General features: G+C 37.4%; 1 long non-coding RNA gene across 1 annotated transcript; it reads left to right on the top strand.

Moving 5' to 3' along the window:
- Window positions 1-32,223: 32,223 nt before the first annotated feature.
- On the top strand, window positions 32,224-50,709 carry LOC131383638 (uncharacterized). Its single transcript, XR_009213803.1, has 4 exons — window positions 32,224-32,440; window positions 34,879-35,120; window positions 36,807-36,874; window positions 50,468-50,709. It is a non-coding gene; the product is annotated as an uncharacterized LOC131383638 (long non-coding RNA).
- Window positions 50,710-72,089: the final 21,380 nt, after the last annotated feature.

Below are 72,089 nucleotides of genomic sequence, written 5' to 3'. Positions count from 1 at the left end.
TTCCCCTCCCTGTATCCATGTGTTCTAATTGTTCAACTCCCACTTATGAGGGAGAATATGCAGTGTTTAATTTTCTGTTCTTGTGTTAGTTTGCTGAGAATGATGGTTTCCAGTTTCATCCATGTCCCTGCAAAGGACATGAACTCATTGCTTTTTATGGCTGCATAGTATTTCATGGAGTATATGTGCCACATTTTATTTATCCAGTCAGGCATTGATGGGCATTTGGGTTGGTTCCAAGTCTTGAAAAAGGAAATTTACACTTTTGAAAATTCTGAAGATAAAAGACAAATCTGAGTTAGTCCATTAAGTTTCACAATATTTGGTTGCAATGTACCTTGGCTCTGAAATTCACATCGTTACATTATATACTAAGGGTGAACCAGGCTCTAAGGAAGAACTGAGATCCTCTGGCTGTATATAAACTCAATCTCAGGAATAACTCAAGTAGTAACAATATAAAATCTCTAAAAATAGGCTAGATGCATGTGTTTGTTATAAATACAGGGAGACTGACAATGCATAACCTTTCTAAAACCCTTTGAAAATAAAATTCATAGAAAAAATATTTTCTTAAAATTAAATATTATTTCTCTTGAAATATTCTGTAAATTTCAAAGCATTAGGAATCTGTTTTTTGTTCTTAGCATATCATTAGTGTTTAAAATTTATGAAACCTACCCCTGCTTTACCTCTTTAAGTTGTCCGGCCAACTGTAAAATATCAACTGTGCAAAAATGAGCAACTTAGTTAAATTTTCTGAGCCTCAGTTTCCTCTTCTGTAAACAAAGAGTAATAATATCTACCTCCAAGTATTGTTGTGTCTACAATGAGATTATGAACATGTCAGAAATATTAATTCATCATTAGATATAAGTTCTGCTCATTTACCTCTGCCATTGCAATACAATGGTATCTATGGTTTCAAAAAAAATTTTTTTTTTTTGAGACAGAGTCTCACTGTGTCACCTAGGCTGGAGTGCAGTGGTGCAATCTCAGCTCACTGCAACTTCCACCTCTTGGGTTCAAGTAGTTCTCCTGCTTCAGCTTCCTTAGTAGCTGGGATTACAGGTGTGCACCCAGCTAATTTTTGTATTTTACTAGAGATGGGGTTTCACCATGTTGGTCAGGCTGGTCTCGAACTCCTGACCTCGTGATCTGCCCACCTTGGCCTCCCAAAGTGCTGGGATTACAGGCGTGAGCCACCACACCCGATGATTTCAAAACTTTTAAGAGCAAGAGAAAACTCCTACACCTGGTAGAGAAAACACAGAGAATTTTACGTGACATATAGCATCAACAAACAATAACTCTACAAGAAGTCTGTGTTCTTCCTTTATGCTTTCTCCATATTGACATTAATTTAAATTCTGTGAAAAACTGGTAGAATGAGACTGCACAGAAACAAAGATCCAAAAGGAGCAAGGGAGTAAGAAACACAGAGAACTAAATGACCAGATTAATGCAAAAGGAAGAGCAAGGAAATATAACATTGTTTTTCTTTTTCATATTCAAGGTCTAGAGTTGCTTCACAGTAGTAAGATGAAAGCGTTGCTAATTTGTATGAAATGCCTGTAATTCAAAGCTTCTTTATGTTCATTTGTGCAACTCAAAAAACAACCAAGTTAGTTTTAAATTTTCTCCCTAAAATGTATCTACGGATTGAAATGAAGCAATAAGGATGTCAGTTCAATAATTCTAGCAGTAGACATAGCAAAAAGGTGATAACTGTTTTGGCTTCAGCACTACTACCAGGCTAGGAACTCAGCAACAAGTTGCAGATTTGGGTTTAGAAAATAACAGTTTTAGCCCACCAAATCTATAATAAAAATTGTGTTGGTTTAGTTCAGTTAAACTTATTCCACTTACGTTTGTATCAAACAAAAGATAATTGGTAATATTTGGAGATAATACAGTTGACCTACAACAATTGTTTGACATGACTGACATTTAACTAGTTTGTATACTTCAGGCATATCTAAGAAAGAAATAAAAAATTTAATTCAACAAGCATTCATGTAATGCCTACTGCGTGTGAGGAACTGTACTAGGTTATTTAATGAAGTTACCTTTGGTTGTTGTTGTTTTTTTTTCCATTATGTGTTTACTTACTAACCTTTAAAAATGCTTGTAGTTTGGACTAACTTGAAATCTAGTCTGTCCTCACTTGAGATTTGGGGTTTAGAAGCTCATTTGATTAACTCCACATTGAGAAGCAATAGATTAGCTTCTGTCATGCAAAAGAAACAGGTTCTGCAGCCCAGATCATTTAAGAGCAATTTTTTTGTTTGTTACATAAAGAGACATTTTCAGAACCCTAATTGCTCCAAATTTATCTACTAAAGAGTCATTATGATCCATTTTTAACCCCTCTCTGACATCAGGAACTAATGCTGTAATTGAACTGTGTCATCATTGATCTCAATTCTAAACCATTAGAACAGCTGGTTTTTGCCTTTCACTGCAATTGTACCATTTTCTTCCTAATCACTCCCATGCCTGCAGAAATGCACTGTATGGCCAAGACAGAGTTGTTTAAAGCACACTTAGATGCAGTGAATGGCATACATTGCATAGTAGACTATTATTTGCTATTTTCACATATTTAGAGTAAGAATAAAAGTGCGGACATCTCTATTTTAAAAGCTCATTTTCTTATTTCTTTTCTTTTTTCCCTAAAGGTCTTTTTTGGTAGCTTAATTTAGTTTGCTTACTCATATTTATAATGGATTTAAGAGAATCAAAGAATTTTAGATCTGTCCCACTGCTGATGCTAAATATGTCAAAACTAAGTCTTATTCTGAGGGGATATAAAAGCCATAAAAGAAAAAATACATGAGAAAACAGAACAACTGCGTTTTAACTCTGAAATTAGTTATGCATCAAAGGAGTTCTAATACACTCTAACATTCGCTATAATTTTGAGCTAAATCTTCACCTTGGCCCTAAGTGTCGGCCCAGTGGGTGTGGGGGAGGAATCTCTAGTTCAGTGAACATTATATTGATAAAATTCTTGAATTTCATTACCTAATTTAAGAAATTTCAAATTATTTTTGTTGTTTAACATAAGTATAGGTCTTGTTTCATATACTCTCTGTAAAACTGTGCACTTAAATTTAAAAATAAAGCTTTTTAAAAAAAATCTCAGAAGCTATTTTAAAGAATTTATCAAGACCATACATATCCCTCCTTCTAGCATAAAAGTGATTTTGTGGAGAGTAAAATTCTACACCAAAACCATGGACTTGGCAATGGAAAGAGCATGAGGGAAGGGTCAGAAACACTGTCTTCTAATCTCAGCTCCACAGTTACTGGCTCATGAGTCAATAATCTTTTTAAGCTTCAATGTCTTTGTTGTAAGAGAGAGAGAGTGGGAAAAAATGGGCTCTGAGTCCCTTCTTGCTATGACTCTTAAGAAATAAAAAGTTATACAGAATCATCATTAGCACATTTGAATTAATGCAGTGTCAGAGATAAAACCAGACATTAGTTACAAGTGGTAAAGACAGATTTTGTTCAGTAATAACTATTGCAATATGGGAGAGAAACCAGTGTGTAAGCATGAAAGAGCAAGGAGTGAGAGGACAATTGACCAGGACATCTGAGTTTGCTAATTGCCATTTGTCTGGAGGAGAAACAAACTTTTTGTATCTTTATGACAGGAGTTAAGTGGTGAGAGCTAGAGCAAGGTGCCCACGCTTTTCCTCCCATGGGGACTCAGAGAGAAGAGAGTAGGGCTTACCTCCTGGGATGTTTGCATTTCAAAGAGATGGCTCCCAGACCTTTGAGGAGCCACTTTTGTGTGGTAGAACATTTATATCTCAAAGAACAGAGAAATAATTGATAATTGACAACTTTTTCAGGTGAACATTGTAAGAGGGGGGATACCTGGGTCATCCTAGGGACATGGCCTTAAGCTTCTAGAAGCCCTGCTAGAGTTTGGTCAAGCAGAGTCTTTGTCAGTAGCAATGGGCCAGTCCAGGAGGTTCATAACCACCTGGTGTCTTGGAGAAGACTAAAGCTCAGATGAGAATACTTTCTATGGTAGCACAGAATCAAAATTTTAGCAGATCCAAGAAGAGTCTACTTATATAAAAATTGTTTTCTGCCATATATATTGACTTTTTAAAAAGGAAAAAGAAAACAACTTGGCCCAAGATATCTCAGCCAATGGCTCCATCTAGCTTTATTACAGCACTATCCTGAGTTATTTAAATATCTATGGCTGCATTTCTCTTACATGCCTAAATTGAATGTTCAGCCCATTATAACACTATTTGCCCCTCAGAAAAATGCATCAAGTGTGATACTCTGGAGAGCCATAGTGAAGAATGACAAGCCCATTTGATTTGTATCAATAATCATAATTCTTCTAATTCTCTTATCATCTTTTCTAAAGTAAGGAATTTCAAACTGAAGGACCTTGAGAGGGCATTTCTCAGCCAAATCTTATTTACGTTTCATGAAAAATTTAAATGTGAGTTTTTGTAAATGCAAATGAAAATATTAAAGGTGCTCAGTATATTCCCAGAGCAGATTGGTATTTTTTCATGCAATAATGTTAATGTGCTATACCTTCTACAGCAGTACCATAATTAAACCTGTTGGCATTTCCATTTTAAACCTAGTCATAAAAATCCCTCTGAGCAATAATGTGCCATTCCAAGACTCAAACCAGTAGTTTCCACTGTTTAGGAACAATATTTGAGAAAGTTTTAGCAGGGGGTCAAGTTCTAATGAGGTAAAACATTTAGTAGAATTCTATTTTTTAATATCACCCTCGATGCTTGTTTGCCTTCTGAAAACTAATTTCAATCTAATGTGTGATGTTTATAAATAGGACAGACATGTAGCATGAAAACTGCATTCAAGCTACAGTTCAGTCAGAAAGTGTACATTATAATAAAGTGGTACATCCAGCTTTGTTGGACCTAGAACTTAAATAATTTAGGAGGGTGATGTTTAAGAAAAAGACAAAATTACAAATACAAAATTAGACATGAAAGTGAATATTTAGAATGAGAAAAGTTTGAAAGGGCAGATAAATATTACAAATATAAAATCTAAAGGATAACAAGTTATGCTTATGAAATTAGCTGTTTCAATACTGTCATATTCTTTTTCTTACGTAATTTGGCTGATACTCATTAATCACCTCTTTATATAACAAAGTTGTGTTTTTGTTTGTTTGTTTTTTTGGAGACAGGGTCTTAGTCTGTCGCCCAGGCTATAGTGCAGTGGCCCGATCTCAGCTCACTGCAACCTCTGCCTCCTGGGTTCAAGTGATTCTTGTGCCTCAGCCTCCCCAGTACCTGGGACCACAAGCATGTGCCACCACACCTAGCTAATTGTATTTTTAGTAAAGACAGGGTTTTGCCATGTTGCCCAGGCTGGTCTCAAACTCCTGAACTCAGGCAATCCGCCCACCTCAGCCTCCCAAAGAGCTAGGTTTACAGGCGTGAGCCACCATGCCCGGCCTGTAACAAACATTTTGATAATATCATTTATTATGGAGAAAATTCAGTCTTTGCTCTGCCATCAGACTCTGGCCAACTTGTTCTATACGGGGTTACATAGTGAATATTGTATGCCTAATGGACTATACAGTCGCTGTTGTAGCTACTTAATCTGAGTCGTCGTAGCACAAAAGCAGCAATAGACAATACGTAAATGAATGAGCATGGCTGTGTTCCAATAAAACTTATTTATGGACCCTGAATTTTGAATTGTATATAATTTACACATGTCATGTATCTGTTTCTCCCCCAGTAATCTAAAAATGCAGATCATTCTTAGCACAGGGACCATACAAAAATGTAGACTATAGTTTCATGACATTTGTTCTACCTTGATTGATAAAAGTTTTGTATTATTGACAGCTTATAAAAGTTAACTTTAAACTTCTCAAATCATTGTTAATAGGTATATTCATGGTAGACATCATTGTTAATAAGTATATTTCATGATAGACATCAAATTTGAAAAACAAATCTTTTTATTTTTAAGCATTGTGAGGGTTTTTTCGCTGTGACTAATTTAAATGTTTTTTACCTTGATGATATTCATTAACCAGTTTGTCATTGATAACCTCAATATAAAGGTATAATATGTATTTTATTATTGTTATATTATTAGTATTTTACATTAAATAATCAAGAAATTTTAATATTTACCCAATGTGCTCATATCATTCAGTCATATGGTTCAATCCAAGAACCTATACACTACTTCCATTAGAAATTGATCACTCCCTCTCAACTATTTCTTTTGCGATACTCTGAAAAATTCTGGTTATAATTATATGCCAATGTTAGCATAATTTCTATTGATTTCATCATTTTGATTACTTTGTTTCAGTTTCACGCATTTTTAATCTAAAATTTCTCTCAATTCTTTAAAGAAGGGACCTATCATGTACATCTAACTTGAGTAATTTTTTTTATTTTATTAAAACCTTCCAAAACATCTTTTCAAATCACCTGACACCTTTGGGTCAAGGTGCCTGGTCAGTTGGCACAAAGGACAGTGGGAGCATCCAGGAAGTCATTGCTGTGCCAGGACAGTTAACACTCCTTTACTGCTATATAGAAGTGACTAAAAGCCATATAAATATGTCCCATCAAACCCAACAAATGTATTCTCAGTTCAATTATGCCTTAGCCAGATACCAAAGATAACTCGTAGCCACCCAATACCACCCAATGTGAGAGGAGGTAATGGGAGGAAAGTCCAATTGGAAAGAGATAGGAAATTTCACTGACTCTGTAACTATGCTAAGACCATGGTGGGGCCCTCCCCCGGGGTTGAAGGTGTTTGCACATCTTGAGTTTGCCTTCATTAATATCCTGATAAATCTACCCCTTATTATTCCCCAGGATGTCTGTCACGCAGCTGAGCTGTCACTTGCAGCGTCATCCACCATATTCTTTTGACCATTCTACTCTACAAATTGCCAGAGCTGAACACTCACCCTGTAGAATTCCAGAGGGAGCTAATGAGAACACATGCAACTCACTTACAAATTACATACAAGGTCATTTCTTGTAAACACAGAAAGTATAGTAATCATTCAATTGTTTTGAAAAAGAACAAATTGGAGGAGTCATCTATTGAGATTTTGAACATAATGTATATGCCTGGGACAATTCATTTGATAAAGCTTAATAGAAAGTTATGTATCACAATAATATCATAATTGCAGATTCTAATTTAATTATGTGATTGTACATATTTATTTACTCTAGATTCTATAGCAAATACATGGTAATTAAACAGCATAGTAAACTAACAGGCTAAAATTGGGGAGGATAACAAGAAATTCATGAAGCCTCTCGCACAGTAAAAGAATATTAAAAAGGTCAATTACAAGCTTAGGGAAGCAGAGTCTATTCCGATTTAAAAGATAATTACAGTCAGCTCATTCCCTTTTTCTGTCTTACCAGACATTCCTTTCAAGAGTGTCAAGTGAAGGAGAAAGTGATAGGAGGAGATTTTCAGGTTTGAGTATCTTCATAGCTTAGAAAGCAACCACCAAGCCCCTAATGATTTCCACAAAATTCCCTTTGTGTAAATAGAGTCATTTGAGGATTAATTAATCTGCAGCTCAAACCTTTCTCTGTCCTATCCTCCTGTGCTTCTTTTAGCCTTCGGGTCCTCATAATACATTTCTGGTCCTAAACTCACAAGCTTTTGAGTATCTATTGTTTTCCTAATATAAGCTTAATAGCTTTTTTCAGTATAATGATTATCATGTAAAGGATAATTAACTCCAAGAAATTACCATTTTTTTAAGACTTGGACTCTATAGCAACAGTACAGGTATACTAAAGAGTATTTTGCATCCTATTAAGCTAAATACTATATTTAAGTTTAAAATACATGCCCACAAATATGCCGGGCTTTGAAAAGAACTTGAATACAAGACATAAGAATACCAAAAAATAAAAAATAAATAGAAAATCACAGATAATTTAGAATAATAGAAATGGTACTCATATTATACAGAAAAATGTTTCACTATATTCTTTGATTTTTAGTTTCTTTAAATTATAAGCTAGTCTATGGCATTTAAAATATGGTTTACTTTTCAAACTTCAAAATATACACAGTATAATAATGAAACTGTTGGCCTTTCCCTTCCTCATGTGTTTATTAAGTACTCTTTTCAAAGTATACTTTTGCCTTGTAGCAGTTAATATTTGTATTAGGAAGACGACTTCATTGAGAAATTAAAATAATGATATTTTTGTAATTATATCCCCCATATTTATTTATCATAATTATGTTAAAGAGTTAATTTCTATGTGTTCTCCTATTAATATGTAACTGACAATTTACAAACACTGTAGAGCTTTGGGGAATATGTTTGGAGAAAATGCTTAATTAGGCAATGGTGTGAATTTTGACATCTTTCTTCATGGTTCAGAGAATAATCTCTTGCTGACACATATCTTCAACAGTTTGATGAACAGAAAGTCTTATTTTTCCAATATGAAAAACAGTATTACAGGGTCACAATATGGTGAGAAATGAAAAAAAATTGTTTTATTTTTTAATAAATGATATATTGCTAAGTAAGCCAAAATTATCTAATAGCATTGAAAAACAAAATTTGCAATAAAATATACCATTCACAAAATGTGATAGATATGTGATAGATAAAACTGACTCTAAAATCCAAGAAGTCCCCACTTTGGTTGGGAATAAGCTTGGGCGTAAACATCATGCTTCAAGAAGTCTGAAGTATTTTACCCATTGTTCCAGTGATATTGTTAACATTGGCACTTGTGCTGTAAGTTTTTTGGCCAGAGAATATACTAAGATTCTTGAATCATTAGGTAGTTCCCCAAAAGGCCATCAAATATGACTTAAGCTAAATAACTGAATTTATTTTTCTATACTTATGTAAGTCACACAATTCTAACAAGGAAGACATTAATGGAAATCATTGATTTCCATTCATCTATTAATCTGATTTCCAATAATCTGACGTGGAAGCATCAGATTTCTCATTTCTAATTGGTACAATGCTAAATTCTAAAATGATATTAATTTAGAGTATTGACCCACTGATACGATACGTATACACCCCAGTGGTTCAACTCTATAACAATTTAGGTCGTTCCTTATATTCTGCTATTCAATGATTTCACATTTTCAGGCACGTACATACATGTGTGGTTCATTTCTGTGTTCTCTATACCACTACAACAGTGTCAGTGAAAGCTCTGATTAGTGTTCTCAGACAACCATATTGGCCAAGGGACATCATTATAATCAAATCTAAACATAGTATGCTGTAAAACAATCTCAAAACTTACATTCTCAAAAACAAATTCCTCACTAACAGACCATTATATGTTTGAAAGGAAGAGGTATTTAGAAAGATTTCTGTGATTCCTAAATTTAACTTTGTCTCAGGAAAAAAAAAAAAAAAAGCTATTCAGGAATGAGTAAATCCCCATGAAATAAAAATCCTCACTCATGAAATGACTTAATCATTCCACTCAAAGGAGCAGTTGGAAAAGTTGCTCTTCTGAACATCCCGAGGTGGGGGTCTTATCAACAATTTTCAAGAACTACTATTGGCAGGACATTTTGTTAATATATACTCAAACCAAAAGATGTAGGAAATGCTGTGGAAACAAGACCCACGTGCCACACTGAGACAGATACCAAGTTATGGCTCTTTTTATTTTGCCTATACCTCCCCAAGCAAAGAAAGGTGAGGATTATACACTAGTCCCTATGCCAGACACCACCATCTAGTTCCCTTTCTGCCAATGATAGTACCTGGTACTACCAGAAAGCACCAACCATCAGTATGTCATCTAATATTTACCAAGTTAAGTAATGTAGGTACGTTTTTGCTCTGATTTGTTTCAGTATTTTTCAAAAGTAATCACAGCAACAAATTGTGACTTACAAGGTTCTAGCTCCCTATAATCTCCATGGGCCAGCCTCCACCACCCTTGGTGATTTAGCTCTTTGATATGGATTGACAGTTCATGTTTTCTCAATCTTATATAAGATGTGGATAACACTATCTTTGAAAAACTTTACACTTTTGATTGTCTATTAACATATATACTAAGTAAAAAACATGTATGTGCTATTTAAATACAGTTTTAAGACAATTCTCCCTCCTTTTCAACCATAGCACTGCTTCTTAACCCATCCAGAAAGGAATGCTGAAGCTATCCTTACTTGGGGGGTCATAAACTTTTTAAAATTTTAATCACGTGGCATAGGAATAAAGAAAAGAGATCCACAAAATTTGTGGGTCATTCTTATTTTCAGCTAACAAAATACTATATATATATCCATTCCTTTCAGATCAAATTATTAGAATTCATTGTCAGAGGATCCAAATACCCCAGGGAATCAGGTAGGGACTCCCACAAGACTGTGACAGATAAAAGAATTTATCAGTCACTATCATATACAGCTGAGTTTGAATTGATGATGAAAAGAGAAAATGATAGGTATATTTCATGAATTTGAAATAAGAAGGTTTTAAGTGCGTGGTTTAGATTCCATCCTGGAAGTGTGTAACAAGCACAGTGCTTCTGATATAGGTGAGTGGAGAGGTAATAAATATATTACCCTGGCTTAATATATTTAGCAAAAGTGTAAAAGCAATTCAATCTTTCACTTCTCAGATTAGATTCTTTTATTAGAAATTACTCAAATAACACATATTAACTTAAACTTATTCTTGGAAAAGCAGTTTACTGTTTTCAACAATCATATTTTATTTAATCATCAAAAAACAGAATCCACAGTAGTTGTGACTATAAGTCTTTCTTGGGACTATGGATTTTAATGACCTCAGCTGAGGCCTATATTCACCTAGGTAACTCCTGGTAAGTTTTAGTAAATTAAAATATCAAGTTGCAATTTGACAGTACTCTTCTTTCTTATGTTTCATTCACGCAATGAAAAGTTTTTAAACTCTAAGTCCTAGGGAAAAGTAGAAATTAATAACGTTCATTCTTTTCTATTACTAAAATGAAATGTATTATACAAGTCAATCATGTTGGGTTCCAAGAGTTATAGGGAGTCAGACCATATTGTATTTTGTGAATTAAATACAAATTCTGCACATTTGGGTAATTTATATATTTAAAACCATACTGTTCTGCATTCTTCTTTGAAATGAAGAAATTTGCACATGGATCTATGCTTATGAGGTGAAACTAGAAGCATAATCAAGCTGAATTTGACAAAAATAAAAGTTTCTAATCTTCCATCATGACCCTTTGCCTCTTTCATGCTAGACAAACCTAGCTAAAGTTCTATTATCTTCTTTTTTTTTAACACAGAGATCCAGAATATGTACACACCCAATACCCCAACCATCTGAATCTGCTTATGATATTAAAATGCCTGATCTCATGTTTAGGTGGAGGTTTAGCATTTTTATTTTGATTTGGCCAGTACCTAAGTGTTCAATCTATCTATGCATCTTAGATGATAGCTAGTACAAGGACTGTGTGATTTGTCTTGGTCCAACATCTGGCCCCCTGGACCATTTACTGGACACTCAGTAGATGCCTCTGACAGATGTTGATATGGGCTGCTGCTGCTGTTGATGATACTGTTGATGATGATGATGATGCAAATGCTCTAACGAGCAATGCACAAAGCATGGCTACAAACTAGTTCTCCAACAGAGAATGAGGCTTGAATCCTGGGTATCTATACTTTAAAATGCATCCCATATTATTCTGATGCTGATGATTGGCAACCAGGCATCCAGAACCACTGCTGTAGAGAAGCAACGTCATCATCATAACTTTATATGCAAGCTTTGTACATTGTTTTTGACACAGTAAGCTTGATATTATTTTTTCCTTCTAAAAGGGATTTGGCAACTTGTCCTTCGGAAGATTCTCACAGAGCAATGTCCTAGAATCTCAAGTTGACTTGTGTAGCTGCTGAATAGCATCAAAAGAAAAGCTCCCTATGATTCAAAATGCCTAAGGAAAAACACAAAGCTATTGTGCCAAGTGATTTACATATATTTTCTGGCTTAATCGAAGGGCTAAATGCTTTACTTGACATAGATCCTCACAAGAACAATTTTGGGCTAAACAATGCACTCGGTTACAAGGGTACAGCAGTGAACAAAATATACAAAAGCCCTATCATCATGGAATTTATCATCTAGTGAGGGTGTGTGAGTCCATTCAGGTTGCTGTATCAAAATATCATTAACTAAGTAGCGTATAAACAACAACAGGAGTTTATGCTAATAGTTCTAGAGGCTGAGAACTCTGAGATCAAGGTGCTGGCAGACTCAGTATCTGATGAGGGGACGTGAGTCCTAGACTGTCATCTTTTAACTCTAACCTCAGATGACAGAAGATTGGACAATCTCCCATGGACTTCTTTTATAAGGGCACTAATCTCATTCAATGGGGCAGAGCCTCCTAAAGGCCCCACCTCCTAATACCCAACCTCGTTTTGGGGGTTAAGATTTTAACATATATATTTGGGGCCACACAAACATTCAGACCATAACAGGGAGAAAGAAAATAGAAATATACATTACATTGAATGGAAAAAAGCCCAATGAACAATACAACCTGGGAGAAAGTGAAAGACAGGTGGACATAATACACAGTGGCCAGGACAGGCTGCTCAGAAAAGACTCCCTACAAACACAAGGACAAGAGGAACGTGGTTGGGTTTGGACTCTTCTTTTATTTTGAAGATAGAGGAGTCAACAGGAGATGTTGACAGCTAGGTTGGAGTAGGACAGAAAAAAAGAAATTATGGGTGACACCAAAGCTTTTGGCCTAAGTAAAAGAAAAAGTGAAGCTGGACATTATTTATTGAGCTGAGCATTATTATGTGAGATGGTTATGATTTGCATTCTATTTTTAAAATTAGACTACATAGGCTCCCATTAATTATGGGCTTGCTGCAGGTAGCACAGCTTTACAAGGTGGAGAGTAGTTTTGAACCAAGTCAGTAGACCGAAGCCCCTACACTCAATCATAAAGGCAGCTAGGGACCCCTCAGTACCTGCCAAACTTGCTTTGGACCTACCCCTTAGAAGCTTGCACACCTCAGGATGAACATAGATGGGAAGAGAAGGACTGGAGTCCCTCCATCTGTGCTCAGGGATTTAAAAGCACTTCCATGCCGGTCCATCGCTACCACTCTGCACACTCCCCAACAGAGCAAAGGGACCTGCCTGTTCCTTTGGCTTGACATTTCAGAGATTCCTACTGCACATTTCTATCTATATATAGGCAGGTCCAGCCCCAGGCAGGTGCAGGATGCAGAACAAATCTCAGCACCTCTCCTCTATACCAACACCCTCCAGCATATGGTATGTGGGTGGAATTAGGTTAAAAAGAACATCAAGGACAACCTTGGAGGATAAATGAAATCATTATCAAAAGGAAACATGTGGTGGAATAAAGGAGGGGTGCCAGCTGAGAAAGGTGTTGGAGTGCTGAGTATTTGTACAAGGAATCTGCCGCTGACCATCTGTCTATTGTTTTTCAAAAGTTTCTACATAGACTGTTAAGTTTCAGTCTCAGTAGGAAGGAAGAGGAAAAGAAAAAGAAAACATTTACTGATTGTTTGCTATAAGCCAGGCACTGGACTAGATGCTTTGTATACATTTGTGTAACACAATGTGGCATTGTCATTATTGGGCCAGCTTTACGTAGATTAAGTCACTAAACTGAGACTCCAGCTTAACTCTTCTGCACAAAAGCAATCTGTAAGCTCCATGAGGGCAAAGACTGTCTTTGCCGAGTTTACTCTGTGTCCCCAGTGCTTCTTAACACAGCACCTGGAACTCTGAGGGGGGGGTGTCATTGACTCTTTTCTTCTTTTTTTAGAGACAGGGTCTCACTCTGTCACCCAGGCTGGAGTGCAATGGCTAGACCATAGCTCACAGCAGCCTTGAACTCCTGAGTTCAAGCAATCCTCCTGCCTCATGTCTGGCTAATCAAACAGTGACTATTTTGTGCATGTGTGTGTGTGTGTGTCTGTGTGTGTGTTTGAGACAGGGTCTCACTCTGTCACCCAGGCTGGTGTGCAATGGCTGGACCATAGCTCACAGCAGCCTTGAACTCCTGAGTTCAAGCGATCCTCCTACCTGGCTAATCAAACAGTGACTGTGTGTGTGTGTGTGTGTGTGTGTGTGTGTGTGTGTGTGTGCATTTGAGACAGGGTCTCACTCTGTCGCCGACGCTGGAGTGCAGTGGTACAATCACAGCTCACTGCAGCTTCGACCTCCTGGGCTCCAGTATCCTCCTTACTCAGCCTCCTGGAACTACAGGTGTGCACCACCACACATGGCTAATTTTTTGTATTTTTTGTAGAGATGGGGTTTCACCCTGTTGCTCAGGCCAGTCCGAACTCCTGTGCTCAAGCAATCTGCCTGCCTCAGCCTCCCAGAGTGTTGAGATTACAGGCATGAGCCACCGCTGCTGGCCATCATTGACTCTAGAGTGAATCATGCTTCTCTCTTTCCAATTCTAGATCCAGATCAAGAATCACATCTCTCTCCTCAACCCATCTCCCACCTTCCTCCCTCCCTCCCTCTCTCCTCACCATGACAGAGGAAGGTCTTAGATTCCCAGGGCTGCTTCTGCTTTGCACAAAGCAATGACTGTGGACAGGGGACAGCAGGACAAGCTAACAGGGGCATCCTCCAACAATATAGTTACTACCAAAAAGGGAGCTGAGGTTGGAAAAAATAGAAGAGGCAGGCAGGCTTCCCTGGGTATCTGTAGCTTTCCCACTCTCAAAATGTGCACAAGATAAAGGAGCTTTCCTTTATAAGCACAGTTGTGTCTGCCTACATAGAAGGAAGTCCTGAATGTCCATCCCCTGGGGTTCTGCTTTGTAGTTTAGCTCTGGATAGCGCCTCTACCACCCACCTCTCATACAGCTGGTGAGGCTACTTCCTGTTCTCTGCCACCTGCTTCTCTGAGTCACTGGTCTTTAAGTTTCTCCAGTAAACTCAGGCCACCTAACAGCCTTCATTCTTCATTCAATTACCATTTATTCTTAGCAGAAGCACTAACAATGCAAAATGGTAGCATGTACATGGCACTAGTTAAGGAATGTGCAAAAATCTATACCTGTGCATAATGCTTTAAGTAGAACAGGAATTCTTTGTTTTTATGCTGTATTTATAATCTCAACCAAACAATTAAGATGAGATAGGATTTTATTTCAGTTTATAACAAAAAAAAAAGTTAGAGGACCAATGTCAGCCTATATTAATGTGAAACTGTCCTTTATTATTGACTAAAAATAAACTCACACAAATCCAGCAGCAATTTTAACCAGGTGCTTCCTAGTTAGAATCAGTTCGTGTAATTTTCAGCTTTAGAGCAACAGTTCAGAACACCAAAACTTAGCATTTTCTGAGTATTCAAAACTCAGCAAAGCAATTATCTCTTTTTCTCTCTTTTGAACCTTCCATTAGGCAACAGAGTCTCTCTTTTACCTAAGAAAGAACTATGATCTAAAAATATTATAATTTTGAATTAGGACTTAAAATAATCAAGTTTAAAGCATGTCCTTTTATATTTGTGAGTTATTCCTCCTTGATATATTTGTGGCTCTCCAGCAGCAGCAAGAAAATACTTTCTATTCCAGAGCACCTCGCCAGTGTCTACTTTTCATAGCTCCTTCTCCCCCCATTGCATTGTGCCCTGGTTTTTATTTATTTGTTTTATTGGACCGGGGTGGGTGCAACATTTTCAAACCTCAGATACGAGAAAGTCGTAGATGGCAACATGTTTAAGATTTATATAATTAGACTGCAGGGAAGAGCAAGATGCACTTGGATGGGAGAAATTATCCTTACCATTTCCTTCTTTTATTTCTCCATCCTTACAAAAGAGAGGTCTTGTTCTATACAATGGGCTTCAATAGCCTTCACATTCCACATAGAGAGATGATAAATTAGCAGTCGTAGGTACCTGCTAAGACTTGGTAGAAAATTAATCACCTCCCAATTATACCCAAAGTACTTGCACATCGGAACCCTTAACCCCATTTAGATCTGCTTGTATAATTTATAATGTTTGCAATTTGTATTGTTATTTTGGAATAAAAAATTACTTCTATGCATGCAAAGTAAAAAAAAAACACATCTAATAATAATTAGATAATTCAGCCAAGTAAAGCCACTGTGTCTTCAAAAATATGCATAAATCTTAAGGCTTTTAGTTTCCTTTTGACTTCATTTTGTTTGGCTGTTGAAATATTTTCTTTGCATTCGTAAACACAGAAAGGAAGTCTAGTTTTTGCAGGATTTCATAGAATCACCTCTGATTCTGTTTTTGGTATATGCCCAAGGAAAGGTTACTAAAGGGACCTTCTACAGAATGATGGGGAGAATTGGTACTTCTCCAAGCTGAGTCCCTTTCCTCTGTCACCCTGCTGCCATAGAGGAGAGTTTCTTTAACCTTTCTTCCTGTCAGAGTCCAGATGGGAGGAACTTTTATAACTTTTATAAATACAGGTTCTTGAGCATCTACATTGACCTCCCAAATCAGTAATTCTAGAGGTGAGGTTTACAGCCCCAACATTTTTAAAGCTGTCCTTCTTGGGTGATTTTGATATGCAGGCAGGTTTGAGAGTAACTGTCCTTATTTAGGACAGCGACCCCATGTTTCCTAATGAGTCTCCTCAGTTATATCCTTTATTCCTATGGCGGATAATAGCTATCATTTATTCATTTGTTAATATGCATATGATTTATTTAGCCAAGAGAAACTAGAAATCTCAGGCTTTTTGAGGATTTTCTTGCCATTATTCCTGATTTGCTTAATGCTGATCCCTTAGGGATAATTCTTTATTATTTGAGAAAGTGATATCCTGCGTTGGTCAGCTCTGCTGTACCTACTGTGATGTCAACATGCCATCAACTCAAGAATATGTCAAAGCTGGCATCTCCAGGAGGAACTACCCTTCTTTCTTCCTTACAAGGTATCTCTTGTTTCCCAATCTGAAATATTTCCACTGAGTCTTCTATGTTATTTGACTCCTCCCTCCTTAAAGAACAGAAGCCTCTAATGTCACATTTTCTTCTATGCTATACAATAGAGAGAAGAGAAAGCAAGCATTGTGTTGCATTTACAGTCATGCCTTTTGTAATTATTCGTTTTAGAATATGTCATATTATTTGACCAGGACTGGACTTTTTATAATTGTAGAAAATCATGGGAAACATGCCACATTCAGAAGACTTTTCAGGAACCCGTTTTATTCATAGTCTTCTTTGCTGCTGGGTGTGTTCATTATAACTCCCATCAGAACTTCACAGGCACTAGCAGGAATACCAACGAGTGCTACACAGCTAAATTACATGACTCCCAAGTTTCTCCCTTTGGCAACATACCACACTGTCATACCACAAAAATGTAACACTGATGCCCCCAATAAGCATGACACTAACTGTTTCTGGATAAAAAGAAGGAAAAAGTAACATGTTCAAAAGCACCTGCCTGCAACAAATGCTTTCTGAGAGAAAATGTGAAAATTAGATACAGAGAATCCTTGAGATAAGTTTTCACAACAATTAACTGTAAGATGGTAAAGAAGAAGCATCAGTTCACATTGAAAAAAAGTCTAAAATAGTTTTATTTATCAGAAAGAAAAGAATCACTTCCCTATTAGAATTATAGACTGTGGCCACGAAGGGATGGTGGCCCACCCTTCATTCAGAATGGTGCCAGGGATGTTACATTTTGGCAGCGTGCAGAGACTGATGGCATGCAAGAAACACTCCTAACTACTCTTTCTTAACAGATGTGGATTGTTCCCTATTAAATTGGCCAAGGGCATCTCTTTTTACTTCTTGGGGAGTTAAGGAGAATAACAAATAGCACATTGTGTTCACAGCCAGCTAAAGAGGAGAAAGTTCAACGTGTGTCTGTGTTAGAATAGGAAATGCTGTGGCCTTAAAGTTAGGGCCCACATTCTTCTCTCATTTTTCAGCATTTTTACCCTCCTTGGAGGAAATGTGGTCATAAAAAGCGCTTCAGAGTGGTCATGGTGGTGATAGCATATGTATGAACACACGAACACATATAATGATGTTTGCATGTGCATCCACACTTGGAGAAGCCCAGTGCATGTTATTTCACACCAGAAACAAATGTGTATGTCGCATCTCTGCTTTTTAATAGAATTTTATATATTCCCCATTCTTTTTTTAATGAAGAATAAGAAAGAAAGAGGCAACTTTCTTCCTTTCCTTTACCTGTTCCTAGGAGTGAAAGCACAGATCTGAGTCTGTACGAACTTTGATTTCCATTCTAAACAATTAGTGGAGTTAATGCATTGATCAACTTATTTAATTAAATGTATTGAAATAATATTTATTTCCCGTTTCAGCATCACTTGATCATCAGGAATCAGGTTCTGTGGTCAATATTTATGAAACACCTGTAGATTACTTTTCAGTATTCAAAGACTATACACAAGTTGATTTATTGAGACTAATAAGAAATAAGTATCCATAAACTGAGATAAAGATGAGATTTGATGAATATAATAAAGAAAAAGAGGAAATAAGTTTCAACATATCTCTCTCTTCTCCTCTATCCCCCTTTTTCACTCTCAAATGAGAATATAGCCTAGCACGATATTTAACTTCTCTCTCTCATACCTGTTCTTCATGCCTTGGTACAATTTATAAAAAGTGAATTTTTTTTAGGAAATTTAATCTTAATATTTGTTCCATATTAGGAATAGCCTGGGTGGCAAATGATGTTTAACCAAATATCCCATAAAACTGAGCAGGCTGAAAGAAAATGTCATTGAAAGAAATACTTTCACCTTTCATGTCTGGCAAATATGATACATGTTCTATGACTGTTTTTTCTTTCTAACTCTCTAGATTAGAAGGTTATATGAAATTTCCCTGGAACTGATGTTGGTGGCAATTTCTGGATAAAGTTTCTGGCTAAAATGAGGTTATTTCAACTTAAAGAGGAAATCAACATCTAAAAAGGGGTTAGCACTAACTCTTTCTTCAAAGATGTTCCTGATATTTTACAAGGCTTAAAATCACATATTGTAAGTTGCTGTGATAAAATACACTGTTTATTCAAACTGGGAAAAACAGAAGATTTAATAAACATCTTCTCACAAACAGTATTTGGCTACAAGGAACTCCATGTGGTACGATAAAAATTGTTCAATTTGGAAAATGACCTAGGACCTAAATTTTGGCCACTTTAAACATCCAGCATAATGTTGGCTCACATGGCAGTGAGGGGATATTAACTGGTACATGGAATGTATTTCTAGAGTTCTTTAAAAATCCAAGGAAAAATTGATACAATTTTCTAACAGCTTATGTAAAAGTTGCACATAAAATTGTTGCAAAATAGAAAAAGTAAATCTTAGCTCTGCTTAAATTACCACAAAGAACATGAAACTTTCCATTCAAGAGGAAGAACATTTTTTTACAGTCATACAGTATTATAGCTGGAAGGAGCCTCAGAGATGATCTTTCTTACCTGTTATCTTTACTGCTGAGAGAACTGGGGGTGAGACAATTTAAGAGACTTATTATGATCATCTTCATTCTTAAGCTTTCTATGAGCTACCTTAAACATTCAAATCTAATATTTGTATGGAAGATTTGCTTCACTCATATAAACCAAAAAGTAAGAAAGAGTATGCACTTGTGTATAGTACCTACAACTAGAAAGTTAACAGTGATAGCAAAGTAGGTTCTAGTGCCTGTGGTCACATTTGAGATAGACTCCATGGATTTAGATGGCTCCCTTCCCCAACTCTTCTAATTTTGAAAAGGCAATGCAATATCTTTTCTCTCCTTTTTAATTTCTGTACATCGTGGGCTGTTGTTGTCAGCAGAAGCAAACAAAGAGCTCTCTTCTGACAGCAGAATTAATTAACAAATTCTATTTGTTTAAGTAAAATATATCTGTCAAAAATACTAACTGCTATTTTAAAAACGACTCTTGTTTGGTGTCATACGTTAGCCATGCTTAAAGCAAGGTATAGAGACAAAGAGTTGACCTGGGCATGGTAGCCCACCTATGGAGACACAAGAAGTAAAGTTGCCAGGTTACAGAGAGAGAACAGAACCATGTAAGTGCTATTCTGCTGTCCCCTTATTTATTAAGGAAAAAGGCCTCCACACTTAAGCCATAATGAACCAGAGCAAATCCTGCTATACTTGTGGAGAGGAAAAAAAGAACCTAGTTGCTCTAAACAAAGTAAATCATATTGCTTAATATTAAACCATCTTGTAGGTTACCAAGAACCATTTATGATCATCTTTGTCCAATAAGGAAAAATGGGAAAAATTTAAATAGACTGAAGATAGGGAAAATCTTGACCCAAATTTTAAAACTGTAAATGCTGTAAATTATGTATTGCTCGACTTGATTCTAATATCTGATAAAATTCTACAATGGATCCATCAACACGTGGTCTAGAAAAACTGAACAAACAAGCTAACCCAGTTGCTTGTTTTGAATTTTGCAAAGGAAAAATATTGTATACAGTAAACCAAAATTTTGCTAACATATCTGACAAAATGTCTCATGACATTCTTATAACAGCATGGTGAAATGTGGGTTGGATAATAGTACAGTTAGATGGCTTGTTTACTAACTGAAGAAAAGCTATTGGCAATCCGGAAAGTAAAACAGAAACCTGATCTCTATGTGATGATCCACAATGTCCTACGTGATCTGCTCCACCTACATCTCTCCTGTTCACCAAGTTCCACTCGTGCCGATGACTCTATTCTTAACCAGGCCACACTCATTCTTTCCTGCTTGCATTTGCTGCTCCCTTCTGTCTGGGATGCTCTTCACCTAGCTCTTTGAATAGCTGGATCCTTATGAAACTGTGGGCATTAGTTTAAATGTCACCTATGCAGATATTGTCTTCAAATTACGCAGCCACCTAATCAACCCTGTCACTCTATATCCTATCCCTCTGTTTATTACCTATTAGATTCTGTTTATTTTCCATCTCTCCCACTACAATGTCAGCTGCATCAAGGCTAAGACCTTCTTTGTTTATTCACTGAGTATCTCTAAGGCCTAACCCAATACCTGGCATGCACTAGGCTTCTGTGAATTTTTCAATAAATTAGTGAATGAATTAATAAAATACAACCCTAAGTAATGATATAGTATCTTCTAGTTGGTCTTTTAAAATATAATATTTTTATCCATGTCTTATATGGAGATACAGAGGGTCTGGATGTTTGTTTTGTTTTAATCTTTCTGATTACGTTATACTGAGCAAATACACTGCATGATGAAATAAGAATTCGACGGGGCCTTGAAGGGGTGAAAGACTAAACTCTTACAATAGAATGTCATTAAACGAGGAGACATGAAAATTTCTGCACTTAGAATCAAAGGGTGTTTTTGTGTTATCACAGAATGCAGCGACATCATTTGCCATCAGGATTTATAAAAAATACTTTGGGTTTTACTTTATCACAATCTTGTTTTGAGCCAATAGTGTGATGTGGGCAATAAAAATCATCAGAGTTTTTAAATTAAAAGACGGTCCCTCCAGACCAAATCCATACATTTGTTCAATTCTAGACATTAACACTGGAAAATGTTTAAGTGGTGAGAGGAAGAGAACAATGATTATGAGAAGCATGGAAAACTGCTCTCATACTAAAATAATCAAACTTTTACCAATAATCTCAATAAGAGTGAAGGACTTTCTGACAGTTTAGAGTCATCCCAACATACATTAGATTATTCCATGAAATGGTGAATTTCTTGTTAGTGTAGATTCCCACTGCATGGTTAGCAGTTAGGATGCATTGGAAATAATTTTCATAAAGTGCAAGTTTATTTGATTAATGATTTGTGATCGATTTATATAATTCTAGCTGGGCTTCTTTACTCACTCCTCAGTTTCCCTACTGTGAAGTATTTGCATTAAATACTAGCATTTTTGTTTTGTTTTGTTTTCTAACGTACTATGCATGGAGAAGTTGGTTGAAAGGCATGCACGCTTTGTCAGTCTGCAAATCATGAAAGTATCATGATAATAAGTATTTTGCTACATGTTAGTGGCCCACAGAGATGTCAAGAAAAGGTCAGCCACCCAACTAGGAATTGAGAATTAGTAAGTAAACTAGTAAAATCCATGCAAAATGGATGGAATTTGCCTTTGTAGGAGTAAACCAGGAGGTTATCTTTACATTTGTTTCTCAAGAAACTAGAAATACCTGAATATAATAGAGGAAAAGTAGATTTGGAAGCTGTTTTTATCATCTTGAAAGCAGGAACATAACTGTAACCAATTTGGATAAAAATTGTGTGAAGAAAAGGACAGTCAGCCTCAAAAATAGAGCATCAAGACCAGGAATGTGAAGCTGACCTTGTTTATCAAATTCTATAAAAGACATAAACTTCTTTGTTCACATAGTGATGTAATCTATAGAGATGGATTCAACAAGTTCAAGACAAACTTAGTGAAATATCCCTCAAAGCTGCCTTCTCCACTGCACTCCCAAACAATTCAGGTTAAGTCCACTTCCCAGACATTCTGGTACCTTATACTCATCTTCTTCAAGGAAAAAAATATAAAAATATAAAATATATAAAAATATAACCCCAATCTAAACACTTATGGTATACATACCTTGATATCATTTTGATTAGCATCTGTCAGCCTCTCCAAGTCTATACAACATTGCACAACAAAATAGAGAGGCTGACCATGGGCTACAGTAACATCCCAACATAATGGCAAGTTGGGTAGCTCCTAAGTAGAGAGTGTTTTCTGGCCACACTGTTGCTCACTTTCATAGCCACATCATTCCATATTGACTACATCCTTAAACATGAGCTAATTACTTATGGCAGAATTAATGTAAACAGGTTTTGATTTTTTGGTATGAATAACAACTATTGAACTTAAGGATCATTAAGAAACTTTGAGGCTAGAAAGTAATTGAGAGTATTACAGAGCACATGAAATGATTTGGAAAGGAAGTAATCAAAGATCAAGAAAAGGTGTGTTTTTTAAACAATTGGTTATGTTAAACCTTAGAAGTAAGCTAAGAAGCACACCTTTCACAGGAAAATGACTGAAAATGCACAAGAAAGTTAGTGTGAACTTTGGCACTTGGAGGAAGCCTATGCAATGATCTGCAAACCTGAAATAAGTCTACGCTCATGGAGAATTTAGTGGGGAGGCCTTCAGACATACGTCCCAAATGATACTGAGATATTTGAGAATATGCTGCTGAATCAGGTTCACACATTTAACCAGAAAGATGACAACAAAGTAGTCTTTACTCATGTACACTTTTGGAAATACAAAATCTCCTGCTTACCTTTTACTGGGAAAAGAGTAGAAGGAGAAACTATTCTGAATGGGGCTTGGGTGAAGACTGTGAAGCACACCAACTGCACAATGGAACACTCAAAAACCAAATGCTGAGTCATTCTCACCACTGCTGTGAGAGGCCCTTTTCTCTCTCTCCATCCAGATACTTTGTAACTCTGAATATCAGCAGGCAACAAGCCAAGAAAAAAAGTAAACTTGTCTCCTTGCATTTCTTTCTGCTTAATTTCTGTTTGGAGGGACTTCATGACATCATAGCAGAGAGTTTATACATAATACATGAAATAAAATGCCCTTGCCCAGTGCACAAGGACAGTATCATCACGGACTGCTATGTGATCCTTGTCACTGTGCATTCCATTCTCACAAAGCTATGAAAAACCCACACTCAGAGCTCTCAATCCATTATTGCTCCCACACCCTCTGCTCTAAATTATTTGCTTGTATTCTAAATGAACATATTCTTTATATTGGTCCCACTTATTCTTTAGACATTGCCTCCAAGATGTTAGACCATGGCCTTGAGGAACAAATTATATTCATATACACAAGTAGTAGTCTCGTACATTTTGTAAAAAAGGAAGCATTTTTCTTTTTTCCATTCAATAAAAGTTTTTAAAATTTAGATGGGAAAAGAATGAGGCAAGGGGGAGAGAGCAAAGTAATGCCATTTGACATTTGGTGTTTGGTGTTTGGTGAGTAAATGGTGTTCTTCCTTGCTCAGTGGCTTAAAGCCAACCATCCAGTGACTTCCCCAGGTTTAATTAAACCTGCAAAGAGAGGGATATGTGCTTGAAATCCAGAGAGAGGAGTAGAGATTTCTGATCAATATCAGAAACTTCCACAAGTTGGTGCTAGAGGCAGAAAGTAAGCACCGTGATACCCAGTTCCTTCTCCCAGCCATTAGATTTAATTTTAACCTTCAGATGATATAGCAGCTGACCAATGACAAGAAATGCACAGATTTTTAAAATATTTTAGACAAATAAGCTCATATTATTTTATATGTTGGAAAATATTTAAGCATCTGCAAATACCTAGAGCATGTTTTTGTATCATGAATAAAAATTATAAATTCTTAGTATCGACATGGGCTGTCTGTAAGGGGTGCAATAAAAACAGAAAAAGAATCATGAATGGCCCCAATATCCTATTCAAATTAAATCAGAATGTGAGGTTTTTGTTGTTATTGTTTACCATCAACTTACTTTTGAAAATAACCATTGTAAAGCATCTGAAACCTAATCATTTAAGTAAACAAGTTTGGCTATTAGCTTCAGAAAAAAACACACTCTCCGTTTACTCAGTGGCTAGTCTACTTCATCAAGGGCTAACACCTCTTTTCAGAAAGTTTGGTATTACTTGGCTATCCTAAACAGATGAAGGTGAGTTTCAATGAAGCAGTAAGAATTTGTTTTCACTACTACAAAAGAAGAACCACAAACACTAAAATATGCAAGCATTGCAACCTACTGCGTGAAGACTAATTCCTTGATAGAAGCAATGAGAAAGCTAAGCTAGGAAACCAATTTACAGAAACCCTATTCACCTGTTCCTGAAAAGGCACCCACTGAGAAGTCATCAGAATATCTCACCATTCTGCCAAAAAAAAAAAAAAAAAAAAAAAAAAACAAACCTGGGTAACCTTCCTCCATCTGTGAAAGATGCTAATTTTCACAGTCATGCAGCTTAGTAATTGTTTCAAAGACAATGAGCAGCAGTCATGTGGCTCCAGGTCTCTATCTAGGCTCCTTATCTCAAGATTCATGGACTTTATGAATTTTGTTCAGTGACTCTGAGTGCCACAGCTGATATGGAGCTGGACTGTTATCAACCTACAGAAATAACTAAACTCATGTGCTGGATTCAGCCATCCACACATAAGGAGACCATCTAGCATGTGCCAGATGTTTAAAGCATGGAAATTATGAATGGATCTAAGAGAACTTAGCTTTGAGCCTTAAAAAAAAAATGAAGGCAAGCTGAGGGATACCTGAGGAAAAATATGTTTTTTTCTCTTTCTGAAATGAATCATTTTGACAAATGGAGGCATATGGCAGTTTGGTAAACTCCACACACATGATTGGAGCTAAAATATATTTCTCCCTATTTCAACTCATTTCATAGTAAGCTAAGGAGCCTAAAGTTTTTACTTTCGGCATTCTCTAATTGGGTGATATTTTTGTGTGGTATGAGAACTGAAGAGATCAAGAATTCTCCCTTAGCATAAACACCCATTTTGCTCTGAATTCAAAAATGCTCTTCTACTCATTTTCCTTAGGTAAATTTGCAACGGTATTTTAACATCTGAGACTGCCATCCATGAATTTAAATTTCTACATCATTAAATGGGCAACAAGCTAGCTCTGGTTGATGAAAATATGAGCTGGAAGATAACAGCACCATATGGAATGATGATCACATAATGAACCAGGAAACCAAAAACTGAATGAGTCAGGCTGCTTAGAAACACAAAACAAGGTTATAGCACTCTTTTGAAATTACTATACTCGTAAATGGTAAAAAGTACTACCTCCCAAACTTGATATCATCAGCTCCATCAGTAAGTCTTACAATGTCCCCATATTATCCCTAAGGATGTAGGTAGTTCTCATGAACTTCAAATAAAACTGCAAAAAATGTGTAACCTTTTCTTTTCAATAAAACTTCAGGCTATACTTTTGACTCACTCTATTACTTTCCCACCCACAGTAAAAATATGAAGACATGATGACGTCCAATACTTTTAAGTTGAAAGCTCTAGACTTTTAGTCATAGTCATGGTTGGGATTTATATAGCCAAATTGTTATTTTTCTAGCAGCAACTGCTTTCATGAGCCGTGAGTCTTGGGAAGATGAGATAGAAGGTGGCACATAACATTTTCTCCCACTTGGTTTATTTTTACTCAAGACACTTTGGTACTTTATGGTTTGATAAGCTACTACTCAATGATTATGGCTTGAATTACAATAACAAAGTAGTTGGATATGTTTCAATATTACATATACCGCAATATTACATATGGAGTATATCAAGCAACATATGGAACAATTCGTAATGATCTAGATGCTCCCAATGTCTAAATCACTTTCAGAAAATTATGGGTTTTAAGAGACTTTGAAGACATTAGTTGTTTTGGACACCAGGATGCCTTGAATAATATGCTAAGAAAGTATATATATATGCAACCTGGCATAGTTAATAGAAATCAGCTACATGCACAATGAATTTCTATATAAAATATTTAGCTTAATCCCCACGAAAAGCTTGTGGGTTAGTTAGGTTTTATTATTCACATTTCACATAAGAAAATTTAAAGGATTTGCTCAAAATCACAAAGCTAATAGTAACTCCAGGTTAGAGGAATAACAATTAAATTAGTATAGTGAGTGTACAAGTGTACAGAGGCAGAGTTCTGAGAATTTCACAGACCCAACATAATTCTCAAGAGGGGAAATTGAGGCCCAAAGTCACATGATTGGTGGTCAGCAGTATGGCTTCAGAGCCTGTGCTCTCAATCACCACCTCATGCTCCTCACTTTCTCTAGAGGCTGCTGGATGAATAAAAGAAATACAGAGGCTCGATGTCAGGATTTTGGCCCAATGTTGCGTAGTACAAATAGCCATGGAGTGACAATAGTTAAAAAAGAAAACATTGAATTTCCAGTGGTTCTGCAAGTAATAAAATTATATAAAATCTTAGGATGCTAGAATTCTTATTTCTAGGCCATTCTCTTGACTTCTTCTTCAGGAAATTGTCTTGCTTCAGACAACCTAAAAGTATTTAAATGTCAATATCTTCATTTCCAGTGTTCCTAGAGAGAATATTGTAATGCACCGTGATACTCCATTACCACATTAGGAGAAGATTTGGTTGAAACCAGGGAGAAGAGAATGGTCATAAAATTGGTTTGATGTAAAATATCCTACATCTGCTTCCAATGATGTCAGTGCTATAAGGGTGAGAAGGAGAACAAGCAGTACACATGTAACAATAAAAAGCATTAGGTAATTATTATTTTAAAGTAGTTCCATCAATTAAATTTAACGCTTTAAAGATTTTATGCATCACTTTGGAAGAGTCATATTCACATCTTGGGTTTTCTTTTAAACATACCAGATGAATTCTTAATAAACTTGAGTATAGTCTTCAGCAATATCTTTAGAAATGAGGGTTTGTAGCTGGTTCTGTACAGAAATGGGAATAAGTAGTTAGGCATGGGAGATATAAAATGTATAGCTGCGTGCAATGATCAAATATTCATTGAGAGTGACAGGTGAACCAAGTGTATTAGACACGATCCTGTCTAGTGAGCTGGAATTTCAAACTCAACATGGCAACTGGTCACATGGGATAGTTTACACAATGTGTTTAGAGGAAAGCAGAATTTTAAAAGGCAATAACCAACAACCTTTCTCTTACATAGAGAATGCCATAGCATAATTTGTGGAAAAAAAAGAAACATGTTTAAGCTAGCATTGTGTCATAGAAAGTGGATTTAAATAAAATCTCAATGGACAATCAAGAGATGTGATAAGAAGTTTCCATGTGAGTCTTCTCCCTCATATTCTCATTTAAAGAAAATTTAGAAAATGCTAAATTGGGTCAATGTGAATGTTGTAGAAAAATCAAGTAAAAGAATAGCAGACACAATTCACTAACTGCCGGTTTGAGCCTTCCTGATCAAGAATCCCAAAGTGTGTGCTAAAGAAAGATGATCCTTCTCAAAAAAAAAAAAAGAAGAAGAAAAGAAGAAGAAGAAGAAAAGGAAGAAGAAGAAGAAGAAGAAGAAGAAGAAGAAGAAGAAGAAGAAGAAGAGGAAGAAGAAGAAGAAGAAGGAAAAAAAAACAAAGCACTGCAGAGGTATAAACAACAAACTGTGAGAACTACAGATTTTAATCCTTTCTTTACTTTGCCATGAGTTTGATTGTACCAGCTATAAATCATCATTTCTAAGAATATTGCTGAAGACTATACTCAAGTTTATTAAGAATTCATCTGATATGGTTAATAGAAAATCCAAGATGTGAATATGACTCTTTCAAAGTGATACATGAAATCATAGGAGAATGGAGTTGTCAAGTCAAATGTTGTGATATGGTTTGGCTATGTCTCCACCTAAATCTCATCTTGAATTGTAGCTCCCATAATGCCCATGCGTTGTGGGAGGAGCCAGTGGGAGATAATTGAATCACAGGGGCAGTTCCCTCATACCGTTCTCGTGGTAGTAGTGAGTAAGTCTCAGGAGATCTGATGGTTTCATAAGGGGAAACATCTTTTGCTTGGCTCTCATTCTCTCTTGCCTGCTGCCACATAAGACGTGCCTTTCATCTTCTGCCATGATTGTGAAGCCTCCCCAGCCACATGAAACTGTGAGTCCATTAAACCTCTTTTTCTTTATAAATTACCCAGTCTTGTTTATATCTTTATCAGCAGCATGAAAACAGACTAATACACATTGTTTCAATTATAAAGTTTGTACTAGAATGTGAACATTGTAATTCCTACTAGGACTCCTGTGGAAAAGCATTTTTACATATTAAAATTAGTTATTATTATTATTACTCTAAAATGGAGTACTCTAAAGAGAAAATGAGCTAAATTTGAGTAACAGATTTATTTTGGGTAAGAAGAATAATTACTTCCATCAAGTTATTGTCCTTGTGTCTAATACAGCCCCAGTACACAAAAGGAACTATTATGTGTGGAATTCTGTCTCCAACCCCCGCCCCCCACCAAAAAAAGGATACACTGAAGTTCTAACTGCTTGTATCTCAGAATGGACTGTATTTGGAAATAGGGCTGTTACACAAGTAATTAGCTGAATTAAAATTAGGTCATACTGGAGAAGGGTGGACCCCTACTCCAATATGATTTTGGCTCTTACAGAAGAAACTGGCCATGTGAGGACCGGGACTGTGTGTGTTTTGTCTTGTCACAACAAAAGCAGAGATTGGAATGAGCAGCTGCCAATCAAGGAATGCCAAAGATTAGCAACTAGCCACCAGAAGCTGAAAGAGGCAAGGAAAAATTATCTTACAGGTTTCAGGGGGAATATGGCCCTGCCAACACCTTGATTTCAGACTTCTAGCCTCCAGAACTGAGAGGCAATACATTTCTGTTTTAAGCCACCCAGTTTACGGTACATTACGATAGGAGCCCTAGGAAATTAATAAAGGCATTCAAGAAGCACTTAAAGAGGGACAAATCAAGGACTGGATTCCTGACAACTGCCTTATTAGATCCCTTTGTGTTTTTAGAGAGGGCATCGTGGAAGGAGTTTCATAAAACTGAGTTTGAATCCTGATGCCACCACTTACTAGTGGACTTTAGGCAATTCACTTAACATCTCCAAGCTGTAGGTTACTCATCTGGAAAGTGAGAATAAACCTCCATAAAGTCCTAAGAGCATTAAATAAAATGATATATGTAAAGTGCCTGGTACATGCTTGGCATGGAGCAAATGTTAGTTCCAGTATCTCTCCCTGCATCGCAATGTTGTAATAACAATTACATGAGACTAGAAACAAATTACTTTTACTGTAGAGACCACTCTACATTTTACTATTCTATGGTCACCAGCACCTTGGACATGACATAAAACTCGCAAAAAAGCCCATCTGAGAGGTTTTTGAGACCCCCAGGAGCCCAGGAAGAGAACTTGGGATGGGTTAGAGTTCTGTGGGATATGGGGGGGGGGTTACATCTTAACTCTCACTGCTCTGTAATTCAGAGCCATTGCCCTAAACTGCAAAGGACTCAGTGAAATATAATCCCCTTCTAAGCCTTAAAAAGTTCCATCAAGTGTGAGAGAGGCAGCCTCACATACACTCTCCAGCCCAGTTCCTTGAGAACTTCCTCTCATTCCTCGGATCAAGGGAAGTGTTAAACTTGAAAGAGTAAAATCACTTCTGGTTGCAAGGACAGCTACAGAAAGAAAAGCGATGAAAACACTCATTGGCCATAATACTTGCTCCTCCAATGAAGACAAGGCAGAAATAGCAGTTGGTAATGTGATGTTCCCAACTGGGACCAGTAGCAACTATTGCTGAGCACAGTTAATTCTGAATTCAGAGGAAAACCAGGATCCAGCCCCAGAGAGATGACTTGTAGTCCCAAAAGCACAGCAGGGCTATGAGGGGCCCCAGAAGGGCACCAAGGCTACTTGATTGTACTCCACTGGGACCTTAGCCCACCTGGAGTTAACTTCAGTAATCGGCAAGATGTTGCGGGGTAGGTAGAAGGAAATTGTGTCCATGTAATAAAAAGGCAAAGCTAGCTTTTATTTTTTTTATTTTGTTTTATTTTATTTTGAGATGAAGTTTTGCTTTTATTGCCCAGGCTGGAGTGCAATGGTGCGATCTTGGCTCACTGCAACCTCTGCCTCCTGGGCTGAGGTGATTTTCCTGCCTCAGCCTCCCGATAGCTGGGATTACAGGGGTGCATCACCACGCCCGGGTAATTTTTTGTATTTTTAGTAAGGACGGGGTTTCATCATGTTGGCCAGGCTGGTCTTGAACCCCTGACCTCAGGTGATCCATCCACCTCAGCCTCCCAAAGTGCTAGGATTACGGGCGTGAGCCATCATGACTGGCCAAAACTAGCTTTTAAAGAGAGAAAGAGAATAAAGATGAAAAAAAATTCAGGAATTTGAGAAAATTCTGAAATGCAAGGAGGCAGTCATCAGAAACCCAGTTCTTGATTTTCCCTGTTTGAGTGCTTTACAGCAGAAGAAAGGACCATTTTCTCCCTGGCACAAAGAGAGAGTTCCTACACAAGTCACTCCCTTCCTTAGTCCTCTCAACTCACTTACCATAGCCAGAGATGAAGAAAAAAGTGGTCAAATGCATTGCTGGCTGTGTAGCACAAAGTGTATCTCCAGAATCTATTTTTAAGTAAAGAAAATTATTTTCTTGGTTGCTATTCCAAATAAAAAGATGATCCCAATAAGAGTCCAGTAATTTCAAGAATATACTTGGACTTCTGCCTGCCAGTTAAGGTTCACTTAAAAGGTGAGTCTTTCCTCACACTTTCTGGAACATCTGGAGGGAACTTCCTCCTCTCCCCCTGCTCTCCTCTACCCCACCCAGGAATTATGCAGTGTGGAAGGCCTTCTGGAGGACAGCAGCATGGAATACCACCTCAAAAAGAACACACAGAGAACCATCCCTGCCATCGCTCCCCTCTTCTCATCTTCTCCCAGTGTCTCCCACCCCAGAGAAGCTTAAGACCCTGAGGAAAGGAGGCATGGAGGTGACAAAGCAGACCTCCCCGTGACTGCTGACAGCAGGTGAGGATACCTCAGGGCAGGGCTTAGCCCTGCACTGGCCAAGGAAGGCATGACACTTGAGGTCTCAGCCAGATTGATCCGGATTTTAATAACTGAAAGTGAATGTACTGCTGTTCCTGAGCTCAGGGGACAAAAGAGTGAGTCAACAGAACACGGTTTAAAGTGATGATTGAATAAAAATAAAACCTGTTCATGCTCGCACCCCACGGACTGCAGAACCACTTCACTGAACACTACCAAGTATACATCCTAAGAGGAGCTACTGAATAATGCAGTGGCCATGTCTCCGGTAACGAGCAGCAGGTGCCAGTGCAGTCCAGCTGGGCTGGAGAGGAACCGGGACAAGTGGAGGATGGGGCAGAAGAGTCAGAGAGGAGAGACAGGAAGTGTGGCCATTGTTCTGAATGTACTAAGCCGTTTCTGAAGCGACTGAAGTAGGTGCAGTGACTTGACATTTTAAGAAGCTGTGTGTGCGGAGGACGCACATGCGGAGATGAGCACGAGGCTGGAAGGCTGCATCCAACTGAAGTTAACTGGTCCTTTGTTGCTTCTCCAGTCTAAGCTCTGTGGAGGGATGTCAAGGCCAGAATGGGATCCAGAAGGGTGGAGGATGGGGTTGCCTTAGTAGCATGAAGGATTGATGGGAGGCAAGAAGAGCCGAAAGTTACTTTTTGAATAATTTGGCTCATATTTGAATTTATCTGATTAGTAGAGCAGTAGAGCAATGTCTGGCATCCCTCCTGCTTGGAAGGCAGACTTCCCTTTTCCAGCCAAATTCAGTAAGGTTCAGGTAAGGAAAAGCTGGAACACGTGCCTTAAACGATATCTTCTCTCGGCAGTAAAGAGTATGGGAGTTGGAGCGAAGGGGGGTTCGAATCTCAAATACAGCCCAGCCGCCTTCACTGGAGCAGAGCTGAAAGTGTTTTGAAACTCAAACCCTAATTAGTAATAAGGAAGACACTTTTTGCCTGGGACACCCCCTCCCCACTGTGCAAAGATCTCTCTAGGGACCTAATATGGTGGAAGGTGATAGGCAACTGTATGACAACGTAGGGATATGGAGTCCTGCCTAAATGTAATTCCTGAAGAAAAAGCGAATAATACAGAGCAACTGAACAGAGAGAATTTGAAGAGAGATGATAGCAGCAAGGTGCAAAAGGTAAAGTGGCAAGACTTGCAACCAGGTAGACAACAAGCATGAAAAGAGGTAGAGAAAGCAGTTTCAGAGAAGGAATTAATGGGGAAATGGCGATTGCATTAATAGAAACAGAGGGGAAGGGAGAAGATTCAGAGATAAGAGAAGAGAGGTGAGTGAGTCCGATTTTAAACATGCTGAAACAAAAACATCTCCGTGACATTCACCAGCACTTGGAAACAGAGGCCGGAGCTCCAGAGGGAGTTTGGCTTCTTGTCTCCACCCACCCCTACAGCGGCAGAGGTGGAGGTTTTCCATGTTCCCATGCCAGAAAGAGGAACTAAGCCCCAGCTTTAACACACACAGTGGCTACAAGAAATAAACAACAAATCTATTTTTCACATTGACTGATCTAACACCCCAACGGGTTGGCAATGTCTCCGTGTGTTAGAGAGCAAAGACCCAGCATAAGTAAATGCTGAACTAAGAGCTAAGGACTGCAACTGTAGATGCTGTGAAGTTTGTTGCATGCAATAATGAAAATGTCAGATGCCACACGAATGAGGAACTTGGTACGTAAGAAACACATGTTATTTAACAATCTGCCACTGAGTGAACAAAAACCAGCTGAAATCAAGCTAGAGGCAGCCAAGAACACACTACTGAAGTCATTACAGAGCAATACTAGGATTGTCACAGGAGCAGCAGGGCTGTGATTCTTACTCTGACAGAAGTCTAGATCAGAGGAGATGGACAGAGCATGCAGGAAAACTGCTAATACAGGAAAAAAAAAAAAAGTACTCACTTAAAGCTAGTGAATACAGCACATAGGATGGCAAGACAAAGAAAAAGAAGCGGTGTCACTCCCCTCGAAGATGCGCTTATCTCTGGGCTTACCCTTGTGATCCTCTTACTTGCTTGGCTACATTCTTTACATCTTCCACTGGCAGGTACAATAACCTCCCGAAACAGTTTCCCAAGCGCCCTCAAGGGCATGAAAAGGCTCCTGTTAGAGAGGGGTGCACCTATTCCATGAGGGACAGAGCTGAGCACTCCAGACTTCAACAGGTGCAGAGGCCAAAGGTCTGAAATCACATGCTTATGACAAAGGAAATGCAGGCTCCAGCAATTATACAAATTAAAACCAGGCAAAGCACGTGTGGGCACAGTAGAAAAGAATATGGGCTAATTCAGCAGAAAACGTTTCACAGCAAATGTTACATTGTGGTGATAAATTTAAACATTATGACAGTTTAGCCTCAGTTTTCTGATCTGCAAAATGGGAATAAGACCACCTCTCTTATAGGGCTGTTGTGAGAACTGCAGGAAAATAAAATTTTGATCAGAAGACCAACTGAGTAAATTGACTCTAATCTTAAAAGAAAACTATGGTATGTGAACAGTTGTAAGCTTTTATTCATTCATTTATTTATTTTGGAAATGGAATTTTACTCTTGTTGCCCAGGCAGGAGTGCAACGGTGTGATCTCTGCTCATTGCAACCTCCACCTCCTGGGTTCAAGCGATTCTCCTGCCTCAGCCTCCTGAGTAGCTGGGATTACAGCCATGCGTCACCACGCCTGGCTAATTTTTTTTGGATTATTACTAGAGACAGGGTTTCACCATGTTGGCTAGGCTGGTCTTGAACTCCTGACCTCATGTGATCCACTCACCTTGGCCTCCCAAAGTGCTGGAATTACAGGTGTGAGCCACCACGCCCAGCCAGTTGTAAGCTTTTTAAATTCACATTTCATGAGAAGCGATACAGGAGAACAGTTAGGAATGTCTGTGTTAGCATCCTGAGAATGCAACTAGCTATATAATCTGAGCAAATTAATAGCTCTGTGCCCCATTGTTTTCATGCAAAAAATGGATCTAATAGAAATATGTTGGTCTTAGGTCTATTTAGGATTAAATGAGGGAATATGAGTAACATTCTTACAGTGGTAACAGGCATATGCATAGCATATGTTTATTAAATGTTCATTATTATTAATCAGGGAAGTAGCTCTAGGATGTTTCCTAAAACTTCTTTACCTGAGCTACTAACTCTACGTAAAAAAAAGCTTTATTATTTTTGTGTTTTTATTCTAGGAATTGTCTGGAATTTTTGTGGAATCATGAGAAAATTTGAACACAAATATCTCCCGTGAACTAACTGAGCAAAAACTCACTTATCACCAAGGGGATGGTGCTAAGCCATTCATGAGGGATCTGCTCCTGTGGTCCAAACACCTCCCACCAGGCTCCACTTCCAACATTGGGAATCACATTTCAACATGAGATTTGGAGTTGACAAACGTCCAAACCATGTCTCCATCCAATCATCTATACAGGTCTTTTTTTTTTTTTTTTTAATCTATGATTCAGTGTGATAGTGGGGGTGGATGTGGCTTTTGGTGTGCCTGCTCCTAGTAGGTACCATGCACATACTAGGACATGACCAGGCTAGTGTTCAGACAACATGAAGACAAACCAGTTATTCAGGTGTTAAAATAATTTCACTAGTTATAGTGGCTATCTTAAGCTCCCCAGTGACTCTTCCCCAAACTTCCAGGGATGCTTTGTCATCCAGTAGTAGAAAGGTTTATACCTAGTTCAAGGAAATTTTTTCAAAATAAGGTATCATCACAGCTCTTATACAGATATAAACAAATGTCAACAATTTATTTAACTTATTAAATGATGAGGTAACTGGAAAAGCTGTCACAAAAACCTCAGTGAGAACCCGAAGACCAGACAAATATATAAGCCCATCAGGAGGGAATGTTGAAACAAACTTGGCTAAGCAATGCAAAACTGGCTTCCTCCACAGCAGAGAGGGAAGTTAATTGAATTTCTACAGCACAACAACTCTTTGCATGTCTATAGACAAGAATTATTTGCCTTATGTCAGTGTTGTACAATTTACTTCTATAGAGTTAACTATATCTATGTATCTCTATAGAATTATAAAATAACTCAGACAATTAAAAGCACAAACCCCACAGAATCAGCTAATCCTGAACTGAATGGTGTGCTTCAAACAAGGCACAGTTTTCCACTGATGACACCTGGTAATCTTTTGACCCAATTAAAAATATTTCAAATTTTTTGTTACTATCTCCCCCACCTTGATCAAGAATAATGATAAGGAAAAATTCTCCTAAGGCCAGTCTCATTAGAATTGGCCTGATCGTTTGCACAGCTGCAGTGAGAGGACTTCTAAAGTTTGCTTTGGAAATCTAGAGCTCTGCAGTATTGAATAATCACAAAATTAACCTCTGTTGGGAAGTTTTCATAAAGAATTTCAGTTTGGGCTTTTCAAAGTGCCTGTTATTTGTTATCCCAAAGCTAGGAAACTAAGCCCAAAAAATTCTCTCTACCTAATTTTACCCGCAGTACCTACAAATGTGGGTGAATTCCTCTCTTCTCAATGTCCCCGGTCTAGCAGAAGGTAGCTTTTCTCAGTATGTGTCAGGCAGGGCCCCTGTAAGCCAGGTTCCAGGCCAGTCTTTCTGAGCGGACTTTGTGGGCATTCGTTCCATAAGAAAGTCATAAGTAAAATATTCAATTTTATTTGCTTAACAGTGGCTGTCACACCTGATTAATGAGAATTATTCTCAAATATGACATTCCAGGCAATAACTTAGTTGCATACCTGATTTTTCCAATTATATCATGGTATAAAGGAGGACAGATTCTTACTGAGCCTGTTGAAATAACTATTTTGCCATGAACCATAAGGAGATTTAGTAAGAATTTCTGATTTTGGGTTATGGGAGGCAGGGGAGGAAGGGAAAGGGAAACGGGTTAGTGACAATTAGATATCATTTAAAAATGCTTCCTTTTTGTTTCCAATAGCAGCATCTACTAAACTGTTATTGGTTACAGATAGGTTAAGAATAAAAAAGGAGGACTTGCTTACAGATAAAGAAGAGAGTACACTAAAAGAACACCAACAGTATCCTAAACAAAGATCTGTAATAAAAATTTCTTCATCAGTTCATTCAGTCCTATGTAATTAAATTATGTTCCACCAGATCTTGGATTCAAGAAGCCTTATGCCTCTTGGCTAAAAAGAGTTTGAAAATCCTGACTCGGCCCATTGGTAAGCAATGCCATCTTTACATAAGAATTTATTCTTAGATGATTCTTATTGATCATTGGCAACACAAATGTTGATACAATTCTGCTTCTTCAGGTGAGAATCAGAGTAAAGTAAAAGTCATCTGCACATGACAGAAATGTGAAATAGGTATGGTTATTTATTACTGATAATTTTCAAATATGAAAGATCTTATATTAGTTCAGAATAAAGCAACTGAAATTTGGTTTCTTCTGTGGGATACAAAACAAAATCATATTACCATTCCAAAAAAAGTTTAGACAAAATATCTCTAAGGATAATATTAAGTTTAGACAAAATATTTCTAAGGATAATATTAAGTCCATATACAAATGTTATATCTAATTTATAAATGCATGAATATAATTTTTATAGAGAAAAACCCTGAGATATAATATACAATATTTCTGAGATGTTGCATACATAATATACCAAGACTATACCAGGAATATCTAGTAAAGAATTCAGTAACTCTGGAGTAGTGACTAGACATGTGTATTTTTATAAAACTCTATGGGTAAGTCTGATGTGCCTCTCTAATTTAGGATCACTGGCCAGACGATGCTAGATTCAAATTACAAAAGTAGGTTTGTTCCAAGTAGGCATTTTAAAAAATAGCTGAAATTGACTGTTAACACTATACTATTTTTGTGGAATATTATCAGGCAAACTACCACCAGAATTCTGATCAATAGGAACATATTTTGGATAATGTGGGCATTGATAGACCTCTAAGAATTTCTCATGAAAACAACACACAATTTCTGAAATATTTATATTAATACATCTTATGTATTGCAATTTAACCTTGAGAAATCTGAGCATGTCTTCTGCTGTGCCAATTCGCTAAACAAACCTAATTATTTCTAGCATCATTTAATAGAAACTAATCATTAATTTTCCAGAGATCTTCTGGGAAATCTCAAGGACAGTTTTAGGTATAAAAGATATTCTGAAAGTTTTATTTTTTCTTTTTTTAGAATTTATTTTTTGAAGGCAAAAATCAAAAAGGATGTCAGAGGAAATTTAGAGATGTGATTAAGATAGAACCTCCTGTGGGTGCCTGAGAGACAATACATGATTGTTCATTTAATCAAAGAGACAACAAAGCATTTAAAAGTAAACATAAAGGTAACACAACTAAAAAGAACCTTAGCCTTTCATGAAAGAGGAAGCTTTGTTCTTTGTTAGATTTTTTTCCCCTAAAGAATCTCAGTAGAAAATCTCTACATCCCTTTAAGATAATTTTTATAAAGAAAAAAGGTAAAATCATGACTCTCATACAGACATAAAATGAACATGTGTCAAAGATTTTATTTAACTCATTAATCAATGAATAAAGGAACTGGGAAAGTTGTTACAATCAGTTCAAAGGAGAATTCAAAGACCAGAAAAACATAGGCTCTTCAGATATGTTGAAATTAATTTACTTAATAGGTGTAACACTGGCCTCTTCCACAGTAGGTGTGGACGAGGGTGTTGGGGGGAGCTGGGTATAGGCAGGGCAGAATCAATTGAACATCTACCAGGCAATATTTTTCACATGCCTATAGACAATAATTAATTACATTACTATCAGTTTTCTACAAGCTAACTTCTCTGTCTACAGAGCTATAGGATAGCTCAAGATAATGAAAGGTCTAAACTGCATAAAATCAAATGGTCTAGGAGAAAGTGCTCAATGTCATGTGCTGTTTTTCTATTGAAGACACCTACTAAACTTTGGGTTCATTTAAAAGTCATTCACATTGTCTTCTTATACCCTGACACAGCAGGGAACCTTCGGAACCCCATTCTATCAGTTTTCCAGGCTTGTTAATATTTACCACTGCTTGTTAAATATGTTTACTATCCCTCCTGTACACAATAGAGAAAAAGTTTCTGTCCTTGATGAGCTCTTAGTACAATGGGAAAGACAGACTAGTAAACAGAGCATAGATAAGCATAAGGTACTTGTAGAGGGAGGCACTAAATCTAACTTTTAAAGTCAGGACAGGCTTTCTGGAGCAACAGTAGCAATTAGCAAAGAGATTGGGATGGGTGGATAGGAAGGGAACAAGAAAAAAGGGGCCCCAGACAGAAGAAATGGTATGAGCCATAACCTGGAGGCAAACTAAACCACGGTGAATTTAAGGAACTGCGAATAGTTCACTTAGGCTTTTGGGGAGAAAAATATACTTTTCACCATTCTTAACTTGGCTCAGGAATACACCCCTCAGTAGCAGCGATATCCTCATTGCCTTGAAGGATTTTAAGAAAAATGCATAGTGAACATATGACAGGCAAACTGTGGGAGCAGGGTATTGTAAATAATTCTCAGCCAATTCTAAAAATGGCTTGCAGCCATTCTAAATATTGCCTAGGAATTATTTATAATGCCTGATATAACATTCTGTGATAACATCAGCACACACAGTTGAGAGTCTGTTAAAATTTAATCCCAATTTAAAAGCTAGGCAGACGGGGTCAACACGAGAACAGGGAAAGGATTTTCATCAGTAGCATCTTATTCAAGTAAAAGTTAGAAAAGACCCTCAAACTCAAAAAATTAAAATGATCATTTCCCAGGGTTGGTAAATTTTTAAGTGGACAGAAGGTGTTCTCTTCTTGGGATTGGTTGCCATATTCAACAGAGGACTAGATTTTCATCAGTCTTGGTGAGATGGGTTGTTGGGAATAAATTCTACTTGTTGGCACATATGTCCCCAGCCTATCCTAATTCTAAAATTACATCTGAAAAAAATGAGATTGTAATCAGAGCTGCCAACAATAAAGAACTCTTCATAAACATGACAGCTACCATTCATTTACTACTTACCATGTATTAGGCACTTAAGAAAATCAAAACCTTATGTGACAGATAGTAAATTATCACATCTACTTTACAGATAAATAAATTAAGAATCAGGGAGATTATGTAAGTTGCCTAAATTTTCATAAGTTGTAAGTAGAAGAATTTGGATTCAAATATACATTTATCAGTCCTAAACCCTGTGGTCTAAAAAGTATACAACATCCAGAAAAAAACAGAGCTCCCTCCAAGGACTTTTAAATGATGACATTTATTAACAGCGTCTGAGATTATGAAAGGGGACTTGTTATCTGGGAAGTAGACTTCTGGACCGTAACCAGGCCTGCCTTTAACATCATTCGTAAGGCCTTGGACAAGAATACAAATGAAAATCCACGTACCATATGTCTCAATATTAAAAGTAATAAATCAATCTAACAAGCTGTTAAATAAAATACGTTCTATACACTTGCCTTGATAAATATATTTCATAATGACTGGAAGGTCAGGGTCAAATTTAGAATCCCTCAGCTCAAAACACGGCACCTTGTCTACCCAAGTCCACCCCCTCCAACTCCCACACACACACACTTCCAAGTTCTGGCTCTGTCCCACACTACAAGAGACCTGGCATGCATGTATGCTGTCACCCCATCCCACATGTCCAAGCTCCATCCACAACCCCCACACAGCTGTCCCTTAGCCACTGGTTATGTGATCCACCTCCAGAGTATAGATTTAGGGAAAAGTCCCACACAAGTCCTAGAAGCAAGCTCAGGTTCCTCTGGACAGGAGGTCCTGGAAACCCAAGTATGGCCTATAAAGTGATATCCGAAGTACTGTCTTTAAACCTATCTTGGTCCTTAAACTGTTTATTACTAGTCTGCATCAAGAAAAGTACAGAAAGTGAAAATACGCATCTCTAGCTTTTCATTGCAATCTGACATTTGCTGCAACATCCAAGGGTAGGATTTCATATTAAAAAAATAGATATTGGTGGGCCAAGAATAGGAAATTTTTAAAGCTGGGGTTGGGGTTTTACCCATAAATGGGTAGAAAAGCTCTGCCTAGAATGGGAAGGAGGAGAAAATCCTGAGGGACACAGCCCTTTGCCCACAGACCCACCCACCATGGGGAAGGGCCCAGCCTCAGGAGGGCTTGGCCAAGGACTTCCAAAAGGGGCTTCCTATTACCCAGATCTAAGAGCAACCCTGACAATCACAAGACCATTTCTGCTCTTTCAGTGTTACTTTAAAGATCTGCATGGCTGGGGCCTTGGGCTTAATGAAGCTGAGAGAAACGGGAAAGCAAGCTTTGCTGTTACTGTGCGAGCTTTGGGGATCCCACATGACAATAGGCAGATGTATAGCTAATAATGGCTAACAGGAAACCGCTAAGCCTTTAGAATTCCTGCTACCAACATTCTGCTGATTACTTCCACCAGGAAAATCAGGTCAAAGCCAATAAAATTTAGCTCCTATTAACTGAGGACTATTCTGACAGTTCAATGGAAAGATTTTAGAGTCCCTGTATCTTTTCTTGCTCCAAATCCCAATTCCTGCCGAAGACACATTCTTCAGCCTCTTTTTTTTTTCTATGTCTGTTGATAAAGGAATTTTAAAATAAAGCAAGGGAATTTGAGACATTTGAGATCTGTTTCAAAGAAAATGAATTTTTTAAGGAGTAATACAAATGTAACCCAAACTGCTACTTGCAGTCTTGATACTATTTCCTGAAGGTTTTGGCCAGGAAGAAATTGTTTTTAAAATGACTTAGGATAAGGAATAAGATTTGCTACTATGATTTTTTCCTTTTCATAATTCTGTTTGTTCAAAACTTAATATGCATATCCTTCACTCTTTACCTACTCCCTCCCTTTTTCTATCCCCTTCAATACACACATATGCATACCCACACCAATAAACCAAGAGCTGATGAGAATTGTAATAGCTCCATTTTGTTTAAACACTATATTTAACTATTAATAAATAATAAGCTTAGCAAATACTTATTTTTGGTACAAATCATGTAATAAATAATTATACTTCCAAAGTAATAAATGCCCAGCTACAATTAACTTATTTTTATTAAAATACTAAAATTTTATTCTAGTGTAGCTCCTAGAAATTCTTTATTAAAACACAAATTTCAATGGTCTGGATTTTATGTAGACAAGCAACACAGAAGGTAATGTAAAAAGGGAAGTCTGCCAGTACCTTCCTTAGAGAAAATTCCTCTCGGTTTCTCCCAGAGCACACATGTATTTTATGACAAATTGGCCTCCTTTACTTTGAGGCCAGGGTTTTATTCAGCAGCAAAGTTCACTATGAACTTTACATGAAGGTTAAATTAAAGACTGTAAACCAACAAGAGTTTTCAATATCACACTTAAAATTACATAAATAGTGGTCAGTAGCACCAATACCTTCGTGAAATACAAGTTCCCGTTAAGTACATATAGGATTTTAACCCTGGAATAGTCTGTCAACAATATCTCTTTTTCCTCAAACAGTGACTTGATCTCTGGAGGCCTAAATGATTTAGATATGTTTTTCCTGGGCATTTCTTGGTATTAACTTATCTTAGGCAGGCTTCTTTTCTTTCCCATAGACAAATAACTCTAAGCTTTAACATGCGTAAGAATTATTTAGAAACATTTATAAAATTTAGATTTCCAAGCCACATCCCTAAAGATTTCAAGTCAGTACATCTGATATCTCACTAGGAATCTGTACTTTTAAGAAATATCTTAGGTGATTTCAATGCAGTTGTTTAATAGAACGGCTTTAAAGGGATGCCATATTGGAACCATGACTGTCTCTAAGTACTGAATTGGATCAACTCAGGCTTACTGGCAGTTTGAGCTCATTTTATTTTGATGGCCATGGTATCATGGTGGGGAGAAGTAAAATTTCACAGAATATGTCACAAACCATAAACATTATGGAAATTAGTTGAATAATTATATAATCAAAGTTGCTAAAGTAAATACAGGTCTGTGTACGCTCTATTATCAGGAAACTTTTTGTTAATTAAAGCAAGCAAATGACTGTATATTATTATATTTCAATCCTATGGTTTAACATTCTCAAAGAATATTAATTAATAAGGGAGAGTATCTGCTATTTAATATTTAGTTTGGAGACCAGACATCGTGAAGTTACATGTAAACTTGTATCTAATCCCAAAAGTTAGAGTTGTGTTGCTCTGTAGAATGTTAATCAGGTTTGCATCTATGAAAAAATTTATTTCAGTGTTCTTTTGTGTGCCTGACTACATATGAATTTGTCAAATTCTCCTTTGAATCCATCTTACTGACTCTTTCATTAAGCAACAGGTTGAATGAAAGAATTGACATGCATTCATTTTATATTTGTATGAGAGTCATGTTTTTGAATTTTTTGAGAATTGTGCTTTGACTGTTTTGGAGTACCACTGAGATCTCAGCTGCACTTACCTGCCAAGGCCAATTAATCCATGTTGGCCAAGAAGTGTAAGTTCTTGCGTTGTTTAAACCCAGGCACATCTTTTCTTGGCTCTCTGAGTGAATCTCAAGCAGCAGTAGACTCTTGCTGACTCGCTGTTTCTCTTTTCAGTTTCCTGTCTGTGTTTTTGTTTTGTTTCTGGTTCTTGGCCACATTCAGTTCTGATTCTAGTTTGTACACAGCCAGTGCATTATTTCCCACTGGAGGCCGCGACGGGGACTTGGTTTCATGGCTTGACAGTGTGGCTATCTGTATCAGGATGATGGACATCTGCCTTCTGTCACAGGAGAGACCAAAGATAATATTTTTTTTCTGTATGTCTCTTTACGTCTCCAAACCAATTAAGAATATATTTTGTACCCACTAAAAAGGAAAACAGCTCTTTGAGATAGAAATTGGTGAGTTTTTTGTGTTTCAGTTGACTTTGCAAAACCTGTGGCTCAGATTATGTAAGTGAAATGTGTGTCTGTGTGTCTATAATTGAGAAAAGCCTTAACCTCTCATTTTGTGAATTTGAAAATTTTCCTACCTCTGAAGAGTATTAATAGATTTGAAGATAAAATCCCTCAAAATAAAGAAGCTTTGTATTGTATTGATGTAATAAATGCCTATGTAAGTAGAACATTCTTTAAATTCCCCCAGAAAATAAACAGAAATTTAAATGTGATAGCATTTTAAGACAAAACAAGTTAACTTCTAGCCCAGAAACATGTTGTACATAATAATCTAAATTCACATAATCAAGACGAACCACTGGACAAATAAGACTGGTTGATAATTTTGATTAAGAAAACTATCTACATATCTTTCTTGTTAATTAGAGTTTAGTATAAGAATTTTTTAAATTTTTAAATAAATTTGCAAAACTTCTTATACAGGCTTATTGATCAAATAAGCTAACTCTACTCCTACATTATTTTTTTAAATTTAAAAAATATAAAACTGTATTCAACTAAAATTAATTATAAACTTGATAAGCTTTTGGATATAAACAGCAATTATGTTCTGATATTCTGTAGGGTTTCAATCTCAATGTGATTTTCAAAATCCTTAGTTAACTACAAAAAGTTGGACTAATTTTAAATAGAGTTAATTATTGGATAATCTTCAGACACTTGGATAATTTCTAAGTAAAAGAGAATACTGAAACCCAAGTACAGGTTTAATATATGTACTTTTGCTTTAATATATTATAGAGTGGCTACAGTTTCAAGTAATATTAGTAAATTTGCTCATTCTTGACATTTTAAGAACGCATAAAACTCATGCATGTGGCTACAGGGACTGAGCTTTGCTGATTAGTTTGCTATACTGCTTATGTGATAGAAAATTATGAATGACCTATCTCTTGGCAAAATTGAAGTTAGTTTATTTGGTGGAAGTTACATTTAGCATGGGTAACTGAGATTATACCAGAAACAGAGCATCAGAGGAATACAACTCTGTATGCAAAATAATGAGATATGTTTTTGTTTTCCCAGAAGACTGAGAGCAGTGTTGACCTAAAGGAAAGTGTCAGCTTGTTCTAAACTGTAAAACATCATAGCGAAGAACAAAATTTAAGTTTGTCTAGCAAGTTGTAGACATTTTGAGGGAACTGAACTTTATTTACCTTGGTTTATAATATCCAAGTCTGAAAAAAAAAGAATTATGTTGAAATTTTGAAAAACTTTGCACAGCCTTGATGGACTTATTCTTGTTAATTTGTCAAGAAGCTTGAGAACACTTTACTGCCAGCTAGAAATTAACACAAACAAGTATTCATGCAAACTAGAAAGTCAGTTTCTGTCTGTTGAAATGACAACTGATCTTGAAATATTTAGTCTGAACAATGGCTAATAAGTTATTGTTCTTTACTTCTGTGTAACCTGTCCAAATAGTATTCCATACACCAGAATAATTTTCTGTGCTTTGTGTTGCTTTATAATGTCTTTGATTATCATTAAAACAAATAAAATTTGTTCTCGTAATAGTGCTAAGGTCAGAGAATGGATTCTGCAGAAGCAGATGCTGAAATACTTTGGTGGGCAGGGCTCAACATCTCCAGGGACAGGGCAGGGCAGAAGCAAGGTAAGGAATTGGCAGAAGTCAAACAACATTGCAGTTCCTAACCCTAGGGGAGCTCTGGAACACAAATGGCTCATCAGAGTATCCAACATTGGACCAAAATGGCCAGAGCTTTATACCCAAGACCTGATGGGTCACTGGTTGTGGGCCACCCTGGGAGCTGTTAGCTGAGCACAGCCCTGAGGGAATTGATGGTTTAAGGCAGCCTGCTAACAGCTGGGCACCAAGTGCCTCCATGAACTGGAATCTGGGCAGTTCACTTTCATGCCCACCACAATCTACTACAGTCACCTTACCTTCTGCTATGTTTATTTTAAAATATTGTACTGTTACCTTGATTCAATAAGTAGCCAACTATTCTATCTCAGGAATCCCTGGATCTTGCCTAATCAGGTAAGAGATCACTTGTAAAAACTCTTGAGTTAACCTTCTCAAGATCAGAACTCAAATTTAGAAAAGGACAAATTTTTACGATACTTTTTATTATTATCTAAAACTAACTTTGAGGTTTTACACTTGGCCCCTGGATAATCACCAAATATGTCTTCTGTTGCCTTATAAAAAGAGGGATGCTAGAAAGCATAGGTATGCTCCATATTTCTCAATGAGCTCAATACTGTTGTAAGTTGTCAAATCGAAGGATAAATGTGTGTGGGTTAAATATTATTAATAAAACAGTTTCAGGGATTATACTCTTTACAGCAGTGTTTCTCAAAATGAGGTTCTTAGACATCATCGTCCAGGACCTTGTTAAAAATGCAAATTATAGAGTCCCATCCCAGGCTTACCAAATGAGAAATTATGAGGATGGGATCCAGCAATCTGTGTTTTAATAAGTCTTTCAAGCGATACTGATGCCTGATAAAGGGTAAAAACCGCTGCGTTACAGAATAGATGGAAAGGCCCTGGAAATTGGTTAATATCCTCACTGTCCACTATGTTTTCTTATCCTCAGGAGAAACATTGGTCAAATCCTCATGAAAGTGTTATGTATTTTACTAAAATAGAGAATTTTATACTCTTGCATTTTTATATTATTGGTTACTGTGATAAATCAATTACAGCATTTAGATTCATTACCAATCAGGTTTTTCTGTCCTACCCTGGATGCTTGCCTGAAGACTCTGCTATAAACCACAGGCTTGAATTTTTATCTTCGTCAAAAGACAGTCTCAATAACTCATTGGAAGGTCTATACCAGTGATTTTAAGGCAAAGACTCAAGGGTCAGGGTTTAGAACTTAAAGATGATGTTACTTAAGCAACTAACTTTTCCTGAAGACAAAGCCAGGATTTGCAAAACATGTTTTTTTACTCCAGAAGGAGACAATTTCTTGAAAGTAAAACAAAAATCAATTACATCAAACTAAATGAAACAATGGAAAAAAATTAAATGTAGTTATTTATTTTGGAATACATTTAGTATTATGTTTAAAGTTCTATTTTTTAATCAGTATATAAGAAAGCTCTTTTTCTTTTTTTAGATCTATTTCTACTCATAATTTAGTAGACTATGCTTTTCCCAATTGAAATGAAATATTTGGTAAATGACATCTGATTCCTCTCAGAATTCAAATACTTTTACAGAGTCTTCTTATTTTTAATGAAAACGTGGTTATTTGCATGTTTTCAATGAGAGTCTGTCCACCTTCTTACTAGAGTATCATTGTAAAAATTAATTGTGCAACCAGGACCACAACTGGAGTTTTGTATTTGGGAAAGATTCTTATTTTGATATGGTTTCACAAGCTCACCATTAAAGAATAAAGATTGCACGTGATATGTGGAGCCAATAACTACAAGGCCCTCCTAGGAAAACTGGCCTGGAACTTGTTTCATTGTTTGGAAGATTCCAGACTCAAAGGGGCAAGGAATGTTATTTATTGGTATTCAGAATCTTATAAAATCCTGGGGATATTTATGAGGTAGGATTTCACTCTGACTTACAGGTACCACATGTGAAATTTCACAGAAGGCATTTCTTGATCTTGGTTTTCTACACTCAGGATAAAAGAACAAATAATTTAGGCTTTTAAAAGTCCAAGACAAGATTTTTCTAGAAAATGTTCATGTGGAAGTTAATTTTCTTGTCTTAGTTTATGAAATACAGTATGCTTGAAGAGCCTTATATTGTGAATTTATGCTTCTTGCTGTACCTACATAAATAATCAGGTCAAAATTAAATGAGGGTAGCCTTTTTATGTTGTGAGGAGTAATTTTAGAGGGATAACTATATGTAGAAGAATGAAACTAGATGCCTATCTATTACCACACACAAAAGTCAAATAAAAATGGATTAGAGACTTGAATCTAGGACCTGAAACTATGAAACTACTAGAAGAAAACATTGGGGAAATACTCCAGGACATTGGTCTATGCAAAGACTTCTTGTGTGAGACCTCAAAAGCACAGGTAACCAAAGCAAAAATAAACAATTGGAATTATCTCAAGCTAAACAGCTTCTGCACAGCAAAGGAAACAATCAACAAAGTGAACAGATAACCCACAGAATGGGAGAAAATATTTGCAAACTATTCATCACAAGAGATTAATAACCACAACGTATACGCAGCTCAAGTAACTCAATAGCAAAGAAATCAATAATCTGGTTTAAAAATGTGCAAAAGATTGAAAAGACATTTATCAAAAGAAGACATACAGGCTGGCATGGTTGCTCATACCTGTAATCCCAGCACTTTGGGAGGCTGAGGTCAGAGGATCACTTGAGCTCAGGAGTTTGAGACCAGCCTGGGAAATATAGTGTGACCCTGTCTCTACAAAAAATGTAAAAAATTTACGAGGCATGGTGACGCATGTCTGTTGTCCTAGCTACTCAGGAAGCTGAGGTGGGAGGAACGCTTGAGCCCAGGAGTTCAAGGCTGCAGTAAGCCATAATTGCACCACTGCACTCCAGCCTGAGTGACAGAGTGAGACTCAGTCTCAAAAAAAAAAAAAAAAAAAAAAAAAAGTTCAATGAATGAGGCATCTCACACTCAAGTTGGCTAAGGTGATGTAGCAATTCCACCATTGGGTATATGCTAAAAGAAAGGAAATCAACATATCAAAAAGTTATCTATAATCCCATGTTTATTGCAGCAGTATTCACAATAGCCAAAACATGAAATTAACCTAAGTTCCTATCAAAACATGAATGGGTAAAGAAAATGTGGTATATATACACAGTGAAATACTATTCAGCCATAAAAAAAATGACATCCTGCCATTTGCATGGATGGAACTGGAGGTCATTATGTTAAGTAAATTAAGCCAACCACAGAAAGACAAATGTCCATGTTCTCATTCATATGCAGGAGCTAAAAAACTGGATCTCACAAAAGTAAAGAGCAGACTGATGGCTACCAGAGGCTAATAATGGAAGGGGAAAGGGAAGGGATGCAAGGGAAAAAAAGAATGTAAGTATTTATTGCCACTGAACTGTGCACTTGAAAATGGTAAAGATGATAAATTATATATGTGTATTTTACCTCAATAAAAAAGAATAAACTTTAGAGACTAGTTATGATCATGGTAGGGGTAGGGGTGCCGTTGAGAAAATTGTTCAAAATTTGAAATAAAGTTTAAGGATAACTAATACGGTTTGGCTCTGTGTCCCCACTCAGATCTCACCTTGATTTGTAATCCCCACATGCCGAGGGAGGGAGGTGATTGGATCATGAAGGTAGTTTCCCACATGCTGTTCTCATGATAGTGAGTGAGTTGTCATAGATCTGATGGTTTTATAAGTCTTTGAAAGTTCCTTCTTTGTTCCTCTCTCCTGCCGCCTTGTGAAGAAGGTGCCTGCTTCCCCTTCTGCCATAATTGTTAAGTTTTCTGAGACCTCCCCAGCCATGTGGAACTGTCAATTAAACCTCTTTCCTTTATAAATTACCCAGTCTTAAGGAAGTTCCTTATAGCAGTGTGAAAATGGATTAATATAATAGCTACATGTTCTTTCAGTATCATTGTTTAATTATAGATTATATAAATATCAAGGAGAATCCACCTATATTTAATTTTGTTATTTAATATTTTTAATTAGAGTAATATCAAGGAGAATCCACCTATATTTAATTTTGTTATTTAATATTTTTAATTAGAGTCCAAAGACTCTGAAATTACATGATAATTTATAGAGTCCTGTGGAGTAGAAAAGATAACCCAGTTCTTTACTTTGTATGTCATTAACCATTTTTAAAATGTATTCACAAAAATTTCTTACAGCATTTCTTTGACTGCCTGACTATATAAACTTACACACTTAAATTCTCCTTCGAACCAGACTTGCCATCTAACTGGTTTCCTCATCAATTAATGAGTTGCATGTCGTTTTAGGTTTGGTTTTACCACATTTTTCTGAACATATTCAGAATAGGTCAACATGCTACCAAATTAATTATGAAAAATTTGTCAACTTTCAGCATTTGTTGGATTTTGGTGGGCAATTAGGGGATTGCGAACCTATAATTTCTATTCCCATCAAAAACTACATTTACTCAGCTGTAGGGGACTCATGTCAAAGATAATAAGAAAAAAAGGAAGTGTGAATCCTCAGAAATGATTCATAATTTAGTATCTTAGAATGCAATCTAATGTGAGTAATTTCTTTGAGGAGAGTAACAGAGTTGCAAATGTCACATCCCCAAAATAATGGCAAATACTCTGTGATTCATGTTTAGAAAGACTTCGTACTCGAGATCCCTAACCATAAAATTTAAAAAACAGCAAATAAAACTGAAGAAAACATGAAAGTTATAAATAAAACTTTCTTAAATTTAAAATAGGTGAATTTTCCTATAGTAATACTTCATGGCAAATATAAACCTCTGCATAATATCACAAATCTTTTGCAGTCTTTGAATAAGTAAAATACTTAAAACCAACACATTCAGAGAAAATAAATGCCAATTTATTCATAGAAAGATTGAAAAAGGCTTATAAAGACATGAGTAATGTAACTTTTAATGAACAAGAATGATCTCAACATTAGACATAATAATTAGAGTCTAAGCTGTTAAAATATGGCTATGTTTAGATAAACAGAAACAGATAAACGCAAGTGCAAGGGTTACTACAATGAAAATTCTATTGTACATTATTTCTTATGATTTTTGTAACTTTTATGCAATGTTTGAATATTGAAGACTTTGATTTAAATTTTAAAACATTAATTAAAGTTTCTTAACTTTCTCCCTAGCAAAAACTTCTCATTTTTTTTTTGTTTGTTTGTTTTTAGGACAGGACTAAGAGAAAGGCAGAGATTCATGGCTTTTTACAATGGTATTTATGGTTATTCCCTCCTCCACCTCATCCCTAACTTACCAGAACACAAAATCATATGGGAAGAAGAGGAAAGTTGATAGAAGGGGAGCTCTAGACAGCCAGGAAAGCTGGAGACACAAGTGGACAAGGAGACCCATGGAAGTGCCTCATAATGGAAATCATTCTCCTTTGGTCATCTACAAACTTTACCCAACAATGGGACCTCCTGGTATCATATGAAATAAAACCAGCAGTCTGGTATTTTGGTCCCAGCTGTTAAAACTTCCTTCTGGATGAAGCCTTCTTTTCCATCTCTCTGTGGGGCCACCCTGCTCAGATTTCTCACACTTGGGCAACCTGCCTGTATATGTGAATCTTACTTAGGAGAACAATTTTCTCTGGACTATCTCAGCCCACAAGGGAGATTTAGCATTTTTAGTGGACCCTCTTCTGCCACAATCCTAGAAGCTTGCAAAGATGAATTTATATCTGTATATATATATCATCTATCTATCCACCCATACATCTATCTAAATGTATATTCTACACACACACAAAAAAATGTTTCCACTGTGTAATTTTCGCATAACAATCTACATACATAAGTAAGATACACATAGTATCTCAGAACTCATTTGATTCACTGTGAAATCTAAACGTAGGGAAACCTTTACTGAGTGAAGTTTTCTCTTAAAAGCCATCTCTCCCAAAACTAATCCCATCAAAAAATGTAACAGACTATATCAATTTTAACAACAGTAATGAATATTTATGGAATGCTTAATAAATTATTATTTGAAAAACTGTTATACACAGAACATTTTAACACTATGGGGAAAATTTTACAAATAAGCATTAGTCATCTTCCATATGCGTTAAGACTAAGCTGTTTTGCATGTGTTGCAATTTACCTTTCCTCTAAAAATAGAATAAGAAACTTTTCAGGCTAAAGATAACACTAACGAATAATTAAATATATAATAAGAAATCTGTGGCTTTAAAATACACTTTACATTTAATACATGTACACATTTAATACATCATAAGAATATAATCAAAATACATTATTCTCATCAGTCTGTATAAATTGAGGATTTGTAGGGAAATGGGATGGTTCTCCCTGACCACCTCCCCATCCTCAATTTTTCTACACACTGTGCATAAATTGGTCTCCTCCAACTAGTATCACTCTTCTTGATATCCCTGTTTCCTGTTTTCCATCAAGAAAACAAGGCTTGGCATTTAGTTATTTTATTAGTTCATGGAAGTTAGTTACCCTGGATAAATGGTCAGTGTGACCCCAGATGGGCAACAGATTCTTAAACAGGCTGGAGAGAAGCAGCAGAGAAGAAAACAAAGAGTAAAATAATGTTTGACAAAATAACATGAAAATTCAGTGATTTTCCATAGTGAAGGAGGCATTCAAGGCCTATAGACTTGGAAACTCCTTTCCAGATATCAAAGAATAAGATGAACTCCACAACTACTAAAACTGAAACATATACAGAAAAATCAGAATAGAGACCAGAGTGCAGTGACATTATTCTCACATAGAAATAAAATCCTTTGGAATATGCATTATAAAAGCATAGAGCTCCTTCAGGTCCAGAATTCCAAAAATCTATGCATCATCTTATAAGAATAGGGACCACTTGCCAGGTGTGGTGGCTCATACCTGTAATCCCAGCAACTTGAGAGGCCAAAGCAGGAGGATCGCCTGAGCCCATTAGTTCAAGACCAGGTTGGACAACGTAGTGAGACCCCATCTCTACAAAAAATTAAAAATTAACCAGGTGTGGTGGTGAATGCCTATAGTGCCAGCTACTTGGGAGGCTGAGGATGGAGGATAGCTTGAACTCAGGGGGTCAAGACTGCAGTGAGCTATGATGGCACCACTACACTCCAGCTTGGGTGATGGAGACCCTGTACCAAAAAAAAAAAAACAAACAAACAGAATAAAAACAGGAAAAGAAAACACTGAAACTATCAAATGTCGACTTGGTAGTTGAATTTGAGAATCTTCAGGCCGAGGAGCCTGAGAAATCTACAGTCAGTGCAAAGAATCTGATTCTGGGTAACTGCTGTTTCAAAGCAAATGTGGCTGTAACTGAGCAAACTCTTGGATTGTTACCCAAAGAGGGTAACAACCTAGGTAGATCCAGGATGATGAAAAAGGCATGTCCTAGGCGGGTCCTGGGCAGAAATGGTGATCTTGGCTGCTTGTGGCTAGCAAACTCATTTGATGAAGAACTAGACGTTAGCATTAGAACCATGCTGCATATATTCTATGAGCAGTTACTCTGTCTCTACAAGATAAATGACAAGTGCAAATGTGACACATGAATACTGAAATTACCCTGGATTCCAGCCACCCCAACCCACCTCAACTCCATCACACCAGCCTTGGCACAGTCCCCTTTTGTTATTTCTGAAAATCACCAAGAGTGTTACATAACTCAAAAAGAAGTTCACTCACTTTCTCTCCTGACTTCTTGACAAGGTGTTTTATCCCGGGCTGCCTGCCCTGCCTCTTGGAATGCAGCACTAACAGAAGCTGCTGCCCCTTCCCAGATGCTGTTCTGACCCTTCAGATGGTCAAAACTGACTTTGCTCTATGGTCAAGTGGGTGTTTTCCTCTCATACAATTAGAGCTGTTTCCCATACATTTGCAACCCCTCTGCTCATTGCCTGATACTTCAGACGGCTCTCTGCTCCATCTTCCACTGGGATATGTATGGTAGATTGTTTGCAAAAATGGCACCAACTCTCCAACCTCCACTTCCTTTATCCATGACATTTTCCTCAAGAAGTGGAGTCAATTTCCCCCTTTGAATATGGGCTAGCTGTGCAATTAGCTTGGACAAACAGAATGTAGCAGAAGTGACATGTGCCTTACCTACAATGATTTCTCAGACTTTGACAACCATCAAGAGAAAAACACCCAGCTAGCCTGCAGGAGGATGAGAGACCATATAGTTCAGTCACCCCCATCAGCCAGGGGACAGCCAGCCAGCTCCCAGAAGCAAGGCTGCCTAGCTGGCCTGTAGCTCCCGACATATGCATGAAGCGACCTGGCCAATATCAGAACCACCCAGCTGGGACCAGCCTAAATTACTGACCCCCAGAGTCCTGAACCCAATAAATGGTTGTTATTTTAAGCCATTAAAATTGGTGGTGGTTTGTTATATAGCAATACATAATTAATACAATATGCTATCCATGACAAACTGCCCACATAGAGATTAGCTCTGTGATCAATTAACTCTCTACATAGCAGAAATATTTGGCTCTCCTGTGATATGTAATAGTATATTAGCATATTAAAATAATATATTGTAGTATTATAATACTACATTGTATTACATTATATTATTATGCTATTGTACTATATTATATCAAATTATATTGCATTGCATTACATTATTATATGTTCCTCCTATTCTGAGGGCAGATATTCCAAGGGAAGCTATGCCGGTGTTGGGGAAGAATGGGAAAGGGGGCATTAAAGCTAGTGGAAAACACTGTCCCTTCCCTCAGCTACAGCCTGCTCCTCAGTCTGACCTGCCCTGCTAAACTTCATTCTCTCTCATGATTTTCCCTAAGGAACACCTCAGCGTAGCTTTCACTGAGACTCCGGTTCTTTCAGATACACCTGCCAATACTTCCATCACTTAGGATCCCTCAAATGCAAGTACTTACATCAGCTGCCATAAATAGTGAGAAAATATATTTTCTCACATACCATGAAATCCAGATGTAGACAGCTCCAGGGTTGCTTAATTAAGTGGCTCCGTGACATCACCAAGAATTCATCTTTCTGCCCAATTGTTTGCAATTCATCAGTTTTGCCCTCATCATTGCTCTCTCCTGGGCACAAAAGTGATGCTGCAATCACATAGACATCAGATCTAGACACGACAGCATCTCTTCCTAAATGTGCATAACAGTTCTCTCCCTCTCTCTCTTTTTTTTTTTAAATAGAGAACTTCCTCCTAGAGTTTGAACTAGGGATTCCCTTAGAAAGCCTGCCTAGCTGTAGTGCTATATAGAACCGCCCAGCCACATTCTTAGGTTGTCTTGGATGCACTCTTGCCTGACCCTGAAGTTGTCTTTTTCTTGTCTTACTGACTCATTGTGGTTGTGTATATCTTTCTGCAGTATCCTGAGAAAGGGTATAGGGGAAGTAAATATTTAGAGTTCTTGCATGTTTGAAATGTCTTTCATTTCACATTTGATACGATATGGCTTGGTTCTGTGTCCCCACCCAAATATCACATCAAATTGTCATTCCCAGTGTTGGAACAGGGGCCTGGTGGGAGGTGACTGAATCATGGGAGCAGACTTGCTGTGTTCATGGTAGAGTTCTCAAAAGATCTCGTTGTTTAGCACCTCTAGAGATCTAGAGTGTGTAGTACCTTTCCATTCACTTTTTCACTCTCTTTCTCTCCCGCCTACCACGTGAAGATTTGCTTGCTTCTCCTTTGCCTTCTGCCATGATTGTAAGTTTCCTGAGGCCTCCCCAGGAGCAGAAGCTTGAACAGCCCATAGAACCATGAATCTATTAAACCTCTTTTCTTTATAAATTACCTAGACTTAGGTATGTCTTTACAGTAGTGTGAAAATGGACTAATACATGATATCAGTTTGGCTGTGAATAGCATCTGAGGTTAAAAATAGTTTTTCACCAGGATTTGAAGGTATCACTCATACTTTCCACCTCCAGGTTGATGCCATATTTTTTTCCCCACTTATTGTATTTGCTTTTTTTAGTTTTCTTGCTGTAAGTTTTCATCCCTAATCTTTTAATATTATATAATGAAGTTCCTTAATATAAGTCTCTTTATATTCATTATAGTACATGCTCTGTGGGCCCTTCACTTTTGGGAAATTTTCTTCAATTATTTTTTAGCTGATTTTCTCTCATTTTTTTTTTTCTGTTCTCTCTTTTAACCTATTAGTCAGATATTAGATGTCCTAGTCAATACCATAAATACCTCATATTTCTGTTCTATGATGCAATTCTCTTTATGTTGTTTTCTATTTCAGCTTTAATTTTGTTATTTCAGCTTTTTTTCTCTGATTTTCCCCTTTTTATCACTGGAGCATCTTCACAGATTTTATATCTCTGATAATATTTTTATAATTTTAAACTTTTAAAAATTATTCTCTTCATTGTCTCTATTGTCTGTAATTTACTCCTGTGTTTATTTTAGTGAGTTTTCATTTTGGAGGTTTTCTTTTAATATCTCCTGGTTTTTTGATTTCTACATATACTTTAGAATGAGGCACTGAAAACCTGGTTTGATGTCCTGCTTTTTTCACTTTTTTTTGACCAATTTTTTGGACTATGGATTATTTTACTTATAAGACACTCAGGATATGAACTGGATTTCTTTTGGAAGACCTCCAACTGTCCATATTTACTATTTCCTATAGATGTTGAGTTTCTTATGAGAAAAACCTTCCAAATTTCTACCCAGGAGTATGAGTTACAGAAACAGTAGATGAAGGAAGTTGGAGAAGCTGCCATTCAGTATATAGATTTATACTTAATCTCAAACTGTTCCCTCAAGAGGGGGCATCAATAAAACAGCCCATCACACAGAAAAGTGACCAATATCTCTCTGTAGTGACCCACATTACCCAAGTTACTTTAAGATTTGGATAAATAATCTTTGTTTCCCTTATGCGTCCAATAGTATCTGTTGTGAAGGGAGTTTTGTCCTCCCAAAATTTATATGTTGAAGTCCTAACCCCTAGCTTCTCAGAATATAATTGCATAGTCATGTGTTGCTTAATGATGGGCATGCTTTCTGAGAAATGCATGACTGGGCCATTTCATTATTGTGCAAACATCACAGAATGCACTTACACAAACCTAAGTGTATGGTCTACTATACATCTGGGCTATGTGGAATAGCCTATTGTTCCTAGGCTATAAACCTGTATAGTATAGGACTGTACTGAATACTGTAGGCAAGTATAACACAAAAGTAAATACATTCATCCCTGGATATCCATGGGGGATTGGTTTCAGGACCTCCCATGGATACCAAAATCTGCAGATGCTAGAGTCTTTAATATAAAATGGCATAGTAGTTGCATATAACCTATGCATATCCTCTTGTATATGGTACTTAAATCATTTCTAGATTACTTATAATACCTAACAAAATACAAATGCTATCTAAGTACTTTTTGTGCTATATTGTTTAGGGAATAATGACAGGAAAAATGTTTGTACATGTTCAGTATAGATGAAATTTTATGTTTTTCAAATATTTGTGATCTCCATTTGGTTGAATACACAGATGCAGAACCCATGAATCCAGGGGACTGATGGTATTTGTGTACCTAAACATATGTAAACATAGAAAAGGCACAGTAAAAATATGGTATAGAAGATTAAAAGTGGTACACCTATGATATGATTTGGCTCTGCATCCTTACCCAAATCTCTTCTCAAATTGTGATCCCCACATGTTGAGGGAGGGACCTGTAATCCCCGTGTGTTGAGGGAGGGAGGTGACTGGATCATGGGGGTGGTTTCCCTCGGGCTGTTCTCATGATAGTGAGTGAGTTCTCCTGAGATCTGATGGTTTTATAAGTGGTAGTTTTTCCTTCACTCTCACATGCTCACTCTCGTCTGCTGCCACATAAGATGTGCCTGCTTCCCCTTCCGCCATGATTATGTTTCCTGAGGCCTTCCAAGCCATGCAGAACTGAGTTGATTAAGCCTCTTTCCTTTATAAACGACCCAGTCTCAGATAGTATCTTTATAGCAGTGTGACAATGGACTAATACAACCTATATAGGACATTTACCTTGAGTTGAGCTTGCAGGATTGGAAGTTGCTCTGGGTGTGTCAGTGAGTGAGTGGTGAATGAATGCAATGGGTTAGGACATCACTGCAAACTAACATAGACTTTATAAACACTCTACACTTAGGCTACACTAAATTTATACATAAATATTTTTCTTTCTTCAATAATGAATTGACTTTACTGAAACTTTTTTATTTTATAAACTTTTAAATGTTTTTAACTTGTTGACTTTCATAATAATATTTAGCTTAAGCACAAACACATTAAACAGCTGTACAAAATAATTTATATCCTCATTCTATAAACTTTCTTCTATTTACATTTTTTTAACTTTTTAAACATTTTTATTAAAAACTAAGACACAAACACTCACATTAGTCTAGGCCTACACAGGGTCAGGATTGTCAATATCACTCTCTTCCAACTCCATATCTTGTTCCACTGAAAGGTCTTCAGGGGAAATAGCATACATGGAGCTGTCATCTCCTATGATAACAGTAACTTCTTCTGGAATATCTCCTGAAGGACATACCTGAGCCTGTTTTACAGTTAACTTTTTTTAAGTAGAATGAGTACACTCTAAAATAACTAAAAAGTATAATAGGGTAAATACATAAGCCACTAGTAGTCATTTATTAATATTTTCAAGTATTATGTGCTGTAAGTAATTGTACTTGCTATACTTCTATACACCAGCAGTGCAGTAGGTTTGTTTCCACCAGCATCACCACAATATATGAGTAATGCATTGCACTAAGACCTTATACCGATAGGAATTTTTTAGACCCGTTATAATCTTATGCAATTGCTGTCATATAAGTGGTCCCTCATTGACCAAAAGGTCATTATGTGTTTCATGACTACGTGGAAAGAGGGCCTTTAAACAGGTAATTAAGTTAAAATGAGGTCATTAAGTTAAAATAAGGCCATCAGCTGGGCCCTAATCCAGTTTGATTGATTTCCTTATAAAAAGAGATTAGGACATAGAAACACAGACATAGTAGACCATGGAAAACACAGAGAGAAGATGGTGATCTCTAAGCCAAGGAGAGAGGCCTTAGGAGAATTCAACCCTGCTGACATCTTGATTTTGGACTTCCATTCTCCAGAACTATGAAAAAATATTTCTTTTTTTTTTTTTTTTTTTTTTTTGAGACAGAGTCTTGCTCTGTCGCCCAGGCTGGAGTGCAGTGGCGCGATCTCGGCTCACTGCAAGCTCCGCCTCCCGGGTTCACGCCATTCTCCTGCCTCAGCCTCTCCGAGTAGCTGGGACTACAGGCGCCCGCCACCACGCCCGGCTAATTTTTTTGTATTTTTAATAGAGACGGGGTTTCACTGTGGTCTCGATCTCCTGACCTCGTGATCCGCCCGCCTCGGCCTCCCAAAGTGCTGGGATTACAAGCGTGAGCCACCGCGCCCGGCCAATATTTCTGTGGTTTAGGCCACCCAGTCTGTGGCATTTTGTTATGGCAGGCCTTGCACACCAATACAGTACCTAAAATGTACATAAAGGTGGTGTTGCAGAATTTTCTCCTTAATTCAGCTAAAACTGGGCTCTTGTCACACGACCAGGGAAGATTAGTCTCTCAGACACATAGAAGGTTGAGGAAAATTAAATTTATTGGGAGAAAAAGAAAAAGGAAAAATAACTCTCAGCAAAGTGAGAGAGTGTCCTGCTGGCAGGTTTCCTTCTCACAGATTGAATCCCAGATTACCACCCAGGAACTGAAGAGGCCAGACTCCTCCCACCTGCAAGCCGCACGAACTTTCCGAGGCTCCACCCCAACCTCCCGGTGCACAAGTGGGCACGGTTCAGAGAGAATCAGTCAGGAAAGGGTGGGCTTCATCCAGGACAAGCAGTCCGGCTTTTCAGCCTTCAGACTGTTTTTGGCTTGAAGCCGGGGTTTTGCTGGGGACCTTGGCTGTCGCCTGTCTCTATCAGTTGCTAATAAGTATTTGTTTTTAGTAAATAATCAATTTGACTAGTTGACTATTGGTGTCCTGCCTGTATGCTCTTGCCTACTACAAGGTCATCTACAGAGAGCTTCCACATGCTGACGGCTTCCCCCAGCCCTCCGCCTGAGGCCAAAGAGTGAGCAGAGCAGGTCACAGTTCATGATTTTTGGGGCAGTCCTCAACCAACAAGGAATCCACGTCAATAGGTAAGTACTCCACCTTTCTTACCCCTTAGTGGAACAATTCTGACGTGTGTCTCTCACAGCGTACCTAGCACAGCCAAGCTTTTTTGCCGACTGCCGTCCCATAGCCAAGTCTTAAAGCTAAAGGGTTGCACAAGGGGAAAAAAATCAAAAGGGAAAATGCAACAGCAATTACTTGAAAATAGAGGCCGGGCTCAGTGGCTTTCACCTATAATCCCAATGCTTTGGGAGGCTGAGGCAGGAGGATCTCTTGAACCCATGAGTTCATAGTGAGCTATATATAGAGTGCAGCATTACTGCACTCCAGTCTGGGTGACAGAGCAAGACGCTGTCCCTAAAACAAAATCGAAAAAATAAAATAGAAACCGAAATACATTATCCTTTGTCGGTCTAAAAGGAAGAAGCTGAGGCAAAATTAATATAAATAGTTTATTTGGGCCAAGCTTGATGATTGCAATCCAGGAGCAGGTTCCAGCTGCCCTGAATACAACTTCAATTAAGAGTTACAGGAGGATATTTAAAGGGAAAGAGGAGGCAGTTCCTGAGTTGTTTACCAAGAATTTAAATTGAAATTACATTAGCTATTGATTGGCTATATATTGTTTCTTGTATCACAAATTCTACGGACATGAAGATAGTGGACCAGGCAGCTAGTTAGGAAGAAAATGCCTTCAACCAATTGCCTCCAGTCATAGGTTGAGGGGGGCGGGGTTTGGCCTTGCCAGTCGTGAAGTCCCATACTGAAGTTCCTCTGAGCCTGCAAACCTCACGTATCTCAGACTGCTCTGAACTTTTTTGTCTTTTCCCTCACCGTTATTCCTACTATGCTAATAAAAATTCAATCTGTGGTTGCTCCAGCCTTCTCTTAAACAAGCTTCAGCATTTAGTAGTGTTCACTGTGAAAAAAGCTGTTTTCAAATCAGACCCAGGTCACGTAGCAAATGTTGCATCAGGACTTTAAAAATAGAAATATAAAGACCTTTTCTTATTATACAATAAAATATTAAAATTCCTGTCATATGTTGTTAGATTTAGACATTTATATTTCATTAGCGTAAGTTATACTTGGGATTCCTGTCGAAGAGGTTGTGGACTACTGTTCCTCTACAATCATTCTGAGCCTCAGGTCTGTGTCACATTTCACTATGCTTTTCTTCTACAATTAGTGTGGATTTTTGCACAACTACATAATACAGACACACTATTAGGAAGATTTGGCAACAAAATGACATCGAGTTCAAAGAAAATATACAACACTGTGATGAGGATTTAAATTCCATTTGGGCTAAATCTATGCTCTATGTGAATCTAGAATTTCTTGCCCCTAGTAATTCACTTTTCTCACATCTCGTGTGTTAGTTTTGTAGTGAAGTTTAAACTTTCCCTGTGAAGGTTCTAGTCTAAGTTTGTTGACATGAATTAACAATAGGTTAACAGGTAAAAGTCCTACAATTTTATTAACATTCATGAACACAGGGGAATTACAGAAGAATGATTATCCTATAACCCAATGAGGTGCAGGTGTTTGTATACCCTTATTCATAGGAGAGGGGGGATATGGGGAGTGTAAACAGTGTTTTTGATGGGTAGTAAACAATTATTAGAGAGAACGAATGGAGCCAGGAGACAGGAATTAATTTGTAAATGATTCTCTGTGAAGTTTGAATAAGCCCAAAAGTCAGACGTTATCCTGTGGAAAAGTCCATCCAGGTATGGTGGCAGTCCTCGGTCTTCTTTTCTGCCATAGATAATGAGATTTCAGGGAAGGAATGGAAGGCAGTTGCTTTTCTCTGGCAGGTCCAGTCTTAGGGCAGACAAGGGAATATCAAGGCAGAGCCTCTTCCAGCATCTGCTGACCTTCAAGATCCTTTATTTTCAAATAATCAGCATGGCAGTGTGCCATATTTTGGGGTGAAATTCCCTAGGCTCTTTCAGTTCCAGTTCCCCAAGAGCAGATTAGATGTAAGTAGCTATTTGGAAAGCTAGAAGTATACCAGTAGAAGGATGAAAGGGGAGAAGACAGACTTGACTGAGCTTAAATCCACCAAAGACAGTTTTCTAAATGAGACCAAATTAAATCTAAAGAGTTTTAAACCAGAAGAGACCAAGATATTTCCAAATAATTAATAGAATAGGTGACATTACATTTCACAGGTATGTCCACTAGAAGAAAAAAATATAGCCAGGAACAAAGATTTCTTTACCACTAAATATGGTCTGAGAGTAGTAAACATTTAAAATGGTAACAGAGAGGAAGGGAAGTTGAGCTCCACAAGGGCAGGCATGATTGTCTTCTGTTCATGGCTGAAACTCCATGCCCACAGCAGTGCCCGAGACGTGGGAGCCACACAGCAAACATTTACAGGAAGAAAGGAGGGGGATCAAGTAAGATAAGGAAGGGCTCAGAGTTCCCATGAGGCTTACTTCATTAGGAAATTTTAAAATATTCAAAACCAAAATCCTTCTGAAACCCTAACAGACATGGCAAGAGCAAACTGGCAACATGTTCAATAAGAGAAGCATTTACCATAAAAAGTTCATGGATGGTGTGTATATAGTAAAATTTCTAAATAGAAAAAAAAGATAAAGTTGAGAGTTAAGTCTTACAGTGTTAAATGTGAGAGTTAAGTTATTTTCATACTGAAATACGGCCAAGTATTTTTTAAATGTGTATGTGTATGCATTTGTTTCTCTGCTGATGGCAAGACTCAAGCTTGGGATTAGAAACTACAAGTTGAGATAAATTCTCAAGATTCCTCTACATGATGGAGGTAGTGTGTTCATTGAGATGGGGCTGGTTAATGATGATGAATAGCACAGATTTCCTTTCTGTTTTTTTTTTTTCTTTCAACTTTTAAGTTCAGGGGTACATGTGCAGGATGTGCAGGTTTGTTACATAGGTAAACATGTGCTGTCGTGCATTACTGCACCGATCCTCCCATTACCCAGGTATTAAGCCCAGTGTCCATTAGCTATTCTTCCTGAGGCTCTGCCTCCCCACCCCAAACAGGTGCCCAGTGTCTGTTGTTTACCCTCGTGTGTTTATGTGTTCTCATCAATCAGCTCCCACTTATAAGTGAGACCACACAGTGTTTGGTTTTCTGTTCCTGCATTAGTTTGCTGAGAATAATGGCTTCCAGCTCCATCCATGTACCAGCAAAGGACATGACCTCATTCGTTTTTATGATGGCCAAGTTTTTGAATACGAGGCCAGGTGTTATTGGATAAAAACTTATGGATAAATGATGAAAGCTTTGGAAACTAAGTCTTTTTTTTTTTTTTTTTTTTGAGATGGAGTTTTGCTTTTGTTACCCAGGCGATCTCGGCTCACTGTAACCTTTGCCTCCCAGGTTCAAGCGATTCTCCTGCCTCTAAATTACAGGTGCCTGCCACTACACCTGGCTAATTTTTTTTGTACTTCTAGTAGAGACGGGGTTTCACCATATTGGCAGGCTGATCTCAAACTCCTGACCTCAGGTAATCCGCCCACCTTGGGCCTCCCAAAGTACTAGGATTACAGGTTTGAGCCACCATGCCTGGCCGGAAACTAAGTCTTTTTTTGTACATTAGAGTTCCATTCACTAAATTAGAACACTAATATATTTTCATAATTATGTTAATTGTTGTTAGTGGTAGTATAAGTAAACGTGTAAACAAATGAGATAGAAGCCATATTTGGTTAGAGTACATAATTTAACAAAAAGAAAGAAAAAATATCTGGAATCTCAGTATTCAAAATGACCCAAGTCTTAAAACCTTAAGGACCAACCAACCACTGAGGTCCAAATGCCCAGGTGTGAAACCCATGACTGCTGACTTACAGCTGCATGACTTGGTACAAGTTTTTTTTTAATATCTCTGCAGCTGTTTTCTCACCTGTTAAAACGGGAATGCTGATGTCTCTTGTAATTAAGTTATTGTTAAGATAAGATAAAATTTTACACAAAAAGCATAGTAAATGTCCAGCACATGGGAGCAGTGTCATGACATAGAAATTGGGAGAAAAGAAATCAGGTATTATCTAAGGGCATTGGACAGTTACACGCACTCAGTAAGCCTCACTTTCTTCATGTGTAAAATGAGCATTTTGGAGATTATGAGTCTTTCATATAATGGCGGGGACTTGCCCTAATTAATGACAGGGTTCAAGAAAACTACCTCAAAATACAGCACTTTGGCATTTGAGAAAACAGCTGAGGCAGGAAGGTCACTCTCACCTTCCCCTTGCCTTTCTCTCCTGAAGCAGATCATAAGATCATCATTCCAGAGGCATAGGACTCTAATTTCAGAACTCCTATGCCAAGAAGAAAGGAGCATTCTTAACCCTTAGGCACAGGGAAGCAGAAAAGAATCTGAACAATAAGTCCTTGCTGAATTTCCCACAATTTACTCCCATTAGATCATACTTTTTTGTCCTCCAATCATATGTCTCCATGACTGTCTCCTTTTCCTCAAAGCTGAGCATAAAAATACACAAGTTTTCATCTGTTTCTCTGGGTCTTCTTTGCCTTATGTAGTCTCCCATATCACATAAAACCTATATTAAATAAATTTGTATTTTTTTCTTGTTAATTTGTCTTTTGTTATAGGGACCTCAGCCATGAATCTAATGATGGCTGAAGAAGACAAATATTTTCCTACCCTACATTAATAATATAAGACTCAGTAATAATACTAATAACATTAGCTGACAATAGTCTGCATTTACTTTTTACTAGTCACTGTGCAAAGTGCTTTCACTGCGTTTATTAATCAATTTTTAATATGCATTACATCTCAAAATTGCCCGAAATTCCATTTTTTTGACAGCCACATGGTGGACAAGTGAGTCAAGCAATATTATTAGAGTTCTTATATTTTTTAAATACAAATTGTGATTTCAGGTCCTCTCAGCTCTATCTTTAAAACAGTTGATTTTAAAAATACACATGTAGGCAAATATATTTAAATATGATTAATTTTATTACCCTGGTCTGGAACCATCATTCCAGCTAACTCAAGTCTGTTCTTCATCTTAAGCCAGTTTTCCAAAATATTAAATACCATTGGCAACTTTGTGTGGAATAATACCAGAGCAAAAGTGAAGCCCAATGGTTTACTATCAACGACTTCCTTTCAGTTAGTCTACAAATCAACTCTGATTTCATATTGTCTGATAAACTTTCATCTTGCCCATCTGACCTGTCATTTAGTCTAATTTCAGAACTCAAAGAACTTGTCTGTAAAATGGGGAAAGTCTTACGCATTATATGTGAGAGTTAAGTGAAGATATATTAAAAATATTTAGCAGGGTATACAGAAAAAGTAGGCATTCAATACATGCCAGTTTTCCTTTCCCCTGTTCAACTGATAGTGATGTTTGAAGTGTTGACTTCACCTTCTTTCTCACAACACATTTCCTTCATCCACTATACTGTTGCCTAAATTATCTGAAACATATAGGCAAGAATACAAAGTGATTGTATCAATTTAGGTGACAATGCAATGTTCCAAATATAAAACTGTGGTTGACTTTTGGCTCTATATTTCAAAAGGAACTATGTTTGGACAAAAATTTCCAGCTTGTCTGTCCACTTGAATTAATGAGCACACTCAGCTGACCCTGAAGATCTAGTTAAGTGATGGCATTTCTTCCAGGACAACCTGAGGCCTCAGCTTGCACATGTGATGTATGCAAGACCCACTCATGGAAATATTGTTCCTCTCCTGACCTGGTGAAGTTGGCTGTCTAAATTACCATTCCCCCAACTTCTACTCAGTGAGCACTTACTTTGCCTGCAAGGGTGAAAATCGGGCTTGTTCATGACCCACTTTAGTGAACGAATCGTCTCTTTCTTCCTCATTGGGTCCTTTGGCAAATGGGAAGTGGCATTTAAGTTTGCTTTTCCTTTTCCCATACCTTATGTCTTTGTCTCTTTGTGTGGCTGTAACTAAACACTTCAGACTAGGTAATCTACAAATAACACAAATTTATTTCTCATAGTTCTGGAGGTTGGAAAGTTCAAGATCAAGGCACCAGCAGATGTGGTGTCTGGTGAGGGCTGCTCTCTGCTTCCAAGATGGTGGCTTCTTGTTGCATCCCCTGGAGGGGACAAACCCTGTGTCCTCACTTGACAGAAGAGATGAAAGAGCAAAAGGCACTAGGGTGGTTCCTTCAACTTCTTTTATAAGAGGACTAACCCAACCATGAGGGCAGAGCCCTTGTGACTTAATCACTTCCCCAAATGCCTCACCTCTTAATACCATTGCCTTGGGCTTTAAGTTCTATCATATGCATTTTGGAGGAACAAATACTTTCACCTCGAGAAGCTGAATCTTCTCTTGTGTAAGGCCCATGCATTTACAGTAGTGGTTCTCAAACTTAACTGCACATTGGAACGACTCAGGGAGTTTGAGAAAATAGCTGAGGCCTGGATTCATGCCTGAGAGATGGTGATTAACTGTTCTCAGATATGGTCTGATCAATGTTTAAAAGGATATCACAATGTGCAGCAAACATTGAGAACCACTAATTCAGATGGCTGAGAACCTTTGAATCCCACATCTGAAACTACAGTGTGGATCCTCATTCAGATGAATGGACTCAAGCTACTGCTACTGCTCCCTACCTTTTCTTCCTACTCATCCCTCAGACTCTTCTAACCTACCTGTCTCAGCAATGTGTTTTAAGCTATCTTTGTTGCTGGGTGGGAGAGTCCATTGGGAGTTCTTTTGGCGAAACATACCCTATTAACTCCTCACCCAGGCTCAGATAACAAAATGCTAAAACAGGAGTTAATTTTATAAATTCAGCTAAACCATTTCATTTCACAGAGAGAAATCAAATCAATTCAGCCACTTATTGGTATCTAACATATATGGCAAAAATACAACAATTTTCTAAATGACTTCGTTTTTTTTTTTGACTGGTAGTTTTGGCAACATATATGCCCAGCTCCTGTTACATAAACACCCTGATTTTTAAAAAAATATTTTTTAGAGGCAGGGTCTCTCTCTGTTGCCCAGGCTGGGGTACAGTGGAGTGATCATAGCTTACAGAAGGCTCGAACTTCTGGGTTCAAGCAATCTTTCCACCTCAGCCTCCCAAGTACCTAGGACTACAGGTGCATGCTACTACACTCGGCTGTTTGTTTATTTTATTTTTGAAACAGGGTCTCACTATGTTGCCCAGGCTGGTCTCAAAGGCCTGGCCTGAAGCGGTCCTCTTACCGCAACCTCTCAAAGAGCTGGGATTACAGGTATGCACCACCACGTGGTCCAATTTCTTTTTAATTTTTTTTAACTAAAACATAACAACTGATCATATCATCCAAAGAATATTTCCCCAGGTTCTAGGTTTCACAGCCTAGGCCATATTTAAAATATATTATTGATGAATTAAATAGTAGTAGTAGTAGATTAAATATCAGTGCTAGATACTGTTTATTCAAAATATGCTATATGTGTATATTTTCAAGCAATGTCTAAGAAATAAATTGGAATGTTACTATTTTTTTTCAAAGAGAAATGATTTGGTAAACAGCATTATCTTGAAAGCAACTAGTTCTTTTTAATGCTTATCATGCTTTCTTTGTATTCAGTTTAAATGTCACACATCAGCATCAATAGGTGGGCTATTGTCAGTGACCTTTATATTATGTTGAAAAACACCAGGAATTTTTTCCCTGTATTGTCAAAGAAAGAGGGAAAAGACTTAAAGCCCTACTCTTTCATTGCCAGAAATGCCTGCAATCAGAGCTTATATTCCCCATTATATGACATCATAATTACAGTCAATAAATATTAATGGCAAATTCCAGAGAATTCCCTGGATCCCTTTAGCTAACATGCAAATGCAATGGGGTTGGGGAGTACTTCTCAATAGATTTTGTATGCGCCTCTACAGAAAATAGTAACCTTCACACAGGGTCCCACAAATTCATAAATAATACAAGAGAAACATTTATGCCTGAACATAAACTTCATAAACTTGTTTTCTAAAATGTTGCTTTAAAGTGTGTATGTGAAGCAGAGGTAAAAAGGACTCCCTATTTAATAAACGGTGCTGGGATAAACTGGCTAGCCACATACAGAATGAAACTGCACCCCTACCTTTCACCATATACAATAATTAACTCAAAAATGATTAAAGATTTACATGTAAGGCCTCAAACTATAAGAATCGTAGAAGAAAGCGTAGGAAACACCACTCTGGATATCAGCCTTGGAAAAGGATTTATGACTAAGTCCTCAAAGCAAATGCAACAAAAACAAAAGTTGACAAGTAGGACCTAATTAAACTAAAGAGCATCTGCACATCGAAAGAAACTATGAACAGAATAAACAGACAACCTACAGAACCTGAGAAAATATTCACAAACTATGCATCTGACAAAGGTCTAATATTAAGAATATGTAAAGAATTTTATACAGTTGAGCAAGCAAAAAACAACCCCATTAAAAATGAGCAAAAGACATGGTCAGATACTTCTCAAAAGAAGCAGCCAAAAACATATGTAAAAATGCTTCACATCACCAATCATCAAGAAACGCAAATCAAAGCCACAATGAGATACTATCTCACAATAGTCAAAATGGCCATTATTAGAAAGTCAAAAAATGCCAGATGCTGGCAAGGTTGAAGAGAAAAGGAATTGCTTATACACTGTTGGTGGGAATGTAAATTAGTTCAGCCAGTGTGGAACGCAGTTTGGAGATTACTCAAAAACTTAGAACTACCATCCAACCCAGCAATTCCGTTATTGGATATATATCCAGAAGAAAACAAATTGTTCTAACCAAAAAGACACATGCGCTTACATGTTCATTGCAACCCTATTCGTAATGGCAAAGACATGGAATCAACCTAGGTATCCATCAACGACAGATTGGATAAAGAAAATGTGGTACATATACACCATGGAATACCACACAGCCATGGAAGAGGACGAAATCATCTCCTCTGCAGCAACGTGGATGCAGCTAGAGACCATCATCCTACGCGAATTAGTGCAGGAACAGAAAATCAAATACCACATGCTCTCACTTAGGAGCCAAACAGTAGACGCTCAGGGACATGAAGATGGCAACAAAGAAACTGGGAACTACTAGAAGAGGGAGGGGGACAAAGATTGAAAAACTATTTGGTACTATGTTCAATACCGGGGTGACGGGATCATTTATACCCCAAACCTCAGCATCACATCATATATCCAGGTAACAAACCCGCACATGTACCCCTTAAATCTACTCTAAAATAAAAGTTGAAGAAAAAGTAAAATGTCAATAAATTAAAGTGTGTATGTGTATAGATGCATATACACTGTGTGTGTGTTTGTGTGTGTATGAATTTACCCTGTATTGTAAATTAAAAACAAAAAATGTTAGATAATTAAATGTTATATGACTTGAACTGGGTGCTTGTGTAGGGATTACTTAATAGGATTAGCATTTAAATGGTCAGCATTGAGGTTAACAAACAGCCGGTAAGATGCATCAGAGGAGTTTTCTGCAGCCGCTGTTTTAATCTGGCTGGCTACAGCCTCAACAAAATGGCAGAGATGGGATTTACATAGTGAAGGCTATTTTTGTTAGTGGGAAGGATGAAACCTTTTCTCCAATATAAATAAAATGGATGGTCTTGAAGACTAGCTTGTGGGAAAAACTAAATCTTCCACACCGCTCCCGGCCAACCTTCTGATTTCCATTGTCATCCTCCCCTCTCCCTGGAAGGCTTCAATGCAAATTTTTTAGTTCCCAAGCGTTTGCCTTGTGCGTTGCTCACAGCATCTCAGCCACCTCTCAAAGGACTCCTTGGATACTGAGCCAACTGTCTACAAGATTCATTATTCTGGGCTTTCTGGGGTTAACACCCAAATCCTCTCCCATGGCAGTACATGTCAGAGGAGGAATGGAGGGGAGAAATTACATGAAAATTCCTATGGGCATTGTCTATAGAAAAGAGGGCAATAATTAAGAGAGAATGTGAAAGGGGAGAGAACATTCTCACAGGATAATGGTCTCCTGCCGTTAAAAGGATGCCAAGGCAGAGCCAGCATCATTAATGGAAAATAAATGTCATGGCGAGGGAGGTTAAGACATTTACTTTCACATCAGAATAGCCAGTCCCTTGGTAAAGTCCTGTTATTCCAGATCATCAAAGCTGATTAAATCATTTTATCTAATAGATGTTCATGCAGAAAAGGGATACTCCCTGTCAGTAGCAGCCTGCAGAGTTAGACGACCTGGCATAAATAAATAAATAAATACATAAATACATAAATAAAATGTAAAATAATGGTCACGTCTTTAGCTGGCTAAGAGAGGTGCAAGTGAAGTATGGTTTTTTACCAAGTCCATGCTAGGCTGTGCTCTGAGACATTCCAAGTGCTTAACGCCAGTCGTGTATTCTGTAGAAGCTTCCTAAGAGCAGCACACTTACTTTTGTTAGGTAAGAAAGGAATTGCTCCAGAGGTGGAAACTGAAGGTTGAAGGGTCTGGAGAGGGGGGAGGGGAGGCAGCCTTTATAGTAGAAATTTTTTCAGGCAAGTGGGGATTTTCAATACCCTCAAATTACCCTCGTAGGACTAATTCCAGTGCTATAGTTCACCGAATGAACTCCAAAGAAATTGCAGGGTTGTTTCAAATGCCTATAAATAAAATTGCAACTGTGACATGGTTGATTGAGTGTTTCTGGCCATCCATGGAATGACACACCAATTTATTGCTTCGAAAAATCAAATGTAAATACAGACATAATTTTTCAAACAAATGATTCACAAGTTTCATTCAGTCATGTCAAAGATCATAGTCAATACCACTAGTTTTGCACTTGTGTGACATTTCATAATCGGATACACCATAAACAAGCTGAAAAGTCATATAAAGACAACACATATTTGGCAATTACCTACCTTGTAGAGAGATTACATATGATGTCACCAGACACATAAATATGAACAAGATAACCTGCAGATATTTATATCTTATCCCAAGGGACAAAGATGGAAAACTATACCTATTGTTATTAAAAAAAAAAAAAAAACAAGTGTGGTAATCCAATAGAAAGAAATAATGTGAGAACCCAAGAGGGACCAATAAATTATAGTTAATAAAATTTTGGACAGCTTCATTGCAAGGTATGTGACTGCCCAGAGCACAACCAAATCAGACCCTTAACTCTCCTCTATTCAAAAATCCCTAGCGGCTTCCGTGTCACTCAGAGTAAAAGCCAAAATCCTTCCTTTGACATGTAAGGTCCTCCATTAACCTCTCTGAGGAGATTTCCTCCCACTCTTTTTATTCATTCTAGATACACCGGCCTTCTTGCTGCTCCTAGACTGTGACGGGCGCACAGCTGCCTCGGGACCTTGACATATGCTGTTTCCTCTCCCTGAAATGCTCTTCCCCCAGATAGCATCATTGCTTGCTCTATCACTATTTTTAGGTCTTAACTCAAATGTCTCCCTTCTCAGCAAGGTCTTGCTTGGCCACCATTCTTGGAAGTAGAATTTCTCACCTCCCTACCCTTACATTTTGCCATACTGTAAATTGCTATACATTTCTGCTTGTGTTCTGCTGCCCCAGTTAGAAGGTAAACCATATAGGGACAGAAACTTTCATATACTTTGTTTAACTAGAGCAGTGCCTAGTCCATAGTAGATATTCTTTATTGCATGAATGAATGAATGAATGAATGGGTATATTATTAATCCTCTCAGTCTTATTGTATTCATGTTTTAAAGGAAGGGTTTTATTTTGGAAGTTTTAACTCTCTGGCTGGCAATATATTACTATGGGTCTATAACATTTCTCTTTGGAACACTGTAGAATATCTTTAAACAGTATGGTTTTTCTATACTATTCATTCAGATTAGAATAAAAATGGCCTTATATACACAAATCATTAGATTTTTCCATCTGAAAAACAAAGGTATTCAACTATTGATTAGAATAATTACATCAACCATTTAATGAGTGCATACTCTCTGTAAGGCACATTTGTCAATTGACATTTAAACAAATATTTATAGAATCCATAATATATGCTAGGCACTGGACATATATGGTGAACAAGAAATACAAATTATTTTGTTTGCCTCTGAAGTCCCTCTGTAATCTGGTCCACCTATGTATTCAGTCACAAATATATATTGAGCACCTGCTATGTATCAGGCATGGCAAAATGCATCCTTACTGTTCTACAATATTTTCTTGTACTCCTCAAGGTCAGTAAGCTTAGTCATCTCCTTTTCTTTTCTTTTCTTTTCATTTATTTATTTATTTATTTATTTATTTATTTATTTATGAGACAGAGTATCTCTCTGTCGCCCAGGCTGGAGTGCAGTGGCGCCATCTCCGCTCACTGCAAGTTCTGCCTCCCGACTTCATGCCATTTTCCTGCCTCTGCCTTCCAGTAGCTGGGACTACAGGCACCTGCCATATGCCAGGCTAATTTTTTTTGTATTTTTAGTAGAGATAGGGTTTCACCATGTTAGCCAAGATGATCTCGATCTCCTGACCTTGTGATCCGCCCGCCTTGGCCTCCAAAGTGCTGGGATTACAGGCATGAGCCACCGCGCCTGGCCCCTTCTTATTTTTTTTAATTCCCACAGCTTCTCATGCTGTCCTCTCT

The sequence above is a fragment of the Hylobates moloch genome, unplaced genomic scaffold (genome assembly GCF_009828535.3).
Source record: "Hylobates moloch isolate HMO894 unplaced genomic scaffold, HMol_V3 SCAFFOLD_5, whole genome shotgun sequence".
Lineage (NCBI taxonomy): Eukaryota > Metazoa > Chordata > Mammalia > Primates > Hylobatidae > Hylobates > Hylobates moloch.
Note: the sequence above shows the minus strand (reverse complement) of the source record. Positions and strands in the feature narration are given on the sequence as shown.